This window comes from Oncorhynchus tshawytscha, linkage group LG04 (assembly GCF_018296145.1).
Source record: "Oncorhynchus tshawytscha isolate Ot180627B linkage group LG04, Otsh_v2.0, whole genome shotgun sequence".
Lineage (NCBI taxonomy): Eukaryota > Metazoa > Chordata > Actinopteri > Salmoniformes > Salmonidae > Oncorhynchus > Oncorhynchus tshawytscha.
In genome coordinates this window covers 30,192,055-30,257,912 of record NC_056432.1, presented here as the reverse complement: position 1 = coordinate 30,257,912, position 65,858 = coordinate 30,192,055, and the positions used below count along the sequence as shown (strand labels likewise).

General features: G+C 42.5%; 1 protein-coding gene across 3 annotated transcripts; it reads right to left on the bottom strand.

Annotated features, from left to right (window-relative positions):
- Positions 1–9,202: 9,202 nt before the first annotated feature.
- On the bottom strand, positions 9,203–42,857 carry LOC112233536 (huntingtin-interacting protein 1-related protein). 3 transcript variants are annotated; one of them, XM_024401247.2, is made up of 32 exons: positions 42,482–42,857; positions 30,683–30,746; positions 29,361–29,503; positions 28,931–28,987; positions 28,134–28,214; positions 27,853–27,929; positions 27,485–27,546; positions 26,841–26,981; positions 25,173–25,230; positions 23,013–23,088; positions 22,726–22,890; positions 22,549–22,589; positions 20,533–20,605; positions 18,545–18,728; positions 18,352–18,440; positions 18,084–18,200; positions 17,874–17,975; positions 17,376–17,570; positions 16,961–17,108; positions 16,655–16,741; positions 16,393–16,500; positions 16,105–16,241; positions 15,910–16,020; positions 15,710–15,768; positions 15,599–15,629; positions 13,631–13,693; positions 13,419–13,519; positions 13,199–13,304; positions 11,194–11,317; positions 11,026–11,087; positions 10,718–10,948; positions 9,203–10,563 (listed from the first exon to the last, which is right to left on the bottom strand). In XM_024401247.2, exons 1-32 carry the CDS (start codon positions 42,572–42,574, stop codon positions 10,555–10,557), a joined length of 3,195 nt encoding a protein of 1,064 aa, XP_024257015.1. In that variant the 5' UTR covers positions 42,575–42,857; the 3' UTR covers positions 9,203–10,554. The 3 variants fall into 3 exon arrangements, with proteins under 3 accessions (XP_024257015.1, XP_024257014.1, XP_024257016.1); XM_024401246.2 differs by having other exon boundaries at positions 22,549–22,592; positions 42,482–42,856; XM_024401248.2 differs by lacking the exon at positions 42,482–42,857 and adding an exon at positions 34,358–34,432 and having other exon boundaries at positions 22,549–22,592.
- Positions 42,858–65,858: the final 23,001 nt, after the last annotated feature.

The following is a 65,858-nucleotide window of genomic DNA, read 5'->3' as shown; positions in this document are numbered from 1 at the left end:
TGTTGGTTATTACTGCATTGTCGGAACTAGAAGCACAAGCATTTCGCTACACTCGCATTAACATCTGCTAACCATGTGTAAGTGACAAATAACATTTGATTTGATTTGAACTTTTGATTTGTATTCGGTACATGAAAATTTAAGCAAAAAAAATAATAATCTTGTGTGCACCACGTCATCACGCACTGATTTTTATCGGCAACAAGTCAGTTTGATGGAAACACCATTGTTGGGTGTGGACATCCCATGATGTAAATCGAAAAGGGCTCTTTCCATTTTCTGGATATGGCTCACCAGGTTACAATCGAAAGAGCAAGTGAAGACTGGTAACCCACCCAAATGGCTGTGACCTGGGGTTTTGGCCTGCTTGTTCCAGTGGGCCTCAAGGTTTTGGGTGGCACATTAAAAGCACAGGCAGCTGCCTTAAAACCCTGCTCATTTTCAATAGCATTCAGAATATAACGAAGCGCATATTCACCATAGCCATGTACCATGTTTTGTACTGCTACCATGTTGTGTTGCTACTATGCTGTGTTGCCATGTGATGCTGCCTTGCTATGTTGTTTTAGGTCTCTCTTTATGTAGTGTTGTGTTGCCTCTCGTCATGATGTGTGTTTTGTCCTATATTTATATTTTATTTGTTTATTTTTAATCCCAGCCCCTACCCGCAGGAGGCCTTTTGCCTTTTGGTAGGCCTTCATTGTAAATAAGAATTTGTTATTAACTGACTTGCCTAGTTAAATAAAGGTAAAATAAAAATAGCCACCATAATCATATAATATCTTGTAAACTCTCATCTAAAAATGAAATCTATTTTAGTAATCAAATCAAATTTTATTGGTCACATACACATGGTTAGCATGCAGTAATATGCAGTAATCTAACAATTTCACAACAACTACCTTATACACACAAGTGTAAGGAATGAATAAGATTATGTACATATAAATATATGGATGAGCGATGGCCGAACGGCATAGGCAAGATGCAGTAGATGGTATAGAGAACAGTATATACATATGAGATGAGTAATGTAAAGTATGTAAACATTATATAAAGTGGCATTGTTTAAAGTGACTAGTGATACATTTATTACATCCCATTTCTAATTATTAAAGTGGCTAGAGATTGGAGTTAGTATGTTGGCAGCAGCCACTCAATGGTAGTGATGGCTGTTTAACAGTCTGATGGCCAATGGTGGAGAATGGTTGAGAATTGACCCCTAATCTAACTCTAACCCTAACCTAACCCTACACCCTTCTGACCCTAACCTAACCCTATTCTAATCCTAACCGCTATTCTAACCCTAACCCGTATTCTTATCCTAACCCAGCCCCCCATTCTAACTCTGACCCCTAATCCCAATACTAGCCCTGCTAACTGGGGGCTAGTAAGCTATGCTAGCAGACATTAGCTAATGCTAAATAGCTGGCTAGCATTTATTTAACTTCATACTTTCTGTTAGTGAGGTTACAAGTTAGCTAACTGGGCAAGCCAGTGCCTAAATTACAGCTAGAAACAAATGATCAACCATCAAGGGGCGAGATGCCATTGGAGGGGGAATCTTGCCCCTAGCATACTAGCCTGACATATTACTACTTTACTCAAAAACAACAAAAAAATCTCTAAACAAGTGGAGGATTTATCTTAAGGCAACCCTACATGTATATATAAAAAACAATTGATCTAACTTCATTTGATTATATCTAAAACATTTTCTAAATTACAAAAAATGTGATCAATTTACCACTAAATTGTTTTGATGGAATGTCTTAAAAAATATTGATGAAACAAATACAATTTGTAGTTGATCAAGACTAGTAGCAGCCAGAGGAACTGTTGAAAAATGGAACTGTCTCGCCCCATAGTACCCTAATGCCCGGGAAGCCGGTGTTTGGAGGATATATTGTCAGGGGTGTTGTGGCGGGCCAGCAAACTGTGCCAATATATCCTCCAAACACCGGCTTCAAGGGTATTGTAACTTTTATACAATGGGTTACCAACATATTCAAATAATGATTTACATATTTTTAAAAAAAATGTTATTATGATGAATTTATTCATACTATTTCATCCTTCCACAAGATATAGTCCCGACACAAATCTAGGGTTGCTACCCAAGCCAGCTGGTTAGTTCTATCGGTTTGGTTGCCAGAGACACGACCCAGTCGTTCAGTCTTTTTATTCTGTATCTATGGATGTTTCCCAGTCGTTCATTCTAAATATTTTCTTACTGGCTAGTTTTTATCCCTTGCTTGCTAGCTAGCCAACTATGGCTAACTTAAAGTCACGTCAAACAGCAGCTGTATTTGCATTTGTTTAAGCAGTTTTCTCGTGACATTTATTTGGATGCATCTATTAACAATGAGCTAATGAGGTGCAATTTCGCCTGGCATCGAAAATGTGCTCTCGTCAGGGCACTGTTGTTCAGAGGAGCTAGCCAACAACAACACAGCTAACACAATCACTTAAAAACATTTTTTCCCCCAACTTTATTTAACCAGGTAGGCCAGTTGAGAACAAGTTCTCACTTACAACTGTGACCTGGCCAAGATAAAGCAAAGCAGTGCGACAATAAACAACAACACAGAGTTACATGTGGGATAAACAAAAGTACAGTCAATAGCACAATAGAAAAATCTATATACAATGTTTGCAAATGGAGTAAGGAGGTAAGGCAATAAATAAACTGTAGTAGCGAAGTAATTACAATTTAGAAAATGAACACTGGAGTGATAGATGTGCAGATGATGATGTGCAAGTAGAAATACTGGTGTGCAAAAGAGGGGGGAAAGTAAATAAAAACAATATGGGGATGAGGTAGGTAGTTGGCTGGGATATTTACAGATGGGCTGTGTACAGCTGCAGCGATCGGTAAGCTGCTCAGATAGCTGATGCTTAAAGTTAGTGAGGGAGATATAAGTCTCCAACTTCAGCGATTTTTGCAATTCGTTCCAGTCATTGGCAGCAGAGAACTGGAAGGAAAGGCGGCCAAATGAGGTGTTGACTTTAGGGATGACCAGTGAGATATACCTGCTGGTGCGCATGCTATGGGTGGGTGTTGTTATGGTGACCAGTGAGCTGAGATAAGGCGGAGCTTTACCTAGCAAAGACTTATAGATGACCTGGAGCCATTGGGTCTGGCGACGAATATGTAGCGAGGGCCAGCCGACGAGAGCATAAGGGTAGCAGTGGTGGGTGGTATATGGGGCTTTGGTGACAAAACGCATGGCATTGTGATAGACTGCATCCAGTTTGCTGAGTAGAGTGTTGGAGGCTATTTTGTAAATGACATCGCCGAAGTCGAGGATCGGTAGGATAGTCAGTTTTACGAGGGTATGTTTGGCAGCATGAGTGAAGGTTGCTTTGTTGCGAAATAGGAAGCCGATTCTAGATTTAATTTTGGATTGGAGATGCTTAATATGAGTCTGGAAGGAGAGTTTACAGTCTAGCCAGACACCTAGGTATTTGTAGTTGTTCACATATTCTCAGTCAGAACCGTCCAGAGTAGTGATGATAGTCGGGCAGGCGGGTGAGGGCAGTGATCGGTTGAAGAGCATGCATTTAGTTTTACTACCGTTTAAGAGCAGTTGAAGGCCACGGGAGGAGTGTTGTATGGCATTGAAGCTTGTTTGGAGGTTTGTTAACACAGTGTCCAAAGAAGGGCCAGATGTATACAGAATGGTGTCATCTGCGTAGAGGTGGATCAAGGAATCACCCGCAGCAAGAGCGACATCATTGATATATACAGAGCAAAGAGTCAGCCCGAGGCTTGAACCCTGTGGTACCCACATAGAGACTGCCAGAGGTCCGAACAACAGGCCCTCAGATTTGACACACTGAACTATGTCTGAAAAGTTGTTGGTGAACCAGGCGAGGCAGTCATTTGAGAAACCAAGGCTGTTGAGTCTGCCGATAAGAATACGGTGATTGAGTCGAAAGCCTTGGCCATGTCGTTGAAGACGGCTGTACAGTATTGTCTTTTATCGATGGCATTTCTGATATCGTTTAGTACATTGAGCGTGGCTGAGGTGCACCCGTGACCAGCTCGGAAACCGGATTGCACAGCGGAGTGGGGAACGGTGGAATTCAAAATGGTCAGTGATCTGTTTGTTAACTTAGCTTTCGAAGACATTGGAAAGGCAGGGCAGGATGGATATAGGTCTGTAACAGTTTGGGGCTAGAGTGTCACCCCCTTTGAAGAGGGGGATGACCGCGGCAGCTTTCCAATCTTTAGGAATCTCGGACGATACAAAAGAGAGGTTGAACAGACTAGTAATAGGTGTTGCAACAACGGCGGCAGATAATTTTAGAAAGAGAGGGTCCAGATTGTCTAGCCCAGCTGATTTGTACGTGTCCATGTTTTGCAGCTCTTTCAAAACATCTGATATCTGGATTTGGGGGAAGGAGAAGCTGGGGAGGCTTGGGCAAGTAGCTGCAGGGGGTGCGGAGCTGTTGGCCGGGGTTGGGGTAGCCAGGAGGAAAGCATGGCCAGCCGTAGAGAAATGCTTACTGAAGTGTTTCCTAGCCTCAGTGCAGTGGGCAGCTGGTAGGAGGTGCTCTTATTCTCCATGGACTTTGCAGTGTCCCAAAACCTTTTGGAGTTAGAGCTACAGGATGCAAATTTCTGTTTGAAAAAGCTAGCCTTTGCTTTCCTAATTGACTGTGTGTATTGGTTCCTGACATCCCTGAAAATGTGGATATCGCGGGGACTCTTCGATGCTAGTGCAGTCCGCCAAAGGATGTTTTTGTGCTGGTCGAGGGCAGTCAGGTCTGGAGTGAACCAAGGGCTATATCTGTTCTTAGTTCTACATTTTTTGAAAGGGCCATGCTCATTTAAGATGGTGAGGAAATTACTTTTAAAGAACAACAAGGCATCCTCTACTGACGGGATGAGGTCAAAAACAGAAGCTGGAAAGACTGCAAACTAGCTGCACTTCGTTTCATTTGACCTTTTTTCAGTTGACATTTCTTTGCATATATCCATAAAAATGATGCCGGTTGATTCATGATTTCGACTGGCTGAGAAAAGCTGCCTGTCTGTCTTGTCCAGACCAACACATTCATTACTATGGGACAGCTGATCGAATTTCAAAATTGAAACTATGTTGCAAATGTCAGAGAGACAGTCTAAAAGAAATGTGAGATAATGTCTTGATACTTTTTATAGTGGAGATCAAGTTTATAAAGAAGCGGCACAGGGGACTTTAATGCATTAAAGTCCCCTGGCCACTAGGAGCGCCGCTTCTGGGTGAGCATTTTCTTCTTTGCTTATGCCCTTATATAGTTGGTTGAGAGCAAACTTAAATCAGTTTTACCAATTTTTTTACCAGCATGTCACATGTGCAACCAGAGGGGGGGGGGGAAATCCTAGACCATTAAAGTCCCCGGCCACTAGGAGCGCAGCTTCTGTTTGAGCAATTATGGCCTTATAGAGTTGGTTGAGTGCGGTCTTAGTGCCAGCTTTGCTTTGTGGTGGTAATTAGACGGCTATGAATAATACAGATGAGAACTCTCTTGGTAGATAGTGTGGTCGACAGCTTATCATAAGGTACTTTACCTCAGACGAGCAATACCTCAAGACTTCTTTAATATTAGACATTGCGCACCAGCTGTTATTGACAAAAAGACACACACCCCCACCCCTCGTCTTACCAGAGGTAGCGTCTCTGTCCTGCCGGTGCATGGAAAATGCCACCAGCTCTATATTGTCCGTTTCTTCGTTCAGCCACGTCTCGGTGAAACACAAGATGTTACAGTTTTTAATGTGCCGTTAGTAGGATAATCTTAATAGTAGGTCATCAATTTTATTTTCTAACGATTGAACGTTAGCAAGGAGAATGGAAGACATTGGGAGTTGACTCGCTTGCCTCCAGATTCTCTGAAGGATCCCCGATCTGCATCCTCTTTTCCGGTGTATTTTCTTCATGCAAAAGGCTTGGATCTGGGCCTGTTCCAGTGAAAGCAGGATATCCTTCTCGTCGGACTTGTTAAAGGAAAAAGTTTCTTCCAGTCCGCGGTGAGTAATTGCTTTTCTGATGTCCAGAAGTTTTTTTTGGTCATAAGAGATGGTAGCAGGAACATTATGTACACAATAAGTTAAAAAAATTTTTTTAAAGAAGTTACACAAAATGCAAAAATATAACAAAATTGCACAATTGGTTGGGAGAATGTAAAACGTCAGCCATGTTCTTCTTTATTTTGACCCCATCCCTCCCGCTAATTGGGCAACTTTTGAAGATTTTTGGTTGTCTGAGTGAGGGAAATTCTGCAAATTAAGAGGACTCAATGTATGTGTAGACGTTTGGGTATTGGCGACCCGTCATTCAGGGCAGCGCACCACCTGTTTTGAGCCCCACCCGTTTAGCTAAAAGATGTATATTTTTTGCCTCTTTTCCATGTTATTTTGGTATTAATACATGTCACATATCAGTTTGCAAACAATGTAAAAAAATCTAACAATAATTTAATTAATAAAGCTGCATATTAACATGGTGTCTTTTTTGCTTTCTTGAGTAAGGCAGCTCCAAAATGCAGGTGTTTCAGCGTAGCTCAGTGCTTTCTGTGGTGGTGGGGCAGGCAGTGGCAAATACGGAGCGTAGGGGTAATGTTCTCTAGTTGCACTGTAATTGGCTCAGTGTTCTGTCACTCATGGGGAGAGCTCGAAAATTCCAGCCCCTTGGATGCTACCATAGAATTACATTAGAAGTGCCCATCCAAGAAGGCTCAAGGTTATTGGCCACAGATAAAATTACATTTAATCACGTTAAATCTACAGTAGCTTTGATTGGACTGATCATGTCAACATTATACTTTCAAAATCTTTGCTAGCAAGCTAGCAGTCATCATGAATCAAGTTGAAAATCTACTGGCAAATCATTTTCAATCCTTGTCATATGAAGAGAAATTATAGATAAAACGTTTCAGTGCTCATCAGCCATTGAACATAAACATTACACAAGTTGGAAAACGTAAATTCAACAATGAGTGGTTTGAAAGGAATCAGTGGCTAACTGCAAGCATTGAAAAGCAATTGCTAGCCTGCTATTCAGTGGAGTGGGTGTGTGGTCCAAGACTGGGTTTAAGGGTCTCTTTTCCAAGCTTTAAAGGATAAACATTCAACATTGGCCATGCTGTCAATGAAGCATGACTTCTGCTATGCTCAAAACAACTGGAAACTCAGAACTGGGAAATCTCAGACTTCAGTGAGTTCAAGACAACTGGGAACATGGAGAAAAAAAAATCAGACTGGGTAAATACATTTTGAATGGTCATCCAACTTGGAATTGCAAGTCAGAAACTCGGGCCTCTTTCTAGCGCTCCGGCCTGAAGATCACTGACGTCGTCATGATTTGACCTTGATGTCCCAGTTGTCTTGAAAGCACCATAAATCCAGAGAAAGCCAGGCTTTGATGACAATGGCCCATGAAGGATCGCCACACCACCTTCCTGTTCAAATGATCACAGCACAAGGTGAGTCCAAAAATGTATTGTATGCTGCTGCATAAATTATGTAATATACCACAGAGATATGTATACTGCAGCTAAGAAAGTAATACTAAGTGTATGTTGTGTAGTAAGCTGTTAGTAGCCCATGTGCCTAACCATAATAATTTGGTCCCTTTTCCCCTCATTATTTAGCCTACTTTTCTGACTTGGTGAGGTGCATGTAGCAGCGGCAGGGTAGCCTAGTGGTTAGAGCGTTGGACTAGTAACCGGAAGGTTGCAAGTTCAAACCCCTGAGCTGACAAGGTACAAATCTGTCATTCTGCCCCTGAACAGGCAGTTAACCCACTGTTCCTAGGCTGTCATTGAAAATAAGAATTTGTTCTTAACTGACTTGCCTAGTTAAATAAAGGTAAAATAAAAATAAAGTATCCTAAAGCCTGTTTTAGAGAAATATAAATCAAGCGTCATCTTATATGCCCCCTTTATTTATATGGTTCTGAACATGATTATAATAAATACCGCTTTGATGTCATACAAGCACACCTGCAAAATCACCTGCAAGTCCAAATGTGAATTTCACATTTCCATATCATTAAACTAATATTGTTCCCTGTTTGATGTAGCCTACAGTGGGTTGTTCTGAACAGAATGAGCCTATGCTTGTCTATTGTGAAGAAAATGTGCCCCCGCACATACACCTGAATGCACTCCTTTCCCTGAATTGCATTGTGAAAGCCTTACACCTTAATATAATTTAGCTAATCATGTTGGCAACTGGCTTACAAATGAATTACATCAGTAATTGTGCGGTGGCAGGGATGCAGGGTTGTGTTCCAAACAAGTGTGCTTGCTCCAGTTCCACACAGGCACAGCTAGGAGCTCAAAAAGCACCTTATAAACTAGGTTTCCAACCATTTCATGAGGATGAATTACCTGAAGCATGAAAAAAAAAGAAGTTACGACTGGGCTGATAAACATGCAATGTTTATCCACAAAAGGCCCGTATGGTTGAAACATCTCTGGTGGGAAAATGCAGATTATTTTTTGCAGGTTTTAGAATATTTTCATGAAAATCTCTCTTGGGTGCAAATCAAGCTAATGTTGAAGACTCTATAAATCATAAAACTGCATTGAGATTACTTAGGAACTGTGCACTATGGAGAGGTGAATAGCCACTTGGAAACACCAGTTAGTCCTTATCATTTGTTGTCTCATGTTGCACTACCCCACATTAAGATATTAACATGTTACGGAATGTATCCAGAGTATTTTCCAATTTTGTTATCAACAAATGCGGCTAAGAGTACAGTACATGTAAAGTGCACAAAATCAGTGTAATGTTTGGATTCAGTCTAGTGTCAGGTGAACTGTTGTGGCCTCACCTTTGGTATAATAAACTGTTGCCCTGCAATTGCTACCAAATAAATGTTATTTGTCACATTAGCCAAATACAAAAGGTGTACAAGCCCTTAACCAACAATGCAGTCAAGAAAATATTAACCAAAATGTTTTTAAAAAGTAACAGTAACGAGGCTATATACAGGGGGTACCAGTACCGAGTCAATGTGCAAGAGACAGGTTAGTGGAGGTAATATGTACATGTAGCTAGGGGTAAAGTGACATATTAAAAGTATTTCTTCTGTAAGAAACATTTAAAATGTATCCTATCCACAGGTCAAGTCCCATAAGTGTAAAGGATTTAAAAAAATATCCTGCTCATGATAACTATTGTGTCCAAAATAAGAGGCAAACATACACTAACATTTGTTTATTTGCCATGTATAAAGAAGAACCACAGTAACAGCAGTCTTTACTCAAATATATTACTAGATTTTAATATATGAAACACGTTTAATACAGAGGAAAGAACAGGAAAGCATTTTATGCTCCCAGAAGCAAAAGAAGGGTTCAACATACTGTACATCCTGTATAGACCCCTTGTGCCGTCACCCTCTCACATATTCCATCCCTTTTCAGCCTGGGAAAGTAGCAAAAAAGTCCCTTTAAAAAAGGTGAGACTTGTTCATTGTCAAGTACAGAGATTTCCTTTGTGTGACAACATTTTTAACCAATGTCCTGTAACTACATACCCAGTGTTAGAGACATTCAGTGTCTAGGGTGCACATAAGAGATGCAAAGAATAATTTGTGATGTGCAGATTAAATCCCTAGAGTAAATTTCCTATTGTATATAAAAATACATAATTGTACTTATGTCCATGTGTATAGTTACTGATCGAGCGGTTCTTTGATCTGTGGGTAATGGGTCAAATCTAGAATCAAATGCAGTAACCTAAACGGCATTGGGAGAGCTCTCTAAACACCTCACTCCCTGGTCTTACTGATGATCATGCATCTAGTGATATGGAAAGGGGTGAGGACGAGACTACAGTCCCAATTACATATAGGTTCAAGCTAAGGAAGTAGCGGGAATGACACCCTGGAACTTATGCAGAGACATTGAATAGGGACTGTGTAAAAATGTGCTTTCCCGCATGATCTGTGTGCCAATGTCTCCCTCCTTCCCCCACACAGCAACCAACATAAAAAAATAACAAAAAAAATAGTGACGCACTCCAGAAAAAGGCTACCAAACAATGTGCACCAAGAGGCTGTCCCAGATATGGCCTAATTCAATACTCTGTCATTTTATGATGTTAAAGTGATCCTGTCCATACTAATACAATTATATGCACAACGGTCTTTTAAAAGTAGCTTTAAGTAAAAAGCTCAGAAACACAAAAGTACATTGTTCCATTACAAACGATTTGCATAATTCCATAAAATATTTTCCCTTTCAGTTCTTGATACCATTATGGTCCACAAAAACAAAGAATACCACCTCGGTGGCACATTGTGGTTTATCTATAAAAAGGATAGAGCGTCTCTCTTTCACAGGCAGAAAGCACTGCGAGATAAAACCAGGCTGAAGAAGAGGGGAGCACAAGTTCCAGTTTGGCAAAAGAAATAGGCAGAGAGTTTGGGACAGAGGATTGTCCGGTTGGAGGCAGCTCAAAAGGACCCTGTGTCCACGTCATAAGATGGCTGTGTCTCAGATCAACCCAACCATCCACTATGAAGATGTCCTTCTCTAGCTTGTAGCGGTCTACCTAAACTGCAATGACAAGAGAAAACACACATTTGAAACAATAATTTACCATTAAATGGTGCAGCATAAGAGTATTTTTCAAATGTGGCATTATGTGGCAGTTTTTTCAGTAAGTACTACCCTAAACATGAACACAAACCCAGCGACTGTGTTCTCTTACCATATTTTTAGGCGGTAAGTTGGGTTTCTGAGCCAAGTCAGGTTTCCTCATGACACTAGGCTTGGAGGATTTGGGTGAGGAGGGTGCAACAGGGGCAAGCGAGGGGTCCAGTCCGTTGCCCTCTGGGAGGTCTGCTGCTGGAACACCTGCAATATTATAGTGCTTCTTCCTGAGCTCTCCCAGGCGCAGACGCTCATTACCCAGCTGATTCTCCAGCTCCAACACCTTCACCTACTCATACAGTAGAGGGTTACAATCAAACAGAAACACATGTATCCAGACAGGCTCAAACAGACACAGGGACTCACCTGTGACTCCATTTCCTCCATTTTTAGCTTGATGAGAGACATTCCAGAGAAGTCCATGGTATCTACAGAAGAAAGAGAAAGGCAAACATCAAACACAGCTATATGACTTTAGGGCCTGAGGGGATTCACATCTTCTGTTTGGTCAGACACACACACACACACACTAACCCTTGTCCTCCAGGTGCTCCTGGCCTGTCTTGGTGGAGGCCACCACGTTGGCTGCCATCTCGTTCACATGGCGAGAAGCCTGCTGGAGAGCTGTCAGTTTTGTACTGTTGCGGTATGCTTTTACCTAAACACAGAGGAGAGAGGGAGGGTGAGAAATAGTGATAGGGGCAGAATTTGAATATATACAGTATCAGTCAAAAGTTAGAACACACCGACTTATTCAAAAGTTTTTATTTTGTATTATTTTCTACATTGTAGAATGAACACGTCAAAATTATGAAATAACACATATGGAATCATGTTGTAACCAAAAAGGTGTTAAATCAAAATATTAAAATTAGATTCTTCAAGGTAGCCACTCTTTGGTGACACTCCGATCCCTACTCTGCCTTGGCAGCTTTGCACATTCCTGGCATTATTTAACCAGTTTCACATGGAATGCTTTTCCAACAGTCTTGAAGGAGTTCCCACATATGCTAAGCACTTGTTGGCTGCTTCTCCTTCACTCTGCAGTCCAAATCATCCCAAGCCATCTCAATTGGGTTGAGGTCAAGTGATTGTGGAGGCCAGGTCAAATAAACCTTACACAGCCTGGAGGTGTGTTTTGGGTCATTGTCCTGTTGAAAAACAAATGATAGTGGGACTAAGCACCAACCAGATGGGCTGGCATATCAGTGCAGAATGCTGTGGTAGCCATGCTGGTTAAGTGTGCCTTGAATTCTAAATAAACCGCTGAGGGTCACCAACAAAGCACCCCACACCACCACCCCATGCTTCACGGTGGGAACCACACATACTCTGCATCTCACAAAAGACACGTTGGTTGGAACCAAAAATCTCACATCAAAAGGACAGATTTCCACCGGTCTAATGTCCATTGCTCATGTTTCTTGGCCCAACCAAGTCTCTTATTATTGGTGTCCTTTTAGTAGTGGTTTCTTTGCAGCAATTTGAACATGAAGGCCTGATTCACGTAGTCTTCTCTGAACAGTTGATGTTGAGATGTGTTTGTTACTGAACTCTGAAGCATTTATTTGGGCTGCAATTTCTGAGGCTGGTAACTCTAAATGAACTTATCCTCTGCAGCAGAGGTAACTCTGGATCTTCCTTTCCTGTGGCAATCCTGAGAGCCAGTTTCATCATAGCACTTGACATTACCAGATTGACTGACCTTCATGTCTTAAAGTAACGGACTGTTGTTTCTCTTTGCTTATTTGAGGTGTTCTTGCCATAATATGGACTTGGTCTTTTACCAAATAGGGCTATCTTCTGTATACCACCCCCACCTTGTCACAACACAGATGATTGGCTCAAACGCATTAGAAAGGAAAGTAATTTCACAAATTCACTTTTAACAAGGCACACCTGTTAATTGAAATGCATTCCAGGTGACTACCTCATTAAACTGGTTGAGAGAATGCAAAGTGTGCAAAGCAAAAGGTGGCTACTTTGAAGATTACTACATTAACACTTATTTCTTTACTACATTATTCCATGTGATATTTCAAAACAGGAAGCAAGCCTTAAACGAAAATAAAAACCCAATTTCCTCACAAGACAATACATATGAAATTTGAACGACAGTTTGTCGTCCAACCATATACCTAGGTATTTGTAGGATGACACTTTTTCAATGGATGTGCCTCCAGATGTGAAAATGCCAACCCTTTTCTAGCTGAGAATGAGATCTGGAATAGTCATAATTCATTTTTTTGTGCATTCAAGACCAGTTTGAGACCATATAGGTGGCTCTGCAGTGACTGAAAGGCAGTCGAACTCTTCAACCTCCTGAACCAGAGAAGGATCTTTTGAATAGATGACCGTTGCATCTGCATACAGATGTAACTTGTCTGGTTGCAGCCCATTTCCCAAGTCATTAATACAAATTAACACAGATGCTAAAATGGAACCCTGAGGGAATACATGAGGGCTAGAGGAAAATAAACAGAGAATGTTAAGGGGAAAGGGAGCACTGAGTTCAAACGTTTGTGAGTTTGTTTCCCACCTTGGAGGATGCGACCAACTGTGCCGTGCTGGCAGCGATCTCGTGGGAGCAGACAATGAGCTCCTCATATTTACCAGTGTGCAGCACCACCTTATCAGCAGACTCACTGTGAGAGAAACCAAGCAAGCAACACATCATCCTCCCAATCCTCTAACATGGGACATTTCTGTATCACTCACACAATAACAAGCTGAGACGACCCTCATGATAATACACTTACACCATCTGCGTGGCTCCCCATCCCACAGCTTTGGAGGCAGAGATGAGTCCCTCAGTCCAACGGGAGTTCCTGGCGTAGAATTCCTTAATAGTGGCTGCACCCTAGAGAGAGAACATCAAGTCCAGCAGTGGTCAGGACGTTAATCTTTTAGCTAATGATAGGATGGATTTCCATGATTTCATTTCCATTTAATTCTATATTTCAAGACTCACCCTTCCGCCCTCAACAATCTCCTTCTGTAGGTCGGTGGATGTCAGGACCAACAGGTGGATGGCCTGAGAGTGGGATAGAGGAAAGGAGGGAATGCAAAAAAAAGATATATATATATATATATATATAACACTATGGCTTGTAGGCCTCACAAGGTCTCGCACCCACTGTGAAATTTGGTGGAGGATCGGTGATGATCTGGGGGTGCTTCAACAAGGCTGGAATCGGGCAGATGTGTCTTTGTGAAGGAAGCATGAATCAAGCCACTAACAAAGGTTGTCCTGGAAGAAAACTTGCTTCCTTCTGCTGACAATGTTCCCCAACTCTGAGGATTGTTTTTTCCAGTAGCAAGTTAAGTTCCTCGGCATACACATCACAGACAAACTGAACTGGTCCACTCACACAGACAGCATCGTGAGGAAGGCGCAGCAGCGCCTCTTCAACCTCAGGAGGCTGAAGAAATTCAGCTTGTCACCAAAAGCACTCACAAACTTCTACAGATGCACAATCGAGAGCATCCTGGCGGGCTGTATCACCGCCTGGTATGGCAACTGCGCCGCCCTCAACCGTAAGGCTCTCCAGAGGGTAGTGAGGTCTGCACAACGCATCACCGGGGGCAAACTACCTGCCCTCCAGGACACCTACACCACCCGATGCTACAGGAAGGCCATAAAGATCATCAAGGACATCACCAACCGGGCCAATGCCTGTTCACCCCGCTGTCATCCAGAAGGCGAGGTCAGTACAGGTGCATCAAAGCTGGGACCGAGAGACTGAAAAACAGCTTCTATCTCAAGGCCATCAGACTGTTAAACAGCCACCACTAACATTGAGTGGCTACTGCCAACACACTGTCAATGACACTGACTCTACTCCAGCCACTTTAATCATGGGAATTGATGGGAAATGTAAATATATCACTAGCCACTTTAAACAATGCTACCTTATATAATGTTACTTACCCTACATTATTCATCTCATATGCATACGTTGATACTGTACTCTATATCATCCTTATGTAATACATGTATCACTAGCCACTTTAACTATGCCACTTGGTTTACATACTTATCTCATATGTATATACTGTACTCAATATCATCTACTGTATCTTGCCTATGCTGCTCTGTACCATCACTCATTCATATATCCTTATGTACATATTCTTTATCCCCTTACACTGTGTATAAGACAGTAGTTTTTTTTGGAATTGTTAGTTAGATTACTTGTTCGTTATTACTGCATTGTCGGAACTAGAAGCACAAGCATTTCGCTACACTCGCATTAACATCTGCTAACCATGTGTATGTGACAAATAAAATTTGATTTGATTTGAAGGTGTGGATGGATGACCACCAGCTCAAGACCCTGTCATGGCCAGCCCAATCTCCAGACCTGAACCCCATTGAAAACCTCTAATGTGATCAAGAAGATGGATGGTCACAAGCCATCGAACAAAGCCGATCTGCTTGAATTTTTGCGCCAGGCAGGAGTGGCATAAAGTTACCCAACATCAATGTGCAAGACTGGTGGAGAGCATGTCAAGACGCATGAAAGCTGTGATTGAAAATCAGGGTTATTCCACCAAATATTGATGTCTGAACTCTTCTTAAGTTAAAACAGTATAAAAAAATGTATATCAACATATTTTCTTCACATTATTCGAGGTCTGACAACACTGCACATTTTTTGTTATTCGACCAGTTGTCATTTTCTGCAAATAAATGCTCTAAATAACAATATTTTTTATTTGGAATTTAGGAGAAATGCTGTCACTAGTTTATATAATAAAACAAAACATTTACATTTTACCCAAACACATACCTATAAATAGTAAAACAGATCATTTTGCTGTAATCTCTTAATTTTTCCCATAGCTGTATATATATATATATATTTTTTTTTAAACGCAGCATTATTAAGATGTCGATCAGACCTTTTGTGTAAGTCAATCGAAAAAGTCATCTTACCTTCATCAGGTCTGTGCAGCTGTAGAGGATTCTATAAAACAAGGAGTAATATCATGGTGAGTGAAAGGGGATGAATGCATAAATAGTGCAAGTAACACATATAGTACTGACCTCTCATTGACCTCAAGTTTGACCCCTGAGGTGTCCATTCGGGCCTGGTTCATCATTTCCTTTAGATACAGAAAGACTGCAAATGAGAGATGTCTAGATAAAGAATGACTTACCCACGTTGTAAAACATAGGGTTGACCTTTATATGGCATTCCTAGCTACAGTACGGTGCTCTAGATTCTATATGGCTGTGATCCTCACATCAATTCTGCTCACTGCCTTCTCAATGGCTGCTGATGTGGCTGCCATCTCCTTGTCCACCAGATCTCCCAGCTCATCCTGTCGCACATCCATTCCTTTAGGTCGCAGCTCCTAAACATTGGAAGAGGAGATGAGATTAAGAAGTAGGAAAAGAAGAGTGGGAGAAATGGAGAAGACTGCCCAGTAGCCCCTCACCTCCCCCAGCTTCAGGATCTTTTCAACCACTATGTGAATGGAGGCCGGGTCTGCCCTCTGAAGGGAGGCCTTGGACTTGAGATCCTTCAGGAACTGCAGACTCTGAGTGGCACAGCCCCTGCAATTCTCTGTCAGACCTGCAGAGTGCAAAAGTGCAAGACACACTGTGACACTATAATCACATACCAAATGGATTCAATATCTCATCTAGTAAAATCCCAGTAAGATACAACAAGATGCCTGTTTCAAACAATAATTAATTCTACTTGAAGAGAAGAATGTTCTTACGGTCGGCGTGGTCAGTGGGAGCCAAGTGTGCTGTGGCACTGCCGTTGATGATGGTGTCAGCAGCCAGGTGGGAGAAGTTGGTCAGGGCCCTTAGTAGCCTACCAGCATCTAGAGAACAGAAATACAACCAGCGAGAGAAGGTATCACTGCCAATTCAAACACAGCCCAGCTCTGTCACTTATGACCATCACTGTGGTTGCTCAAAGACTACTAATTACAGTATATCAAAAACACAAAGTACCAAGTAATGAGAGCAACTCACCTCCCATGTTCTTCAGGTAGTCGGAGTGACCTTTTTTCACTTTGTCAATGGAGCCCAAAGTGGCCTCTGCCCGACTGACCAGGTAATCTGTGGTGGTGGAGAGACAAAGGAAACGTTTGAAATGCAATATTGTTCTAGATCCAAAAATAATGAATGGAATGATGAGTATATATACACACCGGATGACTAGATATAAACTGAGATAACCGAATGGATCTCTCACTTTCTATTCTAAGTGACATGAACACCACTACTAGCTAAGGATCCCTAAGCACCCTCTCTGTGAGCATGTTCACTTATTTTAACCTGGGGAGCTGGTGCAGCGGATATGCAGGGGGTCGTCCAGCTTGGCAACAGCGTCCTGAATGATGTACTCAGCCTCAGAGACCGTTCCCTGCAGCAGGGAGAACTGCTCCTCCAGCAGCTTCTGCTGCAACTGCACCTCACGTCTTGACTGCAAAGATGCAACAAGACACAGTCAGACCCAGTCACAGGGAAAAATAGATGGCACATACATACTAATGGTTTATCTTATATTGTGCACAGACAGCCAAATAGTTAATCGATTCAAGAAAATCTGTCACTGCACAGTGAGTAATGTGGGACTTGACCAGCGGTGTAGCTTTTACATGTCTATTTTCTCTTCTGCTATCAGCAAATTATATAGACAAGACAAAGCAGCGGACTGAGCTAGTCACTGCTCTGTGTTGTCCTAACTCACCTTCTCCTGCAGCTTGCCCTGCAGCTCTCCCAGCTCCCTGGTGCTCCGATCTCTCTCCTGCTGCAGGGAAGACTGCTGCAGCTGTGCAGCCTGGCTCAGGGACGACAGCTCGGCCTCTTTTTCACTCGCAGATCGCATCAGGCGCTCTTTCTCCGCCTGCAGCGCCAACATAGAGCTGGTCAGCTGTTCCCCCACCTGGGAGAGAGGGAGTGATGGAAGGAGGAGAGAGGAGTGGGGAGAGAAGAGACAGAAAGAGGGAGATTGCATAACAATAGGTGCATTAACTGTTGTGAGGACAAGCCTTTTCGGATGTTTGTGAGACTCATGTTATCACAGAGTGCAGCTTCCTATGGGCTTTTCAGCCAATTAAGATTTTCATGACAGGAAAGTACAGTGATTCTTCTGCATGAGGGTGAATCAGATGAGTCACCTGTGCCATTACATAAGCGAGGGAATCCACTTTCTTTATTCAATATTTACTGCATCAGCAACACACACCTTCTCAGTGCGCTGCAGAGTGCCTTTGACATGTTCCACCTCAGCCCGCTTTTCCTCAAAATCCCTTTTAAGCTTCTTCATCTCAAACTTCTGCTCCTCAAGCTGCAAGAAGAAAGAAAATTCAGTCATTTTAATAAATGGCTAATACAGTACTGAAATATAACATTAACGGTACTAGATCACTATTGTCAATACTCAGAATAAAGTAACCTTCATGTCAGCATCCAGTTTGATGCGATCCACCTCGAAAGCCAGCTGCTGCTTGGTCCTCTCCACCTCCTCCTGGGTCTGCTGTGTTGCCGACAGAATCTTCACGGTGTCTGCACTCTGCCAGCACAATGTCACATGCACACTCTGTTAAACAGTCCATTAACATTAAACAGAAAAATAATGCTCAGGTGACTCGACAAGTAGTCACTTTACACCCAATGAACCAAACCGAATACCACAGAATGACAACAAAAGTGAGGTTCTGTACCTTCCTGAGCAGTTCAGCATGGCTGGACACCAGCTCCGTGTGCTTCTCCTTTAGCTTGGTGTAGCGCTGCTCTGTGGCCTGGGCTCTAGCTGGACAGCACAGAAGGGGTCAGAGACGAGAGAGAGATGTCAGAATGCATTTTAAATAAAGTGTGACTGAAAATGTATGCCAGACTTAGTGAGTGGCCACTTACTCTCGGCCTCTCCGAAGGTGGCCTGCACGATCTCATGTTCAGCGTTGCGGCGCCGAGTGGCCTCCAGCTCCATGCGCAGCTGTTCATTCTCCACCAGGGCACGCTGTTTCTGCACCCGCTGCTCTTCCAGCTCTGTCTCAAGGCTGTTAATCTGGGACTTGAGCTGTGTGATGTAGCGCTGGGCCTGTAGAAGGGAGGAGGCAGGCAGGCAGAGTCAGTCACCATAGTAAACCTCCTTTGGATAGATTATCAAGTGCCACCATGGCATGGCACTGGTGGATGGGAGCCTCAGACAGGAGAAACATATGTTGAGTGGAACAAAACAAAATCTGAAATGAATCAATGTTGGGTTAGGATGGATTGAGTCAATAGTGATAGCATCATAGCTAACTACTGTAACATAAAAATATACAAATGCCGAGTAGTTTAACAGGCCACATAAGGAGCTAGCCATTTGCAGAAACCAGGGTAAACAGTACATCTGTCCCCAGGCACTGGTCTTCTCTGAACACAGACAGACGTCATTTTCCATTCTGAGACTAGTTGCCACATGTCAAGATCAGTCTTTGCATCCACCCAACACATTTCCTAAATTCCTTTCCCATGTACAAACAAATGTTCACCAGTCACAACTTTGTTATACATAATTAACATTTAAATACTGAAGAAAAATATAAAATGCAAAATGCAACAATTTCAAAGATTTTCTGAGTTACAGTTCATCAGTCAATTTAAATAAATGAATTAGGCCCTGATCTATGGATTTCAAATAACTGGGAATACAGATGAATCTGTTGGTCACAGGAAACTTTTTTTTTTATATTGTAAAAAATAATAAGTAGGGGCATGGATTAGAAAACCTGTCAGTATCCGATGTGACCACTATCTGCCTCAAGCAGCAAGACATCTCCTTCGCATACAGTTGACTAAGCTGTTGATTGTGGCCCATGGAATGTTGTCCCACTCCACTTAAATGTCTGTGTGAATTTGCTGGATATTGGCCAGAACTGGAACACACTGTTGTACACATTGATCCAGAGCATCCCAAACATGCTCAAAGGGTTACATGTCTGGTGAGTATGCAGGCCATGGAAGAACTGGGTCATTTCAGCTTCCAGGAATTGTGTACAGATCCTTGTGACATGGTGCCGTGCATTATCATGCTGAAACATGAGGTGATGGCGGCGGGTGAATGGCATGACAATTGGCCTCAAGATCTCACCACAGTATCTCTGTGCATTCAAATTGCCATCTAAAAACCCCAAATTGTGTTTGTTGTCCGTAGTTTATGCCTGCCCATACCATAGTGCACTGTGGTGGTGGGGTTTTGTTAACAACTTTGACATCAGTAAACCGCAGGCACACACACTACCCCATACGCACTGCGCTGTCTGCCATCTGCCCAGTACAGTTGAAATTTGGATTAAGCCTCGAAGAGCACATCTTCAGTTGTGCAAAACCACAGTGTAATCAGCGGCCTGGTCTTAGACGATGCACCGGTGTAATGATAATGCTGTTTAATCAGTTTCTTGATATCCCACGCCTGTCAGGTAGATGGATTATCTTGGCAAAGGAGAAATACTCACTAACAGGGACATAAACAAATTTGTGCACAACATTTGATAGTATTAAGCTTTTGGTGCATATAGAACATTTCTGGGATATTTTATTTCAGCTCAAGAAACATGGGACCAACACTGTATATGTTGTGTTTATATTTTTGTTCAGTGTAGTATTATTAGAAAGAGGAACAATAGATATCTTTGTGGTCACACGCACATCCTTAAAAATGCATAGGTGCTGAGCTAAAGACTGAATATGCTCCCAATTTACCACCTTTATTGACAATGTTTCAATCAAACATGGATCTTCAGGTATAAAGAGCAACAAGTAACTTATTATTGCAACTAATTATGACAAGCATTTAAATCAACAAAGGTGTACAACTGTAAAAATCTGTTTAAAGGAGTTAAAACATGTCTACTTACCTCTCCTTTGACCCTTTCCAGATCTGCCCTCAATTTCTCCAAGTCCTGCTGGAGGTTCTCAATCTGGATATCCCTGTACACCAGAAGACATTCACTAACCATTAGCATACATAAGCACTGGCACACAAGAAAATATCCAAACATACAGTATCAGACAAAAGTTGACACCTACTCATTCAAGTGTTTTTATTTGTACTATTTTCTACATTGTAGAATAATAGTGATAACATCAAAACTATGAAATAATACATATGGAATCATGTAGTAACCAAAAAAAGTGGTAAACAAATCAAAATATATTTTAGATTCTTCAAAGTAGCCACCCTTTGCCTTGATGACAGCTTTGCACACTCCTGGAATTCTCAACCAGCTTCACCTGGAATGCATTTCCAACAGTCTTGAAGGAGTTCCCACATACGCTGAGCACTTGTTGGCTGCATTTCCTTCACTCTGCGGTCCAATTCATCACAAACCATCTCAGTTGGGTTTGGGTGATTGTGGAAGCCAGGTCATCTGATGCAGCACTCCATCACTCTCCTTCTTAGTCAAATAGCCCTTACACAGCCTGTAGGTGTTTTGGGTCATTGTGAAACACAAATGATAGTCCCACTAAGCCCAAGCCAGATGGGATGGCATATCGCTGCAGAATGCTGTGGTAGCCATGCTGGTTAAGTATACCTTGAATTCTAAATAAATCATAGACCGTGTCACCAGCAAAAAAAACCTCACACCTCCTACTGTATGTTTCACAGTGGGAACCACACATGAGATCATCTGTTCACCTCCACTGCGGTTGGAACCAAAAATCTCAAATTTGGACTCAGACCAAACGACAGATTTCCACTAGTCTAATGTCCTTGCTCGTGCTCGTGTTTCTTGGCCCAAGCAAGTCTCTTCTTATTGATGTCCTTTAGTAGTGGTTTCTTTGCAGCAATTTGACCATGAAGGCCTGATTCAAGCAGTCTCCTCTGAACAGTGATGTTGAGATGTGTCTGTTATTGAACTCTGAAGCATTTATTTGGGCTGCAATCTGAGGCTGGTAAATAATGAACTTATCCTCTGCAGCAGAGGTAACTATGGGTCTTCCTTTCCTGTGGTGGTCCTCATGAGAGCCAGTCCTCATAGAGCTTGATGGTTTTTGCGAATGCACTTGAAGAAACTTTCAAAGTTCTTGAAATTATGACCTTCATGTCTTAAAGTAATGATGGACTGTCGTTTCTCTGTACTTATTTGCGCTGTTCTTGCCATATGGACTTGGTCTTTTACCAACTACCTTGTCACAACACAACGGATTGGCTCAAATGCATTAACATGGCACACATGCTCATTGAAATGCATTCCAGGTGACTACCTCATGAAGCTAGTTGAGAGAATGCCAAGAGTGTGCAAAACTGTCATCCAGGCAAATGGTGGCTACTTTGAAGAACCTCAAATATGAAATATATTTTGTTATACTTTTTTGGTTACTACATGACTCCATATATGTTATTTAATAGTTGATGTCTTCACTATTATTCTACAATGTGTCCAAACTTTTGACGAGTACTGTAGGTCAGTTTAAAAAAAAAAAAAAAAAAAAGTAAATATTTTTATCACCAGGTGAGTTCAACAAGGGTTCTGTTTGCAGCAAACATGTTACTTAAGAACCATTTCAATTATACAATTTGAATGAACTTTCCAAAATGTTAGTGAAACATCAAACAGCTACTATTTGTAAGGACTACCATAGATTTTTAGAGCAATAATCAAACTGCAAATTACTTTGCTATTCCTACTACATGTAATGGAAAGTCTACATGTCCACATTCTTATTTGTAGTGGCAGTTAAGACCCGAAACAGACACTTACGTTGGCCATACACTACCTTCTCAGACTTCAGCTAACGTTAGTGAACGGTCGCAGCTGACACAAAACAAATTAAATATGTTAGCTAACTATTTCACTTGTTGAGTGCACCCCAGTTTACATTTCCTTTATTTTCAAGCACACCAATGCTAAAAGATGACAATGACTAACCTGTCATTGGAAGGTCCGAAAGTCTGATCAAATTTGTCGAACTGCTAAAAGAAAAAGTCAGATGTATTAATGTTTACACAATCTATAGCAAAAATTAGTGATACCTTTATTAATAAGACATGAATATCCAAGGGGCCATAGACCTCAGAGATCATGACCGTGACCTATGAGTCATACCTGTGGCACCATCATGCTGGGCATGGTGACGTCGATAAGTGGTTCAGGGTCATCATCGTCATAATCATCCTCCTCCTGCTGCTCGGGCTCATCCTCACTTGGGATGACCACCACTGGCCTTGCATGCTTGGCCAGGGAAGCCGCGTGCAGGAAGTTAGGAGGAGACTGAGGATGAAGACACATACATAAGACAGAGGACTGTAAACACAGATGGCTACGTGATCTAGGAAGTGTGGTTGAGTCCCAATACAGTGTCTTTCCCCTACTATGTCTGTCTATGCTCTCACCTCTGGCAGCTTGGGGATCTGGATGAGTCTCTTGAAGTACTGCATGTCTCTGGCTTTGTTGAAGAAGGTCTTGAGGCTGTAAGGCAAGGCAAAATATTTCAACCACTGATCCGAATGATGCCTCCAAAACAGGAATGTAAAATTTTCTAAACTGTTGTTTCATATACAGTATGTGTATAGGACAGAATGCAATAGAATACACTTCAGGTGGTTGCGGCAGGTAGCCTAGTGGTTAGAGCGTTGGACTAGTAACCGAAAGGTTGCAAGATCGAATCCCCAAGCTGACAAGGAAAAAAAATCTGTCTTTCTGCCCCTGAACAAGGAAGTTAACCCACTGTTCCTAGGCCATCATTGAAAATAAGAATTTGTTCTTAACTTCTTGGTGACATGGAGGCAGTATTGATGAATAAGGTGCCCAGAGTAAACTGCCTGCTACTCTGTCCCAGATGCTAATATACACATATTATTAGTAGTATTGGATAGAAAACACAAGTTTCTAAAACTGTTTGAATGATGTCTGTGAGTATAATATAACTCATGGCAGGCGAAAACCTGAGAAAAATCCAACCAGGAAGTGGGAAATCTGAGACTTGTATTTTTTATTTATTTTTTAACTCAGCCCCTATTGTAGATAGTGGGATATTGGTTATGTTGCACTTCCTAAGGCTTCCACTAGATGTCAACCATCTTTAGAAACTTGTTTGAGGATTCTACTATAAAGGAGGGGCTCATAGGAGCTGTTTGAGTAAGTGGTCTGGCAGAGTGCCTTGGGCTCATGACGCACGGTCACGAGACAGTTAGCGCTCGTTCCATTGCTTTTCTACAGACAATGGAATTCTCCGGTTGGAACATTATTGAACATTTATGTTAAAAACATCCTAAAGATTGATTCTATACTTAGTTTGACAAGTTTCTACGGGGTGTAACGGAGCTTTTTGAACTTTTCGTCCGACGTTCGGCAGGACCTGAACACACTTTTGGATGTTTACCAAATGCCCTAACAAAATAAGTTATTTGGACATAAATGGACATTATCGAACAAAACAAACATTTATTGTGGAACTGCGATTCCTGTGAGTGCATTCTGATGATCATAAAAGGTAAGTGAATATTTATAATGCTATTAATGACTAATGTTGACTAATGTTGACCAATATGACGGATATCTTTTTGGCTGCTTTGTTGTCTGAACGCTGTACTCAGATTGCATGGTTTGCTTTTTCCATAGTTTAAAAAAAAATCTGACACAGCAGTTGCATTAAGGACAAGTTTATCTAAAGTTCCATGTATAATAGTCGTATCTTTATCAATGTTTATTATGAGTATTTATGTCATTTGACGTGGCTCTCTGCACAATCACCGCATGTTTTAGAACTACTGAACGTAACGCGCCAATGTAAAATGAGATTTTTGGATATAAATATGCACTTTAGCGAACAAAACATACATGTATCGTGTAACATGAAGTCCTATGAGTGTCATCTGATGAAGATCAAAGGTTAGTGATTAATTTTATCTCCATTTGTGCTTTTTGTGACTCCTCTCTTTGGCTGGAAAAAAAGCAGAATTTTTCTGTGACTTGGTGGTGACCTCAAAATCGTTTGTGGTGCTTTCGCTGTAAAGCATTTTTTAAATCAGACACTGTGGCTGGATTAACGAGAATTCTCTTTAAAATGCTGTAAGATACTTGTATGCTTGAGGAATTTTAATTATGAGATTGTTTTGAATTTGATAACCTCACATCTCAGAGAGGTTAACTGACTTTCCTAGTTAAATAAAAAGGTAAAATAAAAATAAAATGATCTGAAGAGAAATTAGTTGGTTATCTTAGGTACAAGGTACCCACTATCCAGATGCACTAATACATTAAGCTTCCTCTGCCATCTTTCTGCCCTGATCATTGTGCAGGTTGATAACATTAACATGTCACCTGGTACACTGCTCAGATTCAACCCCTTTTCACTTTGAGGTGTGCATAGGATAGTGATGTCATGATGACGCATTGAAATGGGTGGAAGTTGGGTGGTAGGGATGAGTATATTTACATCGGCTCAGGGTAACACAGGCCAGGGATAGGCAAGATTGTGTTGTACTGAGGCTTCCTCCCTCTCTTCCCTAATGCCCTTATATAATAACAGCCCGAGGCCAGGGGTGACTTACCTGTGGAACTGGTCATGAAAACGATCACGGTGTCCTTGCAAGGTGTCTGCTGGGAGACCTGAAATCCAGGACATGCAAGAGACCGTCACTAAAAAGACTTTGAAACAAGTTTTGTTATCAAGTCAGCAAAGCATAGTTTTCAGCAAGTAGAAATACTAAACTACTATTAACTTCAAACATACCGATTTCTGATCTCCAGTTATGTAACTCTCATTGATGTTACAGTACATGTTGAGAAATATAATCAAGCAGTTAAGTTAGTGGAACTGACAGCATTTGAACTACTTTGCCGGTGACGTTGTTTAGCTAGCTGGTGACGTTGTTTAGCTAGCTGGCTGCTGGGAGGATTTCATGTCATTCGAGGAGTGACCAACTTCTTCCCCTCATATCTTTTTTTCCGTTGGCTACAGCTATAGATGCTGCAGGTGTCATTTAGTTAGCAAGAAATGTGAATCGCTTTGCTAACTATGTTGAACTTGAACGACTTATCCACAGTTAGCATATTGCTTAGTTGTCAAGCAAATGTATTTTGCATGGATCAAATTGCCTGGCAGGCAAATTCCAATTCAGTTGTCAAAACGTAGGTTGGGACCAGGGGTGAAATAGGCAGTAAGGTCCGGTATGGCGTGCCAGCAAAATAAATAGTGGTGGTACGCCGTACCGGTAAACCGTGAGCCTATCACAATTAATAGGCTACAACATGCCAAACAAACTATAGGCTATTAAACATTACTGCATGTCAACCGTATAAAAAAACATGGCTATGGACTTTAAACCAGGTAGTATACGCTCCAAACTGCGTTGTGGTTTGAGGATTATACTTACATTTTGTCAAGGCGGAGATGAGTGTCAGAGATGCTCGCGGATAAAGCGGAGATGATACGCGCGTGGACAACTGTGGATACACCAATTCAGGCTACAAGTGTAGGCCTAATGACAATGTCAGAATGTCATAATACATGTAGGTGTTTTGTAACAGATCTCTTTCCAGTCACCAAATTGCCGCAGACTTGGGTGTCCCGTACCATTAAGCGATTAAAATGTACATTCACCTCCGGTTGGGACACGCATGCTATGGCGGGCAAGCTGCAGAAGGAGGAGCAGGCTACTATCCCCTGTCGTTTATTAGTGCAATTTTGACAGCCAAATAACTGAAATGTTGAGTTGATCTATATGGTTGTTTCATCGACAGGATTGCGTTCCCAAATGTAAGAGGACTCCCATTTGCCGAAATTGGCAAATGCTTTCTAATGATCTAAAGTCGCACTGTTGCTACTGCCTGTAAACACAGTCCACTTCAAAATGAATGATGGCAGGCTTGTGGCAAATGGCTTATTTGCATATAGGTCGACTGTAGCTCCGATATGCTATGGCCATCTGTCTCTGGACAAGACAGATGTTTTTATTTACTGCAGTGTCTATTAAAATTGTCCAAATGCACAGCCACTTTCCCACTATATTGCTATAGAAATTTAAAAAATGCCTTACTATAGCACATTCCCAAACATTGTATACATTTATGAAAGCATGAAAATTACCATATGTAAACAAATGTATTAAAAAGCTGTATTCTTCCTGGGGGTGTATACAAATAGATTTGAATAAGATGTCATGTTGCTAAAATGCTGTCAGTTCCACTTTAAAAGACACATAAGTGGTCAAACGTACAGGCGTGCAGTTTGAAAAGCAGCTTGACGGTGAAGTGGTAGAGGTGACTGCAGTCCTGGATGACCTGGATGAGGGGGGACAGGCGACACTGGCCTGACGTCGTCGTAGAGATGGCAATGGACGTGTTGAGCTGCCGGATCACTGCAGATCACAGAAACACACCAATGTAGGAAAAACACATTGCCTCAATTGGCAGGATTTGGAATCGATGGCTTGCCTGGGTGAAACACCTTTCTCTGTCACTGGTTCAGAAATACAACACTGATGGCATGATGCCATTACAGCCAATCAGAAGAAACATAATTCATGTCCTCTAATTGCAAACATTTAGAACTTATTAATATGGTGTTGGTGAAATTACATCGGAGGGCCCTAGTCATATTAAACAAGTGGTTTAGAAATGTGTTTAATTTACACAAGGTAAACATCCCTTGATAACTTAGTCATTTTGGGCAATTAAGTCACTCCCTCAACAGCAGCACAAGTGTGCTCACAAGTTTTTATTTAGCTGGCTGCTATCCTGTCCCTATTCCATTTCTGAAACATAAACAGTTGATGGAAACCAGCCACTGCCCTGTAGCTCTGGTTACCCATCCTTTGAGAGGTGGAGGTAGGTAAGTAGGGGAGAAGCGGGGGATTCTCACCTGTCTCGGCTAGCCTCAACTCTGCATCCAGGTAATCAAACACTTTCACAGTGAGCTGGAACCTACAGGAGGGAAGTCAATACTGCCCTTAGTAACACAAGGCTAATGGCTTTCTTAAGGAAAGAGCAGCAGGCTCGCTCCTCAGTCCCCACAGTACTCCAACTAAATGGTATGATAGTTTCCTTTGAATCAGAGAGCATGACATTTGTATCTTATATCAATTGACTTCCCTTGAGTTATGCCAATTAAATGTGTACAGATTTGTATGATGTCTCTGTATGATATTCTGATAACTCAATAACAGGAGAGGGAGTGCACAGCCAAGAGTGCCAGGGATGTGTGGAGAGGGAGGAGTAGAGAACACTCACACATTATTGACGTCGGTTCCTGCAACACGCTCTAGAACCTCATCTGTCACCTCTAGGTTGGGTCGGATTTCAGAATGCTGCATGGAAGACAAAAGGATGGCAAAAGTGATCCAACATTGAAACTATGTAAATCACATTAATTCAAATTACATACATTGTTTGTTCAACTAGGTGGCATTATGTGAAAGCACTTGTGGCAATGCAATGCATACAATGGTAAGATTAGCCAATGTCTCATGGTAAAACATGCCGTCCCCCAAAACTGTAGAGGGTGTGCTTACCTTCATGTGAAACTCCATCTTTGTGCAAAGGAGCTTACAGTACAGAGCCACTAGCTGTCCATATCTGTCATGAAGGTTGCCCTGGAAACAATAAGAGCAAGCAACAAGCATTAAGCTTTGCTGCAACAAATATTTAGCTTTGCTTTATTTGAAGATGGCAAGAAGAAGCCTTTCCTCTCATCACACTCCTCTCTTCAAGACATGCTCCGGTACTTTGGCGACTAGTAAGTATTTATTAAACCTCCACTCTGGGCTGGATGTGTCAATCTGTAGTTCATACATTCATAATCTATGAACAGAATTAGTCTTAATTACTGCCTGAAATAGCCATGAAATCCCTCGTTTGAAAGCAACTTTTCTGGAAGCTGTGCTACGCCATTTTCCCTACATTTTCCCCCACATGGGCCAGCCCCTCACCATTTGAATGACAGCTAGCAAGAATCACACACAGCCGAGCAAGAGAGCAATGAGTTCGGGGGCAAATTTCGGGGACCACTTTTGACTAGTGAGCGCTACTTTCAGAACTACTGGCTAAAAAGTATACCAAAGTACCAGATAAATATCTAACTGCAGCCAACAGAGATCAACTCTGGCTGCACAAGAAGCACAATTACTGTATGAGGGGAAGAAGATGATTGAAAAGAGGTTCAAAACATCTGCATTTTTACCTAAATTAAAAAATTAAAGCAAGGGATGTTACCCCATTTTAAGTAATTTGACATTCAATTTCTTCACCCAAAATGTCATCAACCTATTCAAGCACCCCTTGACAAAAACACAGCACAATCCCCACTCACCCATAGTTGCCCCATCTCAACTATGTTACTGTGATGTCTCATGCAGTCCTGAAGGCTCTGGAGGGCAAAAGGGGGAGTGATAATGTCAATTCAATACTAGTACTGGAACTTAAATTCTCAAATTGAGCAATTATACAATTTCAGCATTAAGCCAATATTACTGGACTAATTAAGGCCATGGAGGTCAGCATAAAAAAAATAAAAAAACAGAATGCTTAATTAATTCACCATCTAAGAGTTTGAGAGCTCTGCTCAAAGCAATACGGCATTGTTTTTTTTAAATGTAGGCTACCAATTAGGCAGGACTTTTAGGCAGGAATTTTTCCACCCAGCACATGTAGGTTCCTTTTCTCTTGTTTTTATATGCATTTGATTATGTGGAAATAAATACACTCTGTATTAGGGTTTAGAGTGGAGAGCAAGTTTTTACATTATGGTGGCCATCCCGCAGCACTTTGTGAAGCACGTGGCAGAACTTCCAGCTGACGATGGCGTTGCTGGACAAGGGGATGCCCAAGGCGTAGGACCAGAAGGTAAAGGCCCCCTTCTCTCTGTAGGTCCCCAGAATTATCCCTGTAGGGCCCATCAAGGAAGAGCCAACCAGCAAAATACAAAGCCAAAATAATACCTTTACTTGGTCCCTCACATATTCTTTTATTTTCTCTCCCTCATGTGCGATGGAGACAGTAATAAAATCACACCATTTCAGCCCCTCTATTTTACTACATTACCTATAACAAAACACAGTTTAAGAGATGAATCTATACTGAACACTAAATCATCCCAGGAGCATAAAATACATTGTAAGTTAGCAAGTAATTATTCCACTGTATCATGTGTACGTGACCAATAAACGGTTTTAATTTGATAATAAGCATTGTTGCCATAGAATACATTTAGCAGTAAAATATCCTGGGTGAATGCTAGGTTGAAGATAACAAAGGTGAAGATTAGTTATACAATGGCATTGATGAATACTCGTTTCGGATTGGCTTGAAGGGCATACTAGCGCGTGCATTACTTCCCTATAACGCATGGTATATCAGCACGGTAGAATTCAATGGCTATATACTCGGGACTCTATACGTTCTCTGGAAAACAATTCAATTCCGTGGGAGGTTAGTTCCACTCCACTAGCGCGCCGTGGAACACACCTTCAACATTGTTTATTATTTTCCATAGAACGCATAGCCCCTCAATTATTCCTTACGTAATAATTCCATGCAGAAGCGTTAGAAAATAAACAAATTCACTGAACCAGCGCCAGAGCGAAAATGACAGAGTGAATGGTAGTAGTACAGAAAGTTTGCAATTGTAGTGAATTTCAGATAACTATTCAACAAAATTCATGGCTTAACTGTTTGTCATTCTATTCATTTAAACTTTTTTCAAATTATCTACAGCCACTTTATTACTTGATTTTCCAGCCACTGGTTACATTTTCAATGCTAATCCTGCAGAATCAGCAACAGCGCTGGTCCAATGAATGTGTTTATTTCCAAACGGTCCGCATGGAATTATTTTGGTCTTAACCTTCATTATTTTTTATCCTTGAGGTGATGTATAGCCTACATGATGGCAAATGTCAGCTCTAAAAACCAATTACCTTTACAGAACACAAACAGAGTTGGGGTTCAACAGTTTAACTCCCCAGTGGTTAAAAACAGCCCAGTTATTCGGCATACAAAGTTTGGAGCACATAATAGCAAAAAAGGTTTACTGTTCCCAGTTTGGGGTTATATTGAAGGATACGGCGTGCATGTTTCTCTTTCACAGGCGCCTCGTTGGAGTTGATGGCTTTGCTGATACTGCTGAGCTGGAAGAGAGAGGAGAGAAAGGACAGGTTGAGGCCATCAGTTACTATGGCTACTGAACTACCACTTAGTGACAAAGCATATTTTGAAGGGATACTTTAGGATTTTGGCAATGAGGCCATTTATCTACTTCCCCAGAGTCAGATGAACTCGTGGATACCATTTATATGCTTGTGTCCAGTATGAAGGAAGGAAGTTAGAGGTAGTTTAGCGAGTCCAATGCTAACTAGCTTTAGCACAATGACTGAAAGTTTATAGCCATCTGCTAGCATGCTAGTAGATACCCATAGACTTCCAGTCATTGCACTAACGCTTATTACAGAGGATTTTCATAATAAAAGTTAATAATCTCTCAATCATCTGGTTGTTTTAGGCTACCGTAAGTAATGGGGACTGAAAAGCCACTAGTATATCTGTTCTATATACTTGGGTGTGTCCCCCCAAAAAATGTGACCAACTTTCTATTTAGTTTTGTAATTTTATTTTCCGTCCTGGCCCCTCAGGATTCTTGGCCAACAGGTAGAACTAGTCTGAGTGAATGGAGAGGGGAAGTGAGAGAAGCAGATTGCTGAGACCGAGCTCTGACTCTTTCCTCAAAGCGTATGCGTTTCAGTGGCGGTCGGTGCCGTTTAAGCTGAGGGAGGAATTTTGTTTTTTAAATGAGCATGGCCTTATTTCGATTACAGCATATTGGATGACTGTCATTCAAATTCCCTTCACCCAGTTTAATATCAATAGGTTTAGGATACTACAGCCTAGCCTATGAATTCAACATAGGTGCACACAGGTTGAGAGAAAGATGATGTGAGAGACAGTGACACATTCCATACCACCTTGCACACTCTTGCCTGCATCTAGCTAACCAAGGGTGTAATCATTAGTCCAACAGTTGCAAACAGTTTTTATTGGACAAATTCCGGGGGGTTTATCCCAGTTTCCTTCTGTTTAAGAAATGTTTTTCAACAGAATCGGCAGAATGAATACACCCCTGATCACACGCAAACAGTTCACTTTCATAGCCACATACAAAACACCTTGTTGTATTCCTTCTCGCATCTACGTGCTCTCCTATCTCCCTTTTCACGAGCAGGCCCAGTGACAATAAATTAGTAAAACCAAAAGGAGCTAGCTAAGTAAGTGAACCAAAAACAAAAATTAAGAGAAATCTCTCCCTCGGTCTAAAACTGTCGTCTTTCTCTTTGAGTCAAGTACTCAGCACATTTTATGCACTGCAGTGCTAGCTAGCTGTAGCTCATGCTTTCAGTACTAAATTCATTCTCTGATCCTTTGATTGGGTGGACAACATGTCAGTTCATGCTGAATGAGCTCTGATAACTTCTGGAGGACATCCTCCAAGCTGTCATAATTACTGTGTAAGTCTATGGAAGGGGGAGAGAACCATGAGCCTCCTAGGTTTTGTATTGAAGTCAAGCTAGCGGTCCTCTGGCTCCACCATGGCACTACCCTACAGAGTGCGGTTGAGGCTACTGTCGACCTTCAGTAAAACTGTTTTAATCAATGATTTGGCGACAAATATATTTTGTATAGTTATCTAGGAAGGACAACTTCTTAATTTTTATTAAATTCACTGAGGATTAAATTCACTCCCCTTCCTCCTCTGAGGAGCCTCTACTGGTGTGTTTGTACAGTACATGGGGTTGCCCAGTCATTGATAAAGGCTTAGTTAGTAACACCAGAAGATAAGGGGAATACGCTGAATCCCAAACATGACAAGCATATTTTGACCTCTGATACAAATACCAGTCTTTTCAGCCCGTCACCCTTAGTCTGGCTTGTCCCAACATAAGATCTGTAACGCATCGTCAACAGTTATGAACATGCAGAGAACAAGCTATTTTCTGACTGACCCATATGGACCCACTGAAGACAAGCTCTACTGATTTCAATTAATACATGAGGGAAATATGGGTAACACATAATTCTGTAGCACATGTCCAAATTCTGACTCCAGACTTGAGTGAATAGAGGATCAACAGCACCAAACAATGGACTAACAAAGCATTCCTCACACAACACAGAAGCATTGGCCAATAGAAACTCATTCTGAGGTCACCACCCACTCTCCCCGTGGCCCTGAATGAATGAATGAATGAATGAATGAGTACACATTGGGTGAAAAGGACAAGACGTTCAGAGCTCTGGATCCCCTGTTCACTCACAGCCTGCTGTTCTATTTCATTTCAATTCATTACATAACCAATTGACTAATCCAGCTTGGAGTAACATGTATGAGCTGTTAAGATTCATTTATGCAGATTCTCTGCTACTGTTATGGCCTTCAATAACCCACCAGTCCCAAACCACCACAGAAAAGAGACAATGGTATGTTACACCGAGCAGAGGAACATGAAAGTCTGTACTCACACATGCATACATTCTGCCCCACTGAGTCTCTCAATCGCAAAAGAATCCCACAAACAGGCTCACACATTTCCTTTACCCACTTGCTGTATACACTGTCACACAGTTCATTCCCTCACTCTAGAATGCACACATCTTATCATACACATAGGAGAGGAGGAATACAATCTCCACACCCAAAATTCGAGGCAGGCCTGGCGAAATTTGCCAGCAATCCCAGAAATGCATAAAGACCTAATTTAGTTAGTGAAACGCCACAGACCACAACCCAACAACCTCCTCCAAAACATTCAGTCACTAAACAAAGCACAGAGGGGTGACTGTGCACCTAAGGGGAAAGTTGGATGGAGAGAGAGAGAGAGAGAGAGAGGGAAGTCTTGGTTCATGTGGACCCCTCCTTGTAAAGCTACTGCTAGCTAGCCCCCTGGCTTATAGGGGTCCAGAGCAAGTGGTGGTCTGGAGGGGTGCATAACAATGAGGGGGTTGTGGGAGGAGGAAGGCCCGTCAGCTGGGGTAGAAGATTGGGTTGATGAAGGCCACGCTCTGGCACAGAGGCCTTGACAGATAGCCATGGAGCAGCATGAGTGCAGGGAGGCTCCCTAATACATTCAGACTGACTGTCACTCAGAGAGGAGAGGGAGAAGTAGAGGGGGAGGGAGGGAAGTAGGGGGGACAGAGAGAGTGTGAGTGAAAAAGATAGGGAGTGTGAGGGCGAAAGGACACGAGAGGGAAGGGGGAGGAAGGGAGATCCTTGTTACACTAACCTTATCAGAAACTGCATACAGTGCATAATGCAGTGAAGTGTGAGCAATGCAATTTACAGAACTGCTCGAAATCTAGAATTGGAGGTTGGTAATGTCACAAACCAACAAAATACCTACCCCATCCCCCACTGACACACTCCCTCAACTCATTCATACAAAGAAACAAACATTAAAACGTTCAACAGCAATGCGATAAGGTCATAAAAGTTTACATTAATCTGGTTGGAAACAGGAGAAGCTGGTCAACTGTGATTTAAGTAGGCCATGGACAGTCTGAAACCATAACATTGAACCTGGTCCCAAACATAGCTAAATCCCCCAATAGAGGGAGAAGTAGTGAGAAGGGAATGAGGGGGAGATGATCCCAGCCTAATCCCTGAAGACAGTCGGAAGATTCACCACCAGATAAACTCGCCACACACACACACTCCACTTCACCCCCCCATCCCCGATCACTCCCTTCTTACCTTTTCATCTTCTCCCTTCTTGCCTTTAAGCAGCAGTGTGTCTATGTGCTTAGACATCCCTGCCAGGAGGACTATAGCTAGTGGAGACAGCAGAAACACCTCTAGTCTACTCCACACTGGGCAGTCAGGTGCCCTGCATTGACTCTAGGTATTGCATTTCTTATCAGCTTAATTCAACAGACTGCTGCTGCAGCTCTGGCTGTCAAGGTCAGACACAGACCCAAGCACTGCACGGCTGCTACTACTAATGCTGTTAAATAAACTAGTGTAAACACACTGCTAATGAGGCTGAACAGACTGTCTGGTTATGTGAGCATTAACTAGTCTAGCACTAATTCACTGGCAGTGTTGAGAAGAGTGGAGAAGCGGTCTAATGCACTGCATCTCAGTGCTAGAGGCGTCACTACAGACACCCTGATTCGAATCCAGGCTGTATCACAACCGGCCGTGATTTGGAATCCCATATGGCGGTGCACAATTGGCCCAGCGTCATTGTAAATAAGAATGTTCTTAACTGAACTGCCTAGTTAAATAAAAAAGGTAAAAATAAAACATTTCATTTCAACAAGCCAGTATCAATTATCATTATCCCAACATCAAATACTAGCTGTTTTCATGGAACAGCCTTTCATGGCCATTATGTAAATTTCCCTGTTGGATTACATTTCTCCTTGACTCCTGCTTTATTGTATTTTGTCTCCCAGACAGCACATTTTGTCTCCCAGACAGCACAATTGCTGGCTCAGTCTCTTACAGCGATGATACAGACAGAAACCTGAGCCCCAACTAGACTAGCCTTTGATGAAACTATTCTGTCCTCACCCCTGCTACTGCGTCTTCTAAGTGAGACATCCTACACAGATATATACAGTGCATTCATAAAGTATTCAGACCCCTTGACTTTTTCCAAATGTTATGTTACAGCCTTATTTGAAAATATATTAAATTGTCCCCCCCTTATCTACACACACAATAACCCATAATGACAAAGCAAAAACAAGTTTAGAAATGTCTGCAAATGTATTAAAAATAAAAAGCTGAAATAACACATTTACTTAAGTATTCAAACCCTTTACTCAGTACTTTGTTGAAGCACCTTTGGCAGCGTTTACAGCCTCAAGTCTTCTTGGGTATGACACTACAAGCTTGGCACACCTGTATTTGGGGGGTTTCTCCCATTCCCTCTGCAGATCCTCTCAAGCTCTGTCAGGTTGTATGGGGAGAGTTGCTGCACAACTATTTTCAGGTCTCGCCAGATATGTTCGATCTGGGCCACTCATGGACATTCAGATACTTGTCCCGAAGCCACTCCTGCGTTGTCTTGGCTGTGTGCTTAGTGTTGTTGTCTTGTTGGAAGGTGTACGTTCTCCCAGTCTGAGGTCCTGAGCAGGTTTTCATCAAGGACCTCTATACTTTCTCCATTCATCTTTCCCTCGATCCTGACTAGTTTCCCAGTCCTTGCCGCTGAAAAACAACCCCAAGCATGATGCTGCCACCACCATGCTTCACCGTAGGGATGGTGCCAAGTTTCCTCCAGACGTGACGCTTGGCATTCAGGCCAGAGTTCAATCTTGGTTTCATTAAACCGGAGAACCTGGTTTCTCATGGTCTGAGTCTTTCAGTGCCTTTTGGCAAACTCCAAGCAGGCTGTCATGTGCCTTTTACTGAAGAGTGGCTTCTGTCTGGCCACTCTACCATATAGGCCTGATTGGTGGAGAGCTGCAGAGATGGTTGTCCTTCTGGAAGGTTCTCCCATCTCCACAGAGGAACTCTGGAGCTCTGTCACCTCCTTGACCAAGGCCCTTCTCCCCTGATTGCTCAGTTTGGAGGGGCGGCCAGCTCTAGAAGAGTCATGGTGGTTCCAAACTTCTTCCATTTAAGAAGGATGGAGGCCACTGTGTTCTTGTGCCTTCAAAGCTGCATACATTTTTTGGTAACCTTCCCCTGATCCGTGACTCGGAACAAACCTGTGAAGGAGCTCTGAAATGCACTGTCAATTGTAGGATGTTATATAGACAGGTGTGCCTTTCCAAATCATGTCCAATCATTTCAATTTACCACAGGTGGACTCTTATCAAGTTTTTCGAAACATCAAGGACAATCAATGGAAACAGGATGCACCTGAGCTCAATTGAGTCTTATCGCAAATTGTCTGAATACTTAAAGTACCAGTCAAAAGTTGACACACCTATTCATTCAAGGGTTTCTTTATTTTTACTATTTTCTACATTGTAGAATAATAATAGCGAAGACGTCAAAACACATATGGAATCATGTAGTAACTGAAAGTGTTATACAAATATATTTTTCAAAATAGCCACCCTTTGCCTTGATAAAGCCTTGCACACTCTTGGCATTCTCTCAACCAGCTTCACCTGGAATGCTTTTCCAACAGGCTTGAAATAGTTCCCACATATACTGAGCACTTGTTGGCTGCTTTTCCTTCACTCTCTGGTCCAAATCATTCCAAATCATCTCAATTGGGTTGAGGTTGGGTGATTGTGGAGGCCAGGTCATCTGATGCAGCACTCAATCACTCTCCTTCTTGGTCAAATAGCCCTTACACAGCCTGGAGGTGTTTTGGGTCATTGTCCTGTTGAAAAACAAATGAAAGCACCACTATGCACAAACCAGGTGGGATGGCGTATCGCTGCAGAATGTTGTGGTAGCCATGCTGGTTTAGTGTGTCTTGAATTCTAAATAAATCACAACAGTGTCACCAGCAAAGCACCCCCACGCTTCACGGTGGGAACCACACGTGGCGATCATACATTCACTTACTCTGCGTCTCACAAAGACACGGCGGTTGGAACCAAAAATCTCAAATTTGGACTCAGCAGACCAAAAGGACAGATTTCCAACGGTCTAATGTTCATTGCTTGTGTTGGCCCAACCAAGTCTCTTCTTCTTATTGGTCTCCTTTAGTAGTGGTTTCTTCGCAGCAATTCGACCATGAAGTCCTGATTCACACAATCTCCTCTGAACATTTGATGTTGAGATGTGTCTGTTATTGAACTCTGAAGCATTTATTTGGGCTGCAATCAGAGGTGCAGTTAACTCTAATGAACTTATCCTCTGCAGCAGAGGTAACTATGGGTCTTCCTTTCCTGTGGCCGTTCTCATGAGAGGAGTACTTGATGGTTTTTGCGACTGCACTTGAACAAACGTTCAAAGTTCTTGACATTTCTCGCATTAAAGTAACGGACTGTTGTTTCTATTTGATCATTTGAGCTGTTCTTGCCATAATATGGACTATTCTGTATACCACCCCTACCTTGTCACAACAAAACTGACTGCCTCAAACGCATGAAGGAAAGAAATTCCACAAATTAACTTTTTAAAAAGGCACACTTGTTAATTGCAATGCATTCCAGGTGACTACCTCATGAAGCTGGTTGAGAGAATACCAAGAGTGTGCAAAGCTGTCACGAAGGCAAAGAGTGGCTACTTTGAAGAATGTCAAATAAATAAATATATATATATAGTTTTGTTTAACATTTTTTTGGTTACTACATGATTCCATGTGTTATTTTATAGTTGTGATGTCTTCACTATTATTCTACAATGTAGAAAATAGTAAAAATAAAGGAAAACCCTGGAATGAGTAGGTGTCCAAACTTTTGACTGGTACTGTATGTAAATATGGTATCTGTTTATTTTTAATACATTTGCCAAAATTTATAAAAACATGTTTTTTTGCTTTGTCATTATGGGGTATTATGTGTAGATTAAAAAATATTTAATACATTTTAGAATAAGGCTGTAACATAACAAATGTGGAGAAAGTCAAGGGGTCTGAATACTTTCCGAATGCACTGTAGGTGACGCAACAAGGACTTGCCATTGCTTCAAACCATCCTACAATGGTTGGATATAAAGGGGAGTGTTCTGTGCTGGAGAGACACACTTCCTCTTCTGGACAACAAGCCTGTGAGATTCTGATAGAATCCAAACATTCCAAGCGACCCGCCTTGCCCACACCCACTCAAGGGATGCAGAAGTTTACTACTGCTGTGTCACCTTAAAATGGTACTACAGTCATTCCAGTCTCCTCCTCCACCTCTCAAAAATGTTCACATTAGCCCTGTGTGTCAGCACCATGCCTATGCTACCGGATGTTTGTGCTTTCACTCCCCTAAGTGTCTAACTCTATGCTGTGCCACACAAAATGGATGATGTCAGCTGTAAATAATAGTAACATAGCTTACCAAACCACCCCCTACATAGCTCCCCTGGCTTCTTCATTTTCCTGTAGATGCTTGGTTTCCCTGGACAACCCAGAGAACTGTACACTGGCAAAAAGGATGTGTTGCACTTAAAAGCAACAGGTCAAAACTGAGGTAAGTTAGTCATCTAGGTAAGTACTTAAACAGCAAGAAACTGGTTACAGTAAATGGAAAGATGGGGCTTGTGTATGTGAGATGTCCAGAGTCAGACAATTTAAAAACACTTGTTTTGACCACCAGACACAAGGCAAACGAAAACAGTGACCCAACTGTGGAGTGTGAATATTATGATTTCCCATTGTAGCCAATTTAGTTGCAGTAATTCCATTACTGATTTCTTGTAATTTCATTACCAATTTGGATCTCCAATGTGAATTGTCCGCATGCAAATTGTGATATTCCAAACAACGAGCTATTGTGGTGAAATATAGCGATGCATAAAGTCAGCAGCTGTCTACCTCTCCATCTAGCCAACTACCGCTGTATCTATATTGCGTTTAGACTTGAAATTTAAATAACACTTTTTTGGGTTGAAACATAATTCGTTTTTCCTTATCTTTCATTGCAGGTGTTGAAAACCAGTACTTTCTGGTGGATGTCATTTTCATGGACAGATGCAACTACTCAACGGTTTCCCAAGCTATACTAGCCTCCCTCCACAGCAACCATCTGAACCTGAATGATGCCTGGGCAGTGGTCACATAATGCCTCCTACTACCTGAAGGCATACAAGGAGGTTCTGAAAGGAGTGACGCCCAACAGTGTCCATATAACCGGTCTCTGTCGTGTCATCAATCTGGTAGATGAGACCTGGCAGCACAACAACTACTTCTCTGAAGCTGCATCACTTGTGACATGGATGAGATCTGTCTCCTTCAAGAAGCCTGCCAGAAAGAAAAGATGGGTGAGCTTCCTCTTAATGAAGGAGTTTGTGCAGGACAAGGCTCCTCCTGAAGCCATGAGCTCCAGATGGAATAGCTGTTTTGAGGCAGGGAAGTAACATGCAGCGCATGTTCATCTGTAAAGAGAGTTTGTTGGCAGAAACATCATCCCAGGCAGTCACAAACATCCTCAGCCAGCTGGAAACAGAGGAGAAGGTGCAGGCCCTCACTGTCAAGCTAACCTTTATCTCAGAGGGCTGCTCCAAACTGATGACAACTCTGTCAATCCTGGAAGGAACCCACCTTCCCACAGCAGTGTCTGCATATAATGTCAAAGGATCTGGGCTCTTACCTAGTGAATGGAACTGCAAAAACATGTGGGTGTGGTGCCAAGACCGCTCCATGATGCATGCTACAAATCCAGCCAGAGAGGTCTACAGGCAAGCTCCAGCCATGGAAAAGCAGATTGAAGCCTGCACACAACTGAAACACATGGCAAGCCCATCAACAGAGCTCAGTGAAGAATGGATTGCCTATCAGCACTGTGTGTCCAGTGAGCCCTCACCTGCTTTGGAGCTTGCTGATTACCCGGAGGGGCCTGAGTGTGAGATTCCCAAGAGTTGCAGAAGTGGCAGTGCCCTACATCTACTTCCCAGTCAGCTCAGTCGACTGTGAGAGGAGTTTCAGCAAATACAAGACTCTACTCACAGACAAGCGAGAGGCACTCACCGAGCTCAACACAAAGAGGCTGACAATCATGTACTTCAATGGAGATGTCTGTGATAGATGGAAAACTTACAATGGACAGACATAGCAGCTTATAAGGTAGTTCCATAGGTTTTGCCTAATGCTGCATTATTGCCTAGATTCTTGCATGAATCTTTTTTTAAATGTATTTAAAATGAAACAATTATGTGAAGCACTTTATTTAACAAAAAACAATATGCTAAGTTTAGTTTTTTTTACATAAGTATAACTCTAGGTTTTGCCTATTGCTTTGATTTTTTTATTTTTTATTGAAGCACTTGCTTTGATTATTATTTTTTTAAATAGTGCAATGTTGTGTTGCATCATTACAATTGTACAGTTATATCTTATTAAATTGTCAACGTTTTATTCATTCACATTATTAGACACGCTTTCTGATGATAAAATTAGCGTAAATCGTATAACACAGAAAGAATTTAAATGGAAAAAACTGAATTTGGAAAATAAATCTGAGGGATTTCATAGGGCCCTACTGACTAATGGCTAGACTAAAGCCAGCCACTGTTTGGATGTAACATGTCAGGATCTCTTGTCTATGGCAGCGCTGAACAGAGATGTGCCAAGGGCATGTGACTGCGCCTCTTACATGATCTGATATGCTAATCTTAAATATCCAGTCAACAATGCAGTCAAAGGGACCACACAATCTCCCTCTCCTTCCATCTAGCAGGCCAAAGGAATGCATTTTCTCTTCCTCATTGATTCAGTTTAGTATCATCACTAAACTAACTTTTTCTGGCTGACCTTGTGTGACTTTTGGTTCTAGTGTTGTCATGAAACCAGTATCTCGATACTATGATACCAGATTTTCCTTGGCAGAAAAGAAAACAAAGCAGACTGAACTCTACGGTCCTTTAAAACCTACTTTTGTAAATTAGCTTGCAAAATAAACAAATGTGACTCTGGGTCACAACATAAGGCTGTTTTTTCCAACATTAGAACTGTTTTCCTCAAACTTTGTCCGCTTCATGTTGTTTCTTTTGCTTCCTTACTTCCTAGTATTCTGATACTGGTAGTGTGACAAGACTAATAGGTCCTGTATTTTTGCAGCAAATCAATCCAATATATTCAAATGAGGTACTGTAACAAAGGCACAAGGAGAAGGCAGAGATTCCTCTTGCCTCATGCCAGAGTCACACAGACTGTTGCCGTTTTGAATTTGCTGGACGTCCAGTCATTCCAGATGGAGCAGTCCAGTAGGTTACTACTGTCCAGTCATTTCAACTTCAGTGATGCATTTGCCATGCGGCGAACCATCCACAGGAAATTGTTTCTAAAGTTACTTTGTACTACTATTTCAATACACTCTATAAAGGATAGCTCTGGGTCTGCTGCCACAGTCTCAATTAACAGGTTTAGGAAAAAGAGCAAGGGGAAAGTCAGGACAAGGTAGCCAAACAAGAATGATTAGCTGAACATGATAGGCCTTGTATTGAGAGCCAGGACTTCCCTGAGAGGCAGACAATGTGTTGCCAATCAGATCCCTGATTGTAAGTAAATGACACAAGGCGAAAATGAAAGCAAAAAGCAAATAAAATTCTAAGATACTTCAACAACAAAAAAGGTCTACTACTGATGTCATTAACACGACCTAGAGAGTGTAATTTCCTAATAAATTATTTGGAAATAGATGATTAGGCTATTCATTTTGGATGATGGAAATGATACAGTTAAAATGTCTGGACAGTGAGACGTATATATTTTTTTGCGATAGCGGCATGGCTGATCAATGTAAAGGAATTAGGCCTACATCTCAACCTCAATTATTCATCACAAGCAACCACTACCAGATGCTTGAATGGCATACAGAACGTTCAATTATGCTGGGAATAATGTTTCGCCACGCGGGGTGCCACAGGCCTGCCAAACTAGCAACTCATGTGATGGACCAGGTGCAGATTTTGCATCAAAACGTTCTCGAGCATCATATTACAGTTATACAGTTCACAAGCGCTGTTTTTGGAAACACGCTACCTTGCCTGTGCGCAAATAAAATTAACATTGGAGAAATTAAAGACCTCACGTGCTATTTCAAACACTGGTTTGTCGAAAAGCCGTGAAACAAACAGCTGAGCTGGGCAAATGCATCCACCATCACAAGGTTATTCATATTTTTTATTTCACCTTTATTTAACCAGGTAGGCAAGTTGAGAACAAGTTCCCATTTACAATTGCGAGCTGGCCAAGATAAAGCAAAGCAGTTCGACACATACAACGACACAGAGTTACACATGGAGTAAAATATTTACCTGCTTCTTGTCAAAATTATCCCTTTCCGCACCTAAATTGGTTTCGGTCATTTTGGTTTTCACCCTTGAAGGCACCCGTCGTATGGAATTCATCCTCGCGTCTTGGAAGCCGGTTAAACTCTTAAAGGATCTTCGACATATGGAGTGTTTGTAACAAATTCACACTAGAGGAAAATGTTCGGTTATAAAACCAGTGAAACTATTTATCTCCTTCAAGTTTTTGGTAGAAGCAATGCACAAACAACCGGTTCCAGGCGTTAGACGTCTACGAGTGACATTTGGAGGCAGCGAACTTAACCAGATGAGGAAAAAGCGAAATGAATGTAACGTTTCTTTTTACGTGGGGATCGTCGTCTACGGAGGATACCACAGTAGTTCGCACATAGAATCACGGGGGGAGCCCATGCTACAGGGAGACCGTTTACGTCACTCATGAAGTAGGCTATTAAAATGGCACGGGTTTATTTTTCATCACCTCACAACTGAAATGTTATTATAAGACTACAGAGCTGTTGTGATGATATAGCTGGCGATATAGCTGATGATATAGCCCCCAAAACAAATCTGACTACGCTTTATGAAATAGTAAGTCAGAATTATGAGATAGTAAGTCAGAATTATCAGATAGTAAGTTATAATTATGAGATAGTAAGACATTATTATGAGATCGTAGGTCATTATTATGAGATAGTAAGTCATTATTATGAGATACGTTTAGACGATCTGTATCACATGAATCCAATGTGCACTTTGCATCAGGCCCTCCAACTTTCAAGGATAACCTTATGTATATATTATCGTCAATCACACGTGTGAGTGTGCATGTGTGAATTAATGGATTGGAGAGTTTTGTTGATGTGTGTTGGTGCCTGTTGGATGACATCAGATTTAATAAATTCATGAATTCCATTCATGGGGAAATCTGGGATTTGTACATCCATTTTTGGACTTATTATTAATATATAGCTATTGATTCTTGAATAAATGCCTCATGAGCAATGGTCTTACCCCATCAGAACTCAAAATATAAGCTTGTTTTACTCCATTATTTGTAAACAATGTCATTGTAAACAAACACTTTATAGTTTCAAAACATGTTTAAAACTATAATTTTGATCTGGAGGGTCAGTAATTGCATCCATATGTGAGAGTCCTTGCATCTCTATATTTGGGAGTGGTTACATTTCTCGAGCCCCATTCCTCAGCTGTTTAACAAAATAAGGTGGAGGCGAAGGCGCTTTGTTATTGTTTGAATACCAGATTGCCCCTTTAAAAGGCTCGCCCTGCAGGACTATTCAAAGATCTTATCTGTCAGGAAGATATCCGTTTGTCTCCGTGGATGGTTTGTCCTCTGACAAATCAGTGGTAAGTTTCAGTGTTCCTCAAGGTTCCGTCTTAGGACCACTATTGTTTTCACTATATATTCTACCTCTTGGTGATGTAATTTTGAAACACAATGTCAACTTTCGCTGCTATGTGGACGACACACAGCTGTACATTTAGATGAAACATGGTGATGCCCCAAAATTGCCTACCATCGAAGCCTGTATTTCAAACATAAGGAAGTGGATGACGGCAGATGTTTTACTTTTAAATTCGGTCAAAACAGAGATGCTAGTTCTAGGTCCAAAGAAACAAAGAGATCTGCTGTTTGATGTGACAATTCATCTTGATGGTTGTACAGTCATCTCAAATAAAACTGTTAAGGACCTTGGCGTTACTCTGGACCCTGATCTCTCTTTTGACGAACATATCAAGTATATTTTAAGGACATATTTTTTTCCATCTTCGTAACATTGCAAAAATCTGAAATGTTTTGTAAAAAAAAAATATGCAGAAAAGCTAATCCATGCTTTTGTCACTTAGACTACTACAATGCTCTACTTTCCGGCTACCTGGATAAAGCACTAAATAAACTTCACTTAGTGCTAAATACGGCTGCGAGTAATATAATTTTATCATATTACTCCAGGCTGATTCCAAGGTTTTACTGCTAACCTACAAAGTATTACATGGACTTGCTCCTACTTATCTCTCCAATTTGGTCCTTCCGTACATACCTACACATATGCTACGGTCTCAAGATGCAGGCCTCCTTATGGTCCTTAGAATTTCTAAGCAAACAGCTGGAGGCAGGGCTTTCTCCTAGAGCCCAATTTTTATGGAATTGTCTGCCAATCAATGCAAGAGCCGCAGACTCAGTCTTGACCATTATTTATTTACTGAAAACCCATCTCTTCAGTAGGTTCTATGATTGAGTGTAGTCTGGCCCAGGGGTGCGAATGTGAACGGCCAGGCACTGGAGTGACGAACCGCCGCCCTTGCTGTCTCTGCCAAGGCAGCTCCCCTCTCTCCACTGGGATTCTCTGCCTCTGACCCTATAATGGGGGTTGAGTCACTTGCTCACTAGTTCTCTTTCATGCCGTCCCTAGGAGGGGTGCATCACGTCTTGCCAGGATTTCTTCGCTATGCTCGACTTGAGTGGGTTGAGTTACTGACCTGATCTTCCTGTCCGGTCTTGCGCCCTCTTGGGCTCATGTGTTGGGGAAGAGCTTTGTGGGCTATACTCAGCCTTGTCTCAGGTAGGTAGGTGGTCTGTTGACATCTCTCTCTCTCTCGCTCTCTCTCTCTCTCTCTCTCTTGCTTTCTCGCTCTCCCTCTCTCTCCTCCCAGAGAGAGAACTTATTTGAGTCAGAAAATTATGTTCATTTGAGAGGGAAGATATACAGTACAAAACCTTGCAGGGAGCCTATAAAACTGACAAACTCTAAGACAAAAAGATAAACTATTGGAACTGATTCTTAAAAATAACTGATGCTGGCACAATATTGAAGGAAAGTTGAAGCATAACTAATGAAATTACAGTTAACAAACATGTATGCTTAATCCAGTATAGACTAATGTGTAGAATGTATTATACAAGTAAAAATTCACAAATTCTACAGCACAATGGCAGAGTCATGTCTTAAGTGTAAAACTAATAACGATTCACTGATCCATGCTTTCTGGGAATGCTACAAAGTCTGGAAGTTTGAGGTTGAGCTAGAAAGTTGGCTGTCAGAAGTATTATGATGTAAATGTTATTTTAATCTGTCTGTCTACATGTTTCAAGACATGGGATATGGGTGGTGTAGTGAGATACCCAATGGGCTGGATGATTCTCTTCTCATCTTGAAAAAACATATACAAAAAATATACAGTATATAATGTATATATATATATATATATATATATATATATATATATATATATATATATATATATATATATATATATATATATATATATATATATATATATATATACACTACCTGTCAAAAGTTTTTAGAGCACCTGCTCATTCCAAGGTTTTTGGGTGGGAACCACACATGCGGAGATCATCAGTTCACCTACTCTCACAAAGACACGCCGGATGGAAACATCAGACCAAAGGACAGATTTCCACTGGTCTAATGTCCATTGCTCATATTTCTTGGCCCAAGCAAGTCTCTTCTTATTATTGGTGTCCTTTAGTAGTGGGTTCTTTGCAGCAATTTGACCATAAAGGCCTGATTCACGCAGTTTCTCTGAACAGTTGATGTTGGGATGTGTCTGTTACTTGAGCTCTATGAAGCATTTATTTGGGCAGCAATTTCTGAGGCTGTTAACTCTAATGAACTTATCCTCTGCAGCAGAGGTAACTCTGAGTCTTCCTTTCCTGTGGCGGTCCTCATGAGAGCCAGTTTCATCATAGCGCTTGATGGTTTTTGCGACTGCACTTGAAGAAACTTTCAAAGTTCTTGAAATTTTCAGGATTGACTGAACTTCATGTCGTAAAGAAATGATGGACTGTCATTTCTCTTTACTTATTTGCGTTGATCTTGCCATAATATGGACTTGGTCTTTTACCAAATAGGGCTATCTTCTGTATACCTCCCCTACATTGACGAATATGCTGATTCGGTGTGCGAGTTCATTAGAACGTGCGTTGAAGATGTCGTTCCCATAGCAACGATTAAAACATTCCCTAACCAGAAACCGTGGATTGATGGCAGCATTCGTGTGAAACTGAAGGCGCGAACCACTGCTTTTAATCAGGGCAAGGTGTCTGGTAACATGACTGAATACAAACAGTGCAGCTATTCCCCCCGCAAGGCTATCAAACAAGCTAAGCGCCAGTACAGAGACAAAGTAGAATCTCAATTCAACAGCTCAGACACAAGAGGCATGTGGCAGGGTCTACAGTCAATCACGGACTACAGGAAGAAACCCAGCCCAGTCACGGACCAGGATGTCTTGCTCCCAGGCAGACTAAATAACTTTTTTGCCCGCTTTGAGGACAATACAGTGCCACTGACACGGCCTGCAATGAAAACATGCGGTCTCTCCTTCACTGCAGCCGAAGTGAGTAAGACATTTAAACGTGTTAACCCTCGCAAGGCTGCAGGCCCAGACGGCATCCCCAGCCGCGCCCTCAGAGCATGCGCAGACCAGCTGGCCGGTGTGTTTACGGACATATTCAATCAATCCCTATACCAGTCTGCTGTTCCCACATGCTTCAAGAGGGCCACCATTGTTCCTGTTCCCAAGAAAGCTAAGGTAACTGAGCTAAACGACTACCACCCCGTAGCACTCACATCCGTCATTATGAAGTGCTTTGAGAGACTAGTCAAGGACCATATAACCTCCACCCTACCTGACACCCTAGACCCACTCCAATTTGCTTACCGCCCAAATAGGTCCACAGACGATGCAATCTCAACCACACTGCACACTGCCCTAACCCATCTGGACAAGAGGAATACCTATGTGAGAATGCTGTTCATCGACTACAGCTCGGCATTCAACACCATAGTACCCTCCAAGCTCGTCATCAAGCTCGAGACCCTGGGTCTCGACCCCGCCCTGTGCAACTGGGTACTGGACTTCCTGACGGGCCGCCCCCAGGTGGTGAGGGTAGGCAACAACATCTCCTCCCCGCTGATCCTCAACACTGGGGCCCCACAAGGGTGCGTTCTGAGCCCTCTCCTGTACTCCCTGTTCACCCACGACTGCGTGGCCACGCACGCCTCCAACTCAATCATCAAGTTTGCGGGCGACACAACAGTGGTAGGCTTGATTACCAACAACGACGAGACGGCCTACAGGGAGGAGGTGAGGGCCCTCGGAGTGTGGTGTCAGGAAAATAACCTCACACTCAACGTCAACAAAACTAAGGAGATGATTGTGGACTTCAGGAAACAGCAGAGGGAACACCCCCCCATCCACATCGATGGAACAGTAGTGGAGAGGGTAGCAAGTTTTAAGTTCCTCGGCATACACATCACAGACAAACTGAATTGGTCCACTCACACAGACAGCATCGTGAGGAAGGCGCAGCAGCGCCTCTTCAACCTCAGGAGGCTGAAGAAATTCGGCTTATCACCAAAAGCACTCACAAACTCCTACAGATGCACAATCGAGAGCATCCTGGCGGGCTGTATCACCGCCTGGTACGGCAACTGCACCGCCCTCAACCGTAAGGCTCTCCAGAGGGTAGTGAGGTCTGCACAACGCATCACCGGGGGCAAACTACCTGCCCTCCAGGACACCTACACCACCCGATGCTACAGGAAGGCCATAAAGATCATCAAGGACATCAACCACCCGAGCCACTGCCTGTTCACGCCGCTGTCATCCAGAAGGCGAGGTCAGTACAGGTGCATCAAAGCTGGGACCGAGAGACTGAAAAACAGCTTCTATCTCAAGGCCATCAGACTGTTAAACAGCCACCACTAACATTGAGTGGCTACTGCCAACACACTGTCAATGACACTGACTCTACTCCAGCCACTTTAATAATGGGAATTGATGGGAAATGATGTAAATATATCACTAGCCACTTTAAACAATGCTACCTTATATAATGTTACTTACCCTACATTATTCATCTCATATGCATACGTAGATACTGTACTCTATATCATCGACTGCATCCTTATGTAATACATGTATCACTAGCCACTTTAACTATGCCACTTGGTTTACATACTCATCTCATATGTATATACTGTACTCGATACCATCTACTGTATCTTGCCTATGCTGCTCTGTACCAGCACTCATTCATATATCCTTATGTACATATTCTTTATCCCCTTACACAGTGTATAAGACAGTAGTTTTTTGGAATTGTTAGTTAGATTACTTGTTGGTTATTACTGCATTGTCGGAACTAGAAGCACAAGCATTTCGCTACACTCGCATTAACATCTGCTAACCATGTGTATGTGACAAATAAATTTGATTTGATTTGATTTGACCTTGTCACAACACAACTGATTGGCTCAAACGCATTAAGAAGGAAAGAAATTACACAAATTAACATTTAACAAGGCACACCTGTTAATTGTAATGCATTCCAGGTGACTACCTCATGAAGCTGGTTGAGAGAATGCCAAGCGTGTGCAAAGCTATCGTCAAGGCAGCTACTTTGAAGAATCTCAAATATGCATCATGACCGTATATATTTTTAAAGAAATAGATTTCTCCACCACTACGGTGCTGTCCATTTATCACTCAGAGAATATGTCATTCTGATTCTGTGCTTTGGCCTGTATTATCATAATAAGCACAAAGGAGGGGACTTGCAGGTTGGATAATGGGCAATATGACTTAGTAAAATGCTTTTTGGCCTCACACGATGCAATGGGCTATTGTAGGTGCTTAGAATAGAGCCAAGTAGGCTTGCTATGCAGCCACCAACTCTTTTCAGGCAGAGCCACATCACTGCAAAAGCTAATTCAACCCATCTGATATCACAGTTAGGTACTTCATTTGCTAATTATAGCCTATAGCCTACCCTTGTAGGCCTGTTCTGTGAGTGCACAGCAGCATATTATGTAGATAGGCCACCTCTCATCCCATTGTTTGAAAACAGCCTGCCTGCTGTTTTCATTGTGGGATCCAATTTAACAGCACCCTCATCACTGCAAGCGAGAAATGACCAGCAAGTTAGATCAAGTGAGCATAAAAGTAAAATAGTCAAGTGTTATTTTGCTGATTTTGTCCTAATTTTATTCTCAAACTCGAGTACTACTTGACCCCTAAGCTAAGAATACTATTTTCTCTGTGAAAATAAAAGGGAGGCACTTGTGGAAATCACTGCCTGCTTTTAGGTCAATAGGATTAAAACAGGGAATGGATGTATCAGAAAAGTAAGCTTAGATTAAACGCAGAGAGAAGCAGATGTAAAGGATTAGGCCTACATTAGGACAATTCTGTCACGTTCGTCGTAAGAATGAGTGGACCAACGCGCAGCGTGAGTAGAGTTCCACATATTTATTACAGTGAAACTTCAAAACAACAAAGAATAAATGAACGTGCAGTACGTAGCGCACATAGGCACTAAACAAAACAATATCCCACAACACAGGTGGGAAAAGGACCACACTAAGCATGATCCCCAATTGGGAACCATACTCACATCAACATAGAAAATATAGACTAGAAAAACCCCTAGTCATGCCCTGATCTAAAACACCATAGAGAACCCAGAGGGCTCTATTGTCAAGGCGTGACAAATGCACTCAGTGACATGCTTGAGAAAATGAATATGGATAATAGTAGGCCTTAATACTTCATAAAAAAGTACACAATTATGTCATAGAAAACGACATCCATCAAACTTAGATTAAAAAACAGCTTTATAAAAAGAGGCTTACAAAGATTACGAAGTTCAGTTTGATCAAGAAAACCAAACACCAGAAAATGTACTGTTACTTTGTTTGTAGTGGGGGAGATATTGTAATAAACAATAGGGGAAACAGAAGGGAATGAAAATTATTTGATGGACACCATAGGAGAAGGTTATGCAATGCTGAATATGAACCATTCTAGAAATGTATAGTGTCATCCTGTATAGTATGATTTCGACAGTAGGATAATTGCCAGTTATAGTTGACACCTTTTTTTGGAGGAATTAAAAGGACTGAAGGCTTGCTCCTCTGAAAGCATATAAGAGCTTGTTTTGTTCAGTTAGTAGATTTATAGTGACAGTTTATCTGTGTTTAACGGACTCTCTGATAATCCTTAGTGTGTGCTGCAGAGGTGCAGTGATCTAGCTGCCACTGGATACATGCTCAGACAGTGGCAGCTGGTAGGGTGCACTCACTGTATGGAGGAGCTGCCTATGGGAGATACAGGTGTAACAAGATAGTTTGGAGCATCATGACCGGTCAGGGGTGGGAAACTTTAATGGGGGTGGGGGGCACAAAAAAGCTGAACTCATCTTGAAGGGCCACAGTGGCTCAAGGGTCTGTATACCAACATCCATACCCACACTTGCAGTCAGAACCAGACATAGCCTTTTGGGGGCCCTAAGCAACATTTTTTTGGGCACCCCACCTTGCGAGCAAAACATTTTAGTGGCCTCCTCTTGACAGCAGAGAGAAAAAATGTATGTTTCCTGCAATTATACACATTTTGCCATGGGGCATAGAGAAAATGTTGCAGTTAGAAAACAAGTTTGCTGAAATTCTACACATTTTGCCTTGGGCAGAGAGAATATTTTGCTATTTTATAACTAATTTCATGCAACTCTTCTCATTTTGCCATGCAGTGGGGAGAAAAATGTGAATTTTTACTGCTAACTTCCTGGAATTCTACACATTTTGCCATAGAATGGAGAGAAATGTTTTCGTTTATTAATATGATATCAGATGATCAAAGGGGGGCCCCCAGTCGATAATTTGACTATGATTACTACAAGTTTAGATAGCTGGCCGCTAGAATAAATTATCAATCTAAAAAAGGTTAGCTGACATGGGCTAATTGAGTGACTGTCGGTGACTGACAAAGCAAGAGCAAAACTGCTGATGCATTTAGAAATTGCCCCCTGTCAACAGTATGTTTTTGGAAATTGATCCGCCAGTTGCCCATCCCTGCACTAGGTAATGTCTTGCTTCACTAATTGACAAAATTCTTTGAGATGTTGTAAAACAGACAGGTGCACCTGGAGATCTCACTGACTCTACTTGATGTGGTGGAAGAATGCAAATGATGACTTTAAGCATTTTGGAATACCAAATTGGGGATCTGAGGGGGTACATTTTTCCTTCACCACACACTGAGTTGCGTTTTAAAATAGTTTATGAGACATATTATTATTCAAATTTGTCACTAAGCAATCACAGATCATCCCTGGAATGAGACTGCGATCATATGTTTTATTTTATTTTACCAGTGGATTAGGACCTTGATGAGGAGATTGAGATGTTTCAGGGTGAAGGTGACAGAGAATGTAATCATTCCTTTTTGTTGTTTTCCATTCCATAGTTAGAGCCTATCTGCTATTTAAACATCATCATGGTTGCAGGACCTGAATTTCCTGTTCATGGCACCGGGTGGAGCAGCCACTATAACGCTCCGGAGTCAGGTATGCAGGTGTGTGAAACAGGAAAGATTTTGGGACTTCAGGAGCACAGAGAAGAGAGCAAAGGTTTGCTTGCACCACAGGACAAACTGGCTCTCTCACATTCCTCTCCTGCCCTGGTTAGCTATGGGTTCAAACCGCCCAACCTCATCACTGGCATTGTCAGTTCCATTGCTATGGCTATGTGAAAGGAAAAGGTCCAGAAAGGCTAGAGCACAAAAATGCAAGCATGAAAGCCTGAGGCTCTGCCAACCCTCAAGAAACTTGTCTGATCTCAACTTCCAATTAAATACTGTAAGCTTCATCTTTGGAAATGGGTCACAAATCACACATTTTTAAAAATATTGCTAGTAGATTACATCGACAATGACTTGTAATTCCAAGTACAGTAACAGGGTAATTTTTACCACAGAAATTAGAGCTCAATTTGCTCATGGGGATGAATTGTATAGACATAGTGATACACATAGCCAACAGAAGTGCTTAAGTGAAGAGTAAAGATAATCAAAATCAAACCAAAACACATTTTATTGGTTGTGTACACATATTTTGCTGATGTTATCGCAGGTGCAACGAAATGCTTATGTTTCTAGTAATACCTAACAATACACAAATAAACAATTATAATAACAATTATGAAATGTATTGAATATATAATGGTGTGAAATAGGCAGTATGGACAGTATTTGAATAGAAAAGGTGTGTACAGCTGTAGTTATATAGGATGAGCCTTGAATACAGTATATATAGGATGAGCCTTGAATACAGTATATAAATAGGAAGTGGGTTAAAACAGTATGTAAACATTATTAAAGTGACCAGTGTTCAATGACTATGAACATAGTGCAGATGTCACGCCCTGACCTTAGAGAACCTTTTATTTCTCTATTTTGGTTCGGTCAGGGTGTGACTAGGGTGGGTAGTCTAGTTTTTTATTTTCTATGTTGGCCTGGTATGGTTCCCAATCAGAGGCAGCTGTCTATCGTTGTCTCTGATTGGGGATCATATTTAGGCAGCCTTTCCCCACCTGTTGTTTGTGGGATCTTGATTTTGTATTGTTGCTTTTTAGCCCTACAAAGCTGTACGTTTCGTTTGTTACTCTTTTTTGTTTTGTTGCTGGTTCACATTAATAAATATGATGAACGCCTTCCACGCTACACCTTGGTCCAATCCTTCCAACAACGATCGTTACAGAAGATCCCACCACCCACAGACCAAGCAGCGTGCCCAGGAGGAGTAGACATCCTGGACGTGGGAGGATATATTGGACGGGAAGGGATCCTGGACATGGGAGGAAATCCTGGCCGGAAAGGATCGCCTTCCATGGGAGCAGACGGAGGCAGCGAAGGAGCAACATCGAAGACACCAGGGTTCGTGGCCACGACGGAAGCCTGAGAGGCAGCCTCAAAAAAATCTTTGGGGGGGGGCACATGTGGTGGTTGGCGGAGCCACAGTGGGAACCAGAACCAACTCCCTGTACTCACCGTGTGGAGTTGGTCACCGTTCAGGTGCAATGTTTTCCGGTTCTACGAGTGTCTCCAGTGTGCCTCCACAGTCCGGTGCGTTCTGTGCCAGCTCCCCGCATTTGTCGTGCTAAAATGGGTATCTGTCCAGGACGGGTTGTGCCGGCTCAGTGCTCCTGGTCTCCAGTACGCCTCCAGGTTCCAGTACATCCTGCGCCGGCTCTACGCACTATGTCCCCAGTGTGCCTTCACAGCCCAGTGCGTCCTGTGCCAGCTCCCCACACTTGCCGTGCGAAGGTGGTCATTTGTCCAGGACTCGTTGTGCCAGCTCTACCCTCCAGACCTCCAGCGACAGTTCCCAGTCCAGAGCCTCCGGCAACGGTCAGCAGCCCGGAACCTCTAGCGATGTTTCACAGTCCGGAACCTCCAGCAACGGTTCGCAGTCCAGAGTCTCCAGTGATGATCCATTGCCCGAAGCCTCCAGTGATGATCCATGGCCCGGAGCCTCCAGTGATGATCCATGGCCCGGAGCCTCCAGTGATGATCCATGGCCCGGAGCCTCCAGTGATGATCCATGGCCCGGAGCCATGGGCAGGGTACTGGGCCAAGGCCGGCTAGTGGTGACTATTTAACAGTCTGATGGCCTGGAGGTAGAAGCTGTTTTTCAGTCTCTCTGTCCACAGCTTTGATGTACCTGCACTGTCTCTGCCTTCTAGATGGTAGCGGGGTGAACAGGCCATGCGCCGGGTGGCTGAGGTCCTTGATGATCTTCTTGGCCTTTCTGTGACACCGTGTGCTGTAGATGTCCTGGAGGTCAGACAGTGTGCCCCCAGTGAAGCGTTGGGCTGACCACACCACCCTCTGGAGAGCCCTGCGGTTGTCAGGATTTCTGAAAAGGAGAGCAGATGGTCCTTCCCACTTCCTCTACTTATTTCTCCAACCACCCTCTTGTGAACAAGCATGTGTCTACAAATCCATATGTATTTCCCACCAGTAGATGATGCATCCTTAGATGATATAAAAACCATTTAATTATTTTCATTAATTCAAGACTCCAGTCTATCAGTCTCATTGCAGTTCACATGAGTAAATATACTGTACCCGTCAAAAGTTTGGACACACCTTTTTTATTTTTGAAAATTTCTACATTGTAGAATAATAGTTAAGACATAAAAACTATGAAATAACACATATGGAATCATGTAGTAACCAAAAAAGTGTTATATTTTATATTTGAGGGATGTAGTGCTCTGGCAGCACTCCACCCCTGTTCCAGCGGCACCTAGCCTACACCTCACGCGTGATGCAGAAAGTCTTGCTGTTTTATAAAAGTCTGACAATCTGTAAAACAAATATATTTTATATTTGAGATTCTTCAAAGTAGCCATCCTTTGCCTTGATGGCAGCTTTGTACACTCTTGGCATTCTGTCAACCAGCTTCATGAGGTCGTCACCTGGAATGTATTTCAATTAACAGGTGTTCCATGTTAAAAGTTCATTTGTGGAATTTCTTTCCTTCTTAATGCGTTTGAGCCAATCAGTTGTGTTGTGAGAAGGCAGTGGTGGTATACAGAAGATAGCCCAACTTGGTAAAACTCAATATTGTAAATAAGAATTTGTTCTTAACTGACCTGCCTAGTTAAATAAAGGTTAAAAAAAAGAGAGGCAGAGAGGCTGGCCTGAGAGAGGCTGGACTGAGGGCTTGTAGGCCTGTTGTAAGGCAGGTCCTCACCAGGCATAAAACCCACCATCGCTGGACCAGACAGGACTGGCAAACAGTGCTCTTCACTGATGAGTCACGGTTTTGGCTCACCATGGATGATGGTCGGATTCGCGTTTATCGTCGAAGGAATGAGCGTTACACAGAGGCCTGTACTCTGGAGCGGGATCAATTTGGAGGTGGAGGGTCCATCATGGTCTGGGGCGGTGTGTCACAGCATCATCGGACCGAGCTTGTTGTCATTGCAGGCAATCTCAAGCTGTGTGTAACAGGGAAGACATCCTCCTTCTTCATGTGGTACCGTTCCTGCAGGCTCATCCTGACATGACCCTCCAGCATGACAATACCACCAGCCATACTGCTCATTCTGTGTGATTTCCTGCAAGACTGGAATGTCAGTGTTCTGCCATGACCAGTGAAGAGCCTGGATCTCAATCTCATTGAGCACGTCTGTGACCTGTTGGATCGGAGGGTGAGGGCTAGGGCCATTCCCCCCAGAAATATCCGGGTACTTGCAGGTGCCTTGGTGGAAGAGTGGGGTAACATCTCACAGCAAGAACTGGCAAATCTGGTGCAGTCCATGAGGAGGAGATGCACTGCAGTACTTAATACAGCTGGTGGCCACACCAGATACAGACTGTTACTTTTGATTTTGACTCCCCCCTTTGTTCAGGGACACATTATTCCATTTCTGTTAGTCACATGTCTGTGGAACTTGTTCATTTTATGTCTGTTGTTGAATCTTATGTTCATGTAAATATTTACATAATATTGCTGAAAATAAACGCAGTTGACAGTGAGAGGACTTTTCTTTTTTTGTTTGCCATTTTTATTATGGCAAGCACAGCTCAAATAAGCAAAGAGAAATGACAGTCAAAACAAAATCGATTAGTCACACGCACCGAACACAACAGGTGTAGTAGACCTTACAGTGAAATGCTTACTTACGAGCCCCTAACCAACAATGCAGTTTCAAAGAAATATGGATAAGAACAAGAGATAAAAGTAACAAGTAAATAAAGAGTAGCAGTAAAATAGCAATAGCGAGACTATATTCAGGGGGGTGTCGATGCAGAGTCAATGTGCGGGAGCACCGGTTAGTTGAGGTAGTATGTACATGTAGGTAGAGTTATTAAAGTGACAATGAATTGATGACAACAGAGAGTAGCAGTGGTGTAAAGAGGGGGTGGGGGGTGGGCACTGCAAATAGTCTGGGTAGCCATTTGACGAGATGTTCAGGAGTCTTATGGCTTCAGGTAGAAGCTGTTTAGAAGCCTCTGCAGTAGCAGAGAGAACAGTCTATGACTAGGGTGGCTGGAGTCTTTGACATTTTTTAGGGCCTTTCTCTGACACTGCCAGGTATAGAGGTCCTGGATGGCAGGAAGCTTGGCCCCAGTGATGTACTGGTCCGTTCGCACTACCCTCTGTAGTGCCTGGTGGTCGGAGGCTGAGCAGTTGCCACACCAGGCAGTGATGTAACCAGTCGGGATGCTCTCGATGGTGCAGCTGTAGAACCTTTTGAGGATCTGAGGACCCATGCCAAATATTTTCAGTCTCCTGAGAGGGAAGAGGTTTTGTCGTGCCCTCTTCACAACTGTCCTGGTGTGCTTGGACCATGTTAGTTTGTTGGTGATGTGGACAGCAAGAAACTTGAAGCTCTCAACCTGCTTTACTGCAGCACCGATGATGACAATGGCTACGTGCTCGGTCCTCTTCTTCCTGTAGTCCACAATCATCTCCTTCGTCTTGATCATGTTGAGGGAGAGGTTGTTGTCCTGGCACCACACGGCCAGGTCTCTGACCACCTCCCTGTAGGCTCTCTCATCGTTGTCAGTGATCAGGCCTACCACTGTTGTGTCATTGGAAAATGTAATGATGGTGTTGGAGTCGTGCCTGACTGTGCAGTCATGAGTGAACAGGGAGTACAGGAGGGGACTGAGCACACACTCTTGAGGGGCCCCTGTGTTGTGGATCAGCGTGGCGGATGTGTTGTTATCTACCCTTACCACCTGGGGGCGGCCCGTCAGGAAGTCCAGGATCCAGTTGCAGAGGGAGGTGTTTAGTCCTAGGATCCTTAGCTTATTGATGAGCTTTGAGGGCACTTTGGTGTTGAACGCCGAGCTGTAGTCAATGAATAGCATTCTCACATAGGTGTTCTTTTTGTCCAGGTGAGAAAGGGCCGTGTGGAGTGCAATAGAGATTGCATCATCTGTGGATCTGTTGGGGCGGTATGCAAATTGGAGTGGGTCTAGAGTTTCTGGGATGATGGTGTTGATGTGAGCCATGACCAGCCTTTCAAAGCACTTCATGGCTACAGACGTGAGTGCTACGGGTCGGTAGTCTTTTAGGCAGGTTACCTTAGTGTTCTTGGGCACAGGGACTATGGTGGCCTGCTTAAAATATGTTGGAATTACAGACTTGAACAGGGAGAGGTTGAAAATGTCAGTGAAGACACTTGCCAGTTGGTCAGCGCATGCTCGCAGTACACATCCTGGTAGTCCGTCTGGCCCTGCGGCCTTGTGAATGTTGACCTGTTTAAAGGTCTTACTCACATTGGCTTCGGAGAGCGTGATCACACAGTCCTCCGGAACAGCTGGTGCTCTCATGCATGTTTCAGTGTTATTTGGCTCGAAGCGAGCATAAAAGTAGTTTAGCTCGTCTAGTAGGCTCATGTCACTGGGCAGCTCTCAGCTGTGCTTCCCTTTGTAGTCTGTAATGGTTTGCAAGCCCTGCCATATCCGACAAGCATCAGAGCCAGTGTAGTATGATTCAATCTTAGTCCTGTATTGACGCTTTGCCTCTTTGATGGTTCGTCGGAGGGCATAGCGGGATTTCTTATAAGCTTTCTTATAAGTCCCACTCCTTGAAAGCGGCAGCTTTAACCTTTAGCTCAGTGCGGATGCTGCCTGTAATCCATGACTTCTTGTTGGGGTATTACGTACGGTCACTGTGGGGACTAGGTCATCGATGCACTTATTGATGAAGCCAATGACTTATGTGGTGTACTCCTCAATTCCATCGGAGGAATCCCGGAACATATTCCAGTCTGTGCTAGCAAAACAGTCCTGTAGCTTAGCATCTGCTTCCTATACAACTTTTTTATTGATCTTTATTGATCTAGTCACTGGTTCTTCCTGCTTAAATTGTTGCTTGTAAGCAGGAATCAGGAGGATAGAATTATGGTCAGATTTGCCAAATGGCGGGTGAGGGAGAGCTTTGTATGTGTCACTGTGTGTGGAGTATAGGTGGTCCAGAGTTATTTTTCCTCTGGTTGCACATTTAACATGCTGATAGAAATTTGGTTAAAAGGATCTAAGTTTCCCTGCATGAATTAAAGTGTCTGGCTACTAGGAGCGCCACCTCTGGGTGAGCGTTTTCTTGTTTGCCAAGGGTGGAATACATTCAATGTTGTCTTAGTGCCAGCCTCTGACTGTGGTGGTATGTAAATAGCTACAAAGCATACAAATTAAAACTCTCGGTAGGTAGTGTGGTCTACAGCTTATCATGAGATACTCTACCTCAGGCGAGCAATAGCTCGAAACTTCCTTAGATATCCTGCACCAGCTGTTGTTTACAAAAATACATAGACCGCCGCCCCTTGTCTTACCAGACGCCGTTGTACTATCCTGCCGGTACATCGTATAACCAGCCAGCTGTATGTTGATGTTGTCGTCGTTCAGCCACAACTCCGTGAAGCATAAGATGTTACCGTTTTGAATGTCCCATTGGTAGTTTAATCTTCCGCGTAACTCGTTGATTTTATTGTCCAAATGATTCCACATTTGCTAGCAGAATGGAGGGAAGTGGGGGTTTATTCGATAGCCTATGAATTTTCAGAAGGCAGCTCGACCTTCGGCCTCTCTCTTTCTCCACCTCCTCTTCACGCAGATCACAGGGATCGGGGCCTGTTCCCAAGGAAGCAGTGTATGTGGGGGCTGTGCTTTGGCAAAGTGGGTGGGGTTATATCCTTCCTGTTTGGCCCTTTCCGGGGGATATCATTGGATGGGGCCACAGTGTCTCCTGACCCCTCCTGTCTCAGCCTCCAGTATTTATGCTGCAGTAGTTTAAGTGTATGGGGCTAGGGTCAGTTTGTTATATCTGGAGTACTTCTCCTGTCTTATCCGGTGTCCTGTGTAAATTTAAGTATGCTCTCTCTAATTCTCTTTCTCTCTTTCTTTCTCTCTCTCGGAGGACCTGAGCCCTAGGACCATGCCTCAGGACTACCTGGCATGATGACTCCTTGCTGTCCCCAGTCTACCTGGCCGTGCTGCTGCTCCAGTTTCAACTGTTCTGCCTAGAAGGCCAGCATCGCGGAGTCGCCTCTTCACTGTTGACGTTGAGACTGGTGTTTTGTGGGTACTATTTAAGGAAGCTGCCAGTTGAGGACTTGTGGGGCATCTGTTTCTCAAACTAGATACTCTAATGTACGTATCCTCTTGCTCAGTTGTGCACCGGGGCCTCCCACTCCTCTTTCTATTCGGGTTAGAGCCAGTTAGCACTGTTCTGTGAAGGGAGGAGTACACAGTGTTGTATGAGATAGTCTAAAGAAGGCAAGTTTTATTTATTCTGTAATCAGAACAACAGTTTTCAAGTTCATTTTCTTGGTTGTTGGTGCATTGGGGGATTCTTGGGGGTGGGGAATGGAATGAATTGTATTTAAAAATAAAAATAATTATTGGGGGGACTGTGGGCGGGGTCTCGGATGGTTGATGGGCAGCTATTGGGAAACTGTGGGGGGGGGGGTCTTGGAGGGTTCGGGTCCCCATTTGTGGCCTTATGGGAGATCTGTCGATATGCCCTTCAGCAGGGCATTGGCCCTGGATACTTCTGTGTGTCGCTCTGAATGGAAGTCTGTTGGATGGCTGGCGTGGTGTAGTTGTTGAGCTGCTTCACTGCAAGTATATTGTATGTTTTGTATTCAATAAAAAAAAGCTGTCATTAAAGGCAAAGGGTGGCTACTTTGAAAAATCTAGAATATATTTTGATTTGTTTAACAATATTTTGGTTACTACATGATTCCATTTGTGTTATTTCATAGTTTTTATGTTTTTACTACAAATAAAGAAAAACCCTTGAATAAGTAGTTGTGTCCAAACTTTGACTGGTACTGTATGTATTTGTTTCTCCAAATTATATGACTACTAGAATACACTATTGAACAAAAGTACATTTAAAAAAAGTTTGATTGGATTCTGAGAGCCAATGGAACACAACATCCCCTGCTGGGCAGGACGCAGCATGCCATCACCACTGACTTGGCTCATATGCCTCTCATCATTATCACAGAAAGCAGGTCTGTCTATGAAATAGGAGCAATTCTCATAAACCTACTCTAATTCCTTGTTGTCATTGTAAGCTTTCTGAAAGAAATAACATTTCTTTAAAAAATGGTGACCATCTTCAGTGTTGCAGTGACAAACTACACTTTCAGTTTGCTCACTAGAAAGCAGTTTAGGTGAACAAAACATGAGAAATGATCTCCATAGCAGTCTATGACCACACAATATAATGTTTTTCCCAAACTTTGTATTTATTTAGGGGTAATTCTTCAAAAACAAATTGTTCTGTAGAATTCCCTTTAAATATGACATCAAATTTTGGGAGCCAACCTGGATATAACAAACATAATATCAAATAATACCAGGAACAATGCCACAACACAGACAGTGTTTTTTATGAGTTGTCCTCACAAACCGACTGTTTTACTTAGCAACTGTAGTTTACATATTGTCACGAATCCCGCAGAGGATGGTGCCTCTTCCTGTTAGGGCGGCGCTTGGCGTCGCCGGCCTACTAGCTGCCACCGATCCCCTTTTCTGTTTCATTTAGTGTTGTCTGATTAGTTGCACCTGTTTCTTGTTTAGGTTTTGGGCCATTTAAACCCAGTAGGCCCACCGGCTTTTGTGCGGGCTTGTTTTTCTGTATTTGGTGTGTGTTATTTTGTGGATTTTATTTTCCCTAACCGTTTGTCCTGTTTGTTTTTGGACTGGGTCTTTTAGCGCCCGTGTGTGTGGCGTTGACCGACACTCTGTTGCTTTGGGAATACATATATATATATATATATATATATATATATATATACACACTTATCTACTACCCTGCTCTCTGCGCCTGACTCCTCAACCCACCTCTTCTAGAAGTCCTTACACATATACAAACTAGGTGATGGGGGTAGAACGGTTTTATACAAGACACACACAAGACAACCTAAAGCATTTGCAGATATTGCTAGTTTGGCAACTTTGAAGTCATACCCCTGTGATCCATCTATCTCTTTACAGACACAGATTTGTGATTTGTACACAAAGGGAAATTTAGCATGACACAGTAGCACAAACCACGTAGCCCTGTTTCATCCTGTTAGTCTATCAACCTTAACGGTTTACTTTCCTTTTAGAGACAAACTACTAGCCACCTCTACAACGCAATTACATCTGCAAGTCTTTTGGGGTATGTCTCTATAAGCTTGGCACATCTAGCCACTGGGATTTTTGCCCATTCTTCAAGGCAAAACTGCTCAAGCTCCTTCAAGTTGGATGGGTTCCGCTGGTGTGCAGCAATCTTTAAGTCATACCACAGATTCTCAATTGGATTGAGGTCTGGGCTTTGACTAGTCTCAAATCTCTGGAAGAGTGAAACAGATTTCCCTCAAGACATTCCCTGTATTTAGCACCATCCATCATTCCTTCAATTCTGACCATCTGACCAGAGTACCTTCTTCCATATGTTTGGGAGAGTACCTTCTTCCATTTTGGCGAACACCAAATGTGTTTGCTTATTTTTTCTTTAAGCAATGGCTTTTTTCTGGCCACTCTTCCGTAAAGCCCAGCTCTGTGGAGTGTACGGCTTAAAGTGGTCCTATGAACAGATACTCCAATCTCCGTTGTAGAGTTTTGCAGCTCCTTCAGGGTTATCTTTGGTCTCTTTGTTGCCTCTCTGATTAATGCCCTCCTTGCATGCTCTGTGAGTTTTGGTGGGCGGCCCTCTCTTGGCAGGTTTGTTGTGGTGCCATATTCTTTCCATTTTTTAACAATGGATTTAATTGTGCTCCGTGGGATGTTCAAAGTTTCAGACATGTTTTATAACACAACCCTGATCTGTACTTCTCTACAACTTTGTCCCTGACCTGTTTGGAGAGCTCCTTGGTCTTCATAGTGCCGCTTGCTTGGTGGTACCACTTGCTTAGTAATGTTGCAGACTCTGGGGCCTTTCAGAACAGGTGCATATATACTAAGATCATGTGACAGATCATGTGACACTTAAATTGCACACAGGTGGTCTTTATTTAACTAATCATGTGACATCTGAAGGTAATTGGTTGCACCAGATCTTATTTAGGGGCTTTATAGCAAAGGGGGTGAATACATATGCACACACCACTTTTCCATTTTTTATTTATTAGACTTTTTTGATACAAGTTATTTTTTAGTAGTAAGCTGTGTCATGAGAGGAGATGCTCATTACAGGGATACAAGTCCTTTGTGAAATGGCGTGAGGCCAATTACTTGGACCTGAATGTACTGAAGACCAAGGAGCTAGTGGTAGATTTTAGGAAAAACAAAGATGTTTTAATCCCATTTCTATTAATGGTGAAGAGATTGGCAGTGTTGACTCTAAGTACTTGGGTGTAATAGTGGACAACAAACTGAACTGGAATGAGAGTTCTCAGTGTCAACAAAAAACAACAACCCAGACTACTTTTAAAAGAAGCTTAAATCTTTTAATCTATGTGACAAAATGCTTTGTATGTTCAATAGCAGTATCGTGGCGAGTGTAGTGCCATTGTGTGCTGGAAAGATCATTTATCTAAGGAGGACTTAAACAAGCTCAACAAAATCATTAAGAAAGCCAGTGCTACAATTGGCTGTAGACTGGAATCGATGCAGGACATGATCATAAAAAGGCTACAAGCAAAAACACACATGATCATGGACAATGACACACACATACTCCACAGCACTTTATGCAACACAGGAGCATTTTCAGTAGCAGGTTCATCCTGCCCTTTATGTTCCACAGAGAGGTTTACACATAGATATGGGGCTTTTTAAAGAGTGTAATTGATGAACTGTTTTATAAGTCCTATTGGAAAATGTAGTTGCCCGTTTTTCCCCCAGTGTGGGATAGAAAACAGAACTGGAATCAGACTCTTATTTTAGGGATACTATGGCGCATATGCCCTTGTGTCTTAATATGTTGTTTTTCATCATGTGTTGGTCATTGTTGCGTGTCCTGTCATTGTAAGTTGTCGTAGAAATTACCACCAGAGACACTTGAGGTTTATAGCTGTCAGGAGCTCCGCCCTGGCAGTCCCAATAGTTCTCTTATATACTGCTTACACAGACAAGTTATATTTGCATGATTTAGCTAATTCATAATTAATTAATCATTAACATTTGGTTCATGCATGTGACCAACCAATACCTCACAAGGCTTCTTCTTTACAAGCTGAGACCTTGAAACTGAGACACCCCTTTCAGATCTTAAAACAATGTTCTGGGCATACTGCCAAATTGCATTAAACTGATAGTGAGGATTCCTCCCAGGCACGATCAATCAATCAGTCACTTGCATGAACCCAGTCGAATTGGTTATTAGAAAAGCACAAACATTACATTTTTCTTCACAAAGTCATTGATGATGCATGCTGTGATAAAACAATTTCCAAAATTGGGATTCATATTTAATACTCTACTCTCTAGCTAACGTAAACTAGCTAACATTAGCAAATAAGAGTAACTCAATCTGGTTGCCATCTATTCCACCCTTGTCTGGAAAACACTGTTACTAAAAATACACTGCTCAAAAAAATAAAGGGAACACTTAAATCAAATCAAATCAAATTTATTTATATAGCCCTTCGTACATCAGCTGATATCTCAAAGTGCTGTACAGAAACCCAGCCTAAAACCCCAAACAGCAAGCAATGCAGGTGTAGAAGCACGGTGGCTAGGAAAAACTCCCTAGAAAGGCCAAAACCTAGGAAGAAACCTAGAGAGGAACCAGGCTATGTGGGGTGGCCAGTTCTCTTCTGCTGTGCCGGGTGGAGATTATAACAGAACATGGCCAAGATGTTAAAATGTTCATAAATGACCAGCATGGTCCAATAATAATAAGGCAGAACAGTTGAAACTGGAGCAGCAGCACGGTCAGGTGGACTGGGGACAGCAAGGAGTCATCATGTCAGGTAGTCCTGGGGCATGGTCCTAGGGCTCAGGTCCTCAGAGAGAGAGAAAGAAAGAGAGAAGGAGAGAATTAGAGAGCACACACTTAGATTCACACAGGACACCGAATAGGACAGGAGAAGTACTCCAGATATAACAAACTGACCCTAGCCCCCGACACAAACTACTGCAGCATAAATACTGGAGGCTGAGACAGGAGGGGTCAGGAGACACTGTGGCCCCATCCGAGGACACCCCCGGACAGGGCCAAACAGGAAGGATATAACCCCACCCACTTTGCCAAAGTACAGCCCCCACACCACTAGAGGGATATCTTCAACCACCAACTTACCATCCTGAGACAAGGCTGAGTATAGCGCACAAAGATCTCCGCCACGGCACAACCCAAGGGGGGGGGGGGCGCCAACCCAGACAGGATGATCACATCAGTGACTCAACCCACTCAGGTGACGCACCCCTCCCAGGGACGGTATGAGAGAGCCCCAGTAAGCCAGTGACTCAGCCCCTGTAATAGGGTTAGAGGCAGAGAATCCCAGTGGAAAGAGGGGAACCGGCCAGGCAGAGACAGCAAGGGCGGTTCGTTGCTCCAGAGCCTTTCCGTTCACCTTCCCACTCCTGGGCCAGACTACACTCAATCATATGACCCACTGAAGAGATGAGTCTTCAGTAAAGACTTAAAGGTTGAGACCGAGTTTGCGTCTCTGACATGGGTAGGCAGACCGTTCCATAAAAATGGAGCTCTATAGGAGAAAGCCCTGCCTCCAGCTGTTTGCTTAGAAATTCTAGGGACAATTAGGAGGCCTGCGTCTCGTGACCGTAGCGTATGTGTAGGTATGCACGGCAGGACCAAATCAGAGAGATAGGTAGGAGCAAGCCCATGTAATGCTTTGTGGGTTAGCAGTAAAACCTTGAAATCAGCCCTTGCTTTGACAGGAAGCCAGTGTAGGGAGGCTAGCAATGGAGTAATATGATCACATTTTTTGGTTCTAGTCAGGATTCTAGCAGCCGTATTTAGCACTAACTGAAATGTATTTAGTGCTTTATCTGGGTAGCCGGAAAGTAGAGCATTGCAGTAGTCTAACCTAGAAGTGACAAAAGCATGGATTAATTTTTCTGCATCATTTTTGGACAGAAAGTTTCTGATTTTTGCAATGTTACGTAGATGGAAAAAAGCTGTCCTTGAAATGGTCTTGATATGTTCTTCAAAAGAGAGATCAGGGTCCAGAGTAACGCCGAGGTCCTTCACAGTTTTATTTGAGACGACTGTACAACCATTAAGATTAATTGTCAGATTCAACAGAAGATCTCTTTGTTTCTTGGGACCTAGAACAAGCATCTCTGTTTTGTCCAAGTTTAAAAGTAGAAAGTTTGCAGTCATCCACTTCCTTATGTCTGAAACACATGCTTCTAGCGAGGGCAATTTTGGGGCTTCACCATGTTTCATTCAAATGTACAGCTGTGTGTCATCCGCATAGCAGTGAAAGTTAACATTATGTTTTCGAATGACATCCCCAAGAGGGAAAATATATAGCGAAAACAATAGTGGTCCTAAAAACGGAACCTTGAGGAACTCCGAAATGTACAGTTGATTTGTCAGAGGACAAACCATTCACAGAGA

Coding starts and splice junctions, on each gene's coding strand:
- LOC112233536 (XM_024401246.2), bottom strand. CDS start 42,574: ATGAATTCCATACGACGGGTGCCTTCAAGGGTGAAAACCAAAATGACC. Junction 22,891..23,012: donor AGATCCCCAAGCTGCCAGAG/GTGAGAGCATAG, acceptor CTTCATCCTCAG/TCTCCTCCTAACTTCCTGCA. Junction 13,520..13,630: donor AGATTGTTGAGGGCGGAAGG/GTGAGTCTTGAA, acceptor TTCTCTCTCTAG/GGTGCAGCCACTATTAAGGA.